The 72,089-nt window shown below is 34.0% G+C and overlaps 7 protein-coding genes across 20 annotated transcripts in view; 3 read left to right on the forward strand and 4 right to left on the reverse strand.

Annotated features, from left to right (window-relative positions):
- Positions 1-15,054: 15,054 nt before the first annotated feature.
- LOC127263955 (uncharacterized) lies at positions 15,055-15,492 on the reverse strand. The gene has a single exon (XM_051293276.1). It carries the CDS (start codon positions 15,490-15,492, stop codon positions 15,055-15,057), a length of 438 nt encoding a protein of 145 aa, XP_051149233.1.
- Positions 15,493-17,416: 1,924 nt separating this feature from the next.
- Positions 17,417-17,842, forward strand: LOC127263956 (S-protein homolog 19-like). The gene has a single exon (XM_051293278.1). The coding sequence runs from the start codon at positions 17,417-17,419 to the stop codon at positions 17,840-17,842; it is 426 nt and encodes a 141-aa protein (XP_051149235.1).
- Positions 17,843-19,963: 2,121 nt separating this feature from the next.
- Positions 19,964-22,871, forward strand: LOC127263957 (uncharacterized). The gene is made up of 2 exons (XM_051293279.1): positions 19,964-22,756; positions 22,827-22,871. Exons 1-2 carry the CDS (start codon positions 19,964-19,966, stop codon positions 22,869-22,871), a joined length of 2,838 nt encoding a protein of 945 aa, XP_051149236.1.
- A 2,241-nt stretch (positions 22,872-25,112) lies between these two features.
- Positions 25,113-39,084, reverse strand: LOC127263843 (folate transporter 1, chloroplastic-like). Of its 6 annotated transcripts, none has more exons than XM_051293100.1 (11): positions 38,946-39,084; positions 36,995-37,433; positions 36,837-36,913; positions 34,893-34,983; positions 34,657-34,773; positions 33,947-34,020; positions 32,344-32,448; positions 26,145-26,216; positions 26,038-26,058; positions 25,563-25,630; positions 25,113-25,392 (listed from the first exon to the last, which is right to left on the reverse strand). In XM_051293100.1, exons 2-11 carry the CDS (start codon positions 37,098-37,100, stop codon positions 25,365-25,367), a joined length of 759 nt encoding a protein of 252 aa, XP_051149057.1. In that variant the 5' UTR covers positions 37,101-37,433; positions 38,946-39,084; the 3' UTR covers positions 25,113-25,364. The 6 variants fall into 6 exon arrangements, with proteins under 6 accessions (XP_051149057.1, XP_051149053.1, XP_051149055.1 ...); XM_051293096.1 differs by having other exon boundaries at positions 32,344-32,451; XM_051293098.1 differs by having other exon boundaries at positions 32,344-32,451; positions 36,995-37,245; positions 38,946-39,066.
- Positions 39,085-45,194: 6,110 nt separating this feature from the next.
- Positions 45,195-47,505, reverse strand: LOC127263330 (uncharacterized). Of its 2 annotated transcripts, none has more exons than XM_051292307.1 (2): positions 46,800-47,505; positions 45,195-45,618 (listed from the first exon to the last, which is right to left on the reverse strand). In XM_051292307.1, the coding sequence occupies exon 1, from the start codon at positions 47,383-47,385 to the stop codon at positions 46,801-46,803; it is 585 nt and encodes a 194-aa protein (XP_051148264.1). In that variant the 5' UTR covers positions 47,386-47,505; the 3' UTR covers positions 45,195-45,618; position 46,800. The 2 variants fall into 2 exon arrangements, with proteins under 2 accessions (XP_051148264.1, XP_051148263.1); XM_051292306.1 differs by having other exon boundaries at positions 45,195-45,272; positions 46,800-47,500.
- A 13,912-nt stretch (positions 47,506-61,417) lies between these two features.
- On the forward strand, positions 61,418-70,421 carry LOC127263778 (CDK5RAP1-like protein). Of its 8 annotated transcripts, XR_007841552.1 has the most exons (6): positions 61,418-61,815; positions 62,157-63,211; positions 63,901-64,724; positions 64,810-64,841; positions 64,924-64,977; positions 70,007-70,421. XR_007841552.1 is itself a non-coding variant. In XM_051292996.1 (3 exons), exons 1-3 carry the CDS (start codon positions 61,490-61,492, stop codon positions 64,407-64,409), a joined length of 1,890 nt encoding a protein of 629 aa, XP_051148953.1. In that variant the 5' UTR covers positions 61,418-61,489; the 3' UTR covers positions 64,410-65,310. The 8 variants fall into 8 exon arrangements, 2 of the variants coding, with proteins under 2 accessions (XP_051148953.1, XP_051148955.1); XR_007841554.1 differs by lacking the exons at positions 64,810-64,841; positions 70,007-70,421 and adding an exon at positions 65,318-65,534 and having other exon boundaries at positions 63,901-64,658; XR_007841550.1 differs by having other exon boundaries at positions 63,901-64,977.
- A 319-nt stretch (positions 70,422-70,740) lies between these two features.
- LOC127263356 (protein RTE1-HOMOLOG) overlaps positions 70,741-72,089 on the reverse strand; it is a 1,970-nt gene continuing 621 nt past the window's right edge. Inside the window, exons 2-3 of the mRNA XM_051292338.1 lie at positions 72,077-72,089; positions 70,741-71,277 (exon numbers count right to left, since the gene is read on the reverse strand). The exon at positions 72,077-72,089 is cut by the window's right edge and continues 331 nt beyond it. Of these exons, the coding sequence (XP_051148295.1) occupies positions 70,855-71,277; positions 72,077-72,089 (436 nt within the window). The 3' untranslated portion in view covers positions 70,741-70,854. The remainder of the gene's footprint in view (positions 71,278-72,076) is intronic.

Here is a 72,089-nt window from a genome sequence, read left to right on the forward strand (position 1 = left end):
AACTTATCCTCTTCTTTTTTTTTTTTGAAGTGCGCAATGGGTAAATCATCGGCCGAACTTAATACCCTACAAACTAAACCCGGTAAGGTAAGTCACACTAAGCGAACCATGTGTGGCAGGTGGACCTAGAAACCTCGGGGTTTGAATCCATGATCTCAAGGTCACAAGTTCAATCCAAACACCACCAGACTATCCATTTATTTTTAATTATACGAAGAGCTCTCCCAGTTTCTTGTTTGGTCACATCTTCTCTTGCTTATTACCTCAATTGAATTCAAGTCTCTATTTTTCTTGCCGGCAGTGTTGGAATCTTGCCTTAGGACGGTCTACAAGTGTTTGGTTGGAATCAAATGCACGAAAAAAAGAAACGAATGGAAATAGCATGATTGGAAGATGAAGTTGGAATACAAGATATGAAAATTTGAAAGCAAGTAAATAATATGAAAGAACAAAAATATAGATAAACATGGCTGATTATTTTTGGTGTGATTGCCTTCCTCTTCCAAGTGTCCTCCGTGACATTTTAATATATATATATATATTTTCTTCTTCTTCTTCTAATTTAGAATCTTTAATTCTTCTATAAAGCATAAATTGTCTTCTTTAATTCCTTATTAATTCTTCTCATAACTCCAATACATTACACCCCATGACTCTGCAGTCTTACACCCCATGATTTGATTGTGAGAAGATGTTCAGAACTTTTGATTTGCTCCAACTCTCCTCATGGGCCTAGACCATTGTAGATTTGGATTACCTCCCCCTTGGTTCCAATTGACTCGGACCACCTTCCTTCTTGGTTTTTCTACACAATGGATAACATTTTGTACTAGACTTCAAAACTTAGTTCTTCGTCTTAGGTCTTGAACCGATAGTAACAAATGTCCCCCAAAAATATTGGATGGATTGAATTCTCTAAGATTGGATTTTTGAATTTAAGTCATTCGATATTTTTGGCCGAATAGCGTGGGGCCCAAATAAATTATTTCGCTCTACAAGATTGTCATATCAAAAGTGCTCGATAATCTCTTCTTTCGTGTTGTCTTCCTCAAACTCCAAGGAATGCAAAGTCATCCAGTCATGATCTAGTAGTATAGAGGTGTAATATTACCTTCCGTTCTAGGGAGTGCACTTGGATAAACTTGATCTACAATTAGGGCCCTCCAAGTCCGTATTTCTAATTTTTTTTTCATCTCCATCTCTAGTATGGGTCCACTCAAAGTCCCACACATTGACCATGATCACCAAGTTGGCTTCTAATCTTGTATTTTCCTACGACCTCCTATCATCAACTCACCTTTTGGAGCCATGATTGCTCAGGGTTTTTGGAAACTCTACAAATCTTCCCTTGGTATCCAGTCAGAAGATTGCATTGTATATTGTGTAGGAAAATAAGGACAAGAGCACAATAATTTGGCTACCTAGTTCGATCAGAATGATGTACGTCTGGGGCCGCTGCCAAGCCAGTAATTTTACTATAAAATACACAGACACATGTTAAAGTGAGAATATATTGATATTTATAGCCTAAGCCTAAGCCAATAATATCCAAATCATATCTCAAAATCTATGATACAATTTACAAATCAAATCTAAATCATATGCAAATCATACCCTTTATATCTCAACAATCTCCCGCTTGAGACTGATTGTATCTTCCACTTCAACATTTTACTTTATCCGCAATGACAACGCCAAGCTTCCTTCTTCACTCATCGAGGCCCATTGAGGTTGAACACAACCTCAATTCATCTAAGGTCACCACCTTAGGTTGTTTTCCAGGATTGCTCATAATGCGGCTCAGTACTCCCATTGCACGTGTTTTCCATCTCCTAAAGGTATCAAAAGTATCATTTTTACGCTTAAGGAAATATGCTCATACCTCATTTGTAGCATTGTCAATGAACACGGTGTAGTACAATGAGCCTCCAAAGGTCGATACAAGAATTGGTCCCCATAAGTCCGTATGGACCAACTCCAATTTTTCCTTTTCCAGGTCTCTCCCACCCTTTGAGAACGCCACCTTTCAATGCTTCCCAAAGATACAATCCTCACATACTCCAATATCGACGGACTTGAGACCTAACAACCTTCCTTTGAAACGAGCTCTCTTATCCCCTCCGTACTGACGTATCCGAGACGATAATGCCATAAATGTTTTTCATTATTATGGCCACGGAACTGATTCCGTCTTGCATGCTTTTTGTCGTGTAGAGAGTTCCATCTTTTCTTCCTTGGGCCACCGCAATGGATCCTTAGGTTACCTTCCACGACTTAGTTTCAAAAAAATTTCGAGTAACCTGCCTCATCCAACTGTCCCACGGAAATCAAATTGCGTTTCAGACCATGACATGCCTCACGTTATTCAATCTCCACTCCCCACCATTCGTTGTTCTGATTTGAACCATCCATTTACCTACAATTTTTAGTATCTCATCATCTGTAAGCTAGACAACACTAAAATTACCTGCATTATAGGATTCCATGATTCCCGAATCACCGCATGAGTGGAATGACGCTCTTGAGACCAAAATCTATTACTCAATTGGACTGCTGACACTCAAAATCAGTGATCGTATATCTCCTCCGTTGCGTTTTCCGAGCCCTGATCCTTCTCCTGCGCCCTGCATTGTGGTTTCAAGTGCCCCTTGCAGTTCAAACATACCACCTGACTTGCATCTTCCTTGTCCTTGTTCTTGGGCTTCAACTTTGACCATTCTTGATCTTCACTCTTTCCCTTTGCCTCAGATCTACCCCTATTTTCGGCACTAAGGGGAAATCCAAATTCAAATTCAGTCGAGACATTCTCCGAAAGGGTTAGTCGAACCACACTCATCGTCTTCATGTATTTGGCTTCATCCACATCGTCGGGTTTCTCCTTCAACGCCGCCTCTAGATCTTTACCATACATGTAATATTCTATCTGCATTTTCCAGAACCTGAAGTTTCTTCCATCGAATACCTTGACAGCACAACGATCACCCATCTTGACTCCCACAAACGAACCTAAGGACCACTTGATATGAGAGCACATTGGATATCTTCTCCGCTGCGTTTGCCAAAACCCTTATCCTTCCATGTCCACCTTGCACCGCCTATTACAAAAGGATCCGACCTACCACAACTATCGGGACCAACCCAACACCGCCAGGAGACTTTCAACATGAGGTACCTCCGCAGGTCACAAGAGATTGCCACAACCACAACCAATGGCCGATGCCTCCCAATCCACCCTATAAGCGAACCAGACTACAATACCACTTGTTACGGAAAATCTCATAAAATCAAGAGGCAAACAAGGACAAGAACACAATAATTTGGTTACCCAGTTCGATCAGAATAATCTACGTTTGAGGGCGCTACCAAGCCAGAGATTTTACTATAAAGTATGCAGGTACATGTGAAAGTGAGAATACATGGATATTATAGCCTAATGATAACTAAAATTTGTAGGTTGTAATTTGTACAAGTTCACAGGGAATTTATATTCGAAAATCAGTGAGTGGAGGTTTATAGAAAAGCGATCAAATATAATAATAGTTGTGGTTGTAGACCCTGAGTAGTTATCACAATTATTTATACTCTTTTTACTGGTGAGTTTCCAGGTCGAATACAAGGATTTTAAGTCATAAATTTCAGAAGGTGAAGATCTTGAAAAAGCGACGAAATTGCAGTAAAAGAACCGCTCTACAGCGGATCTAAATTTCTAATCTATCAAAAATGGTAAGTAAAGCGGTAAAAGGATGTGAGCGGAGGTGAGCGAAGCGGAGGCGTAAGGTGGAGTGCCAGTGGTAACCGAGTGATCGGGACATGAGCGGATGTGGAAATCGAGTGAACGGGATGTAGATGAAAGGCGGTAACCGAGTGATCGGGACATGAGCGGATGGCACGATATGTATACATATATATATTTATATATAGGTAAGCGACAGAGAGTGAAGGAGAGGTGTTGTGTCTGACTTGTCCGTTACTAAATGGATAGAATTCCCTGGATGTAATGAACGAATGGTGTAGGTGTGTTAACAAAGATATATGTTTATTACGGAAACGATAGAAAGAGATAGTGTAATTATATAAACTGAATGTAAAGAATTCTTAACACTGGAATTTGACCTTAAGGGATTTACAACAAGACTTCAATGACACCCAGAATCGGAATATTATAAGAAAGAAACCCTACTGTCACTAGGAATTTCTGCGACCTAATAGACCACCGTCTATGCCCCATTAATTATCCCAATTTCTGCCTCATTAGTGGTTTTACCCTTCTGTTCTTTTTAATCAAAATTGAATTCAGAACAGTAGTTAAGCAGGTCGACAAGGCTCCCGCGTACTTAACTACATTGAACTACCTTGAAAACGCTTTTGGCAAAAGACAAGGCTCAAACAATCAATTCTTCTCTTGCTTTAAACCAGTGAAATGAAGTTCTTTAAATTCAAAGTTTATATCAGTGTGGATAAAGTGTGGAAAAGATGTAGATGAAGAACTAAATGATATTTCATTACTTACTACTAGAGCTGGAAAAACTATAACTACAAAAATGTAATTGAAAATAGTAAACTATTCTAGAAAGAAGTAAAGACTTGGCCAAGGGAGAAATCCCTACTCCCTTGGCCATCCCTGTGGAGAACTCCCTTACAGGGTTGGAGCTCTCAAAGACAGGAAGACAACTAGAATGCGCAGAAAGTAATTGCTAGAATACTCCAAAAATCGAAGTCTAAGTCTTTTACATATCTGGCCCCATTTATAGTAGGTGAATTGCAATGGTTGCAAGCAGTTGCTGGGCGGTTCTAACCGCTAGACAGTTAGGCGGTTGCTGGTAGTTATTCTGTTGAAACAGTTGCTGGCCATAACTCCCAGGGCGCTCACTTCGCTTGCATTGAATTGTAAAGGCACAGATCTTCCTCGTTTGCCGGAGAGCTGGAGGGCATCAGCGCAGCTTGGCTCGCTTGTGCTGGCTGGAAGTGTTGTACCGCTGCAGTTGGAACACTTAGTCAAAATATGCTGATATTCTGCAGCGGTAGGTGTCTGGACTGTCGCTTGCAAGTGGGAGAGGCTGTCACTTGTGAGCGGTGGAAGCTACCGCTTGCCTCTCATGCCTTAGTCGTTCTCAGGAGATGTAGTGTCGCTTGCGAGCGGAGGTGGCTACCGCTCGTGGCGCATGCCTTAGCTTTTCTGGTACCAGACTACCGTTTAAAAAGGGCAAAAATTGTTAATAATCTCAACAACGAACTCTGGATCATGCCAAGCGATATAGATCAATAATGTATGCCATTAACGAGTTATTATGATAGTTTTTATACAGAAATTCGAGTAATACACATTTTTGTCAAGCTAAGAATATGCTCATATTTGGAGTCATCACCTAAGCTTATGTCGATAATATCCAAATCATATATCCAAATCATATCCCTAGATCTTAGGATATAATCAGGCTTCATATCTCAACACTTCCCTTATAGGTATGGATAAAATGTTAAATTTTGTATACTATATTGAAAAGTATAAAATGTATCAAGAATATTTTTGGTACGGTATCATATGCATTTTTAAAATTTTGTACATTTTTTTATATATTGTACCAATAATATTTTTCTAAGAAAATACAATTATTTATATAGTTAAATAAATATTTAACGGTGACCTACACGTGCCCAAATGCGAATGAGTTTCAGAATCTCCATTTATAAACTCTTGAAATTACAAATATATTCATTCATCTTATATTTAGCCTAAATAAACAGTAAAAAGATCTTAGAATCCGAGAAAACAACTATTTTTAGTATATCTACTGTTCCTTGAGGCATTTAAGAAGAATGAGTATATTTATAATTTTAAGGGTTTATAAATCGATATTCTGTAATTCATCTCAGTTTAGGCGCGTAAAGGTTAAACACTGTTAAATAAGGACGGTCGAGGGGTTTAGACATAAAATTTATGAAACCATAAGGGAGTCTGACGCACTTTTGGAGTATGAAAGATTTGACACAATTTTGTAAAATTAGAAGTTAATTTGTACGGTTTTGCCAAAAAAATCAGATATATATATTTATTCAATTTCTGAGTAGTTGATTCATATTTATTTAATTTTTACTTAACAAAAATTATATAAAGTTCATTAATGTTGTTTAGTTTGAAAGTGAAAAATGTAAAATTGTGAGAGCAGAAGAAGATTAATTTTTATTGACTCTATAAAAGATTTTAAATGCATTATATTGATACCAAAACTCAAAAAAAAAAAAAAAAAAAAAAAAAAAAAAGGTTGAAGTTAGCTGAAAATTAGGAGAATCTAACAAACTCCTACAAACTTGGTAAAAGAGATTGGATTAAGTAAAACTATTAAAAATAAATAAATTGATGAGACTCTAAACTCCACTTTTCTCCCTTTTAAGTCTTCAAATATGCTTTTTGCAAGAGGCTTGCTAAATATGATTGCCAACTGATGTTCAATCTTCCTTTTGAACATCTCTGATAAGAAAAAGTTTAATGCTAAAATGCTTAGTCTTTCCATAGAAAATAAGATTATTAGAGATGGCTACCATTGCCTAATTGTCCATCATAACTTCAATGGTCTTTTCTTGTACTAAACTTAGATCATTTAGGATTTTTTATAGCCAAATAGATTGATTAGTTGTTGATGTAGCAGCTATGAATTCTACTTTAACAACTAATTGGCCTATGATATCTTGTTTCTTTGAACCCCAAGTGAATATTCCTAACCTAAATTGAAAGAAAAACGAGAGGTGTTTTTTCTTGTCATTAAAGGATTCACCCCATCACCTAAGAGTAGCCTTGCAACTGAAAATTGAAAAATAAAATTGAACCTCAAAACTTAAGGTCTCTTTTAACATACTAAAGAACTTTTTTGCAACAATGAGATAAATTACATTAACACAAATCATGATTCGATAAAGCTTACAACAAACAATATTTCTAGCCTTTTTGTTGCAAGATACATTAGACATCCAAACTTCTATAGTATGACTAGTTCACCTTTTCGCTACTGTCATTCTTGTTAAGCTTCTTCTTTTGACACATAGGAGTAGCCACACCTTTTCAATTGTTCATGATAAATTTCCTTAAAACTTCTTTTGCATATTTCTGTTGACAAATAAAAACCTTACCTTTTTTATTGCTCAATCTTCATTCTAAGAAAGTAATACATTTCTACAAGATCAATCATCTCAATAATTTGCATCATATCTTTCTTGAACTGAAAAACAAACTCAGTGTTGTTGTTAGTGACCAAAAGATCATCAACATAGAGTGAGATCACAATAAAGTCATTAGTGTCACCTTTAGTACATAAAGTGGACTCACTAAGACTTTTTGCAAACCCTAAGTTTAATACGTATCCGTCTTTAATAAATGCACATTCTCTTCATGGCTCTTCACCTCAAAACCTTCGCAATGCTCAACATAAAAAATTATTCTTTCAAAAGTCTATTAAGAAATCCTGACTTTATATTAAGATGATAGATTTTTTGTTTATTTTGTGCAGAAATACCTAGAAGCAATCTAATAGTATCCAATCTTGCTACATGAGCAATTGTAGCAAAGAAGTCTACTCCAGGGACTTGAGCGTATCTTTTCACAACTAGCCTTACTTTATATATATTCACTGAACCATCAATATTAATCTTTCTTTCCAATACCCATTTCACTCCAATTACTTTTTGATGTGGTCTTTCAACTAGTACCCATATTTGATTTTTTTTTTTTTCAATCATGTAAAACTCCTCGTTCATTGAAGCCATCCAATTTGGGTGTTTCTTATCTTTCTAATAGCATGAAGGTTCAAGAACCTCAATGTTGCATCTTTTGGTATATGTCAACAAGTGACCTGGACCCACGTATTGATGGATCATACATTATCACATTTGGATTTAGTTCATTAGGCTGCTGATTTTTTGCACTGTTGAAATCCCATTTATCATTTTCCATAAAATTACATCCCAACTTATTAGAATTTTTCCCGAGTCAAGTTGAAAAACTCTGTAAGTTTTAGATGTCAAGCAATATCTAATGAATACTCTTGGCTCAACTCTTTTGTCCAATTTGTCTCATTGCATCTATGGAACATGATCAAAGCACGCACAACCAAATACTTTAATATTTTTCAGTTGTAGATTATAACCATACTATGCCTCAAAAAATGTGTTTCCATTTACAGTTTTTGTAGGAATCCCGTCAAGAAAAAATTCGGTTGAATTTGTTGTCTTTACCCAATATTCTTTTGGAAGACCCTTCTTATGAAGCATACATCTGGCCATGTTCATTATTGTTATGTTCTTTTGCTCGGTCACCCTATTCCATTGTGGAATGTACATGGTGATAAGTTAATGCTTAATTTAAGTTTTTTCATAAAATCTGCCAAACTCATTTGAGGTGTAATCTTTGCCATTATCTGAGCACACCACTTTAATTTTGCATCAACTTTGATTCTTTATCCAATTCTTGAAATTGAAGAACACACTTGCAACTTCTGATTTGAATATAAGAAGATATATCTAGCACATTCTTGAAAAATTATAAAATAAGATGACTTAATATTTGTTTCCACTAAGATAAGGGGTATTGTGAGGACCAGCTACATCTGTATAAATTACTTGTAACTTTGTAGTAGATCTCCAATATTCTTTTTGAAAAGTATGGCTTGCTTATTTACCGAGTTGACAAACTTTGCAACTTGGTAAATCTGGCTCAATGTGAGGCAAGCCACCTCCAACGTCTGCTTTTCAATTTGCAACATTGTTGGATGATGAAAATGGACTAACTTTTTATGCCAAGTCTCTGAGTTGGTCATTGCAGCAGTATAAACTGTTTGAATCTTCTCCATAGGGTCAAAAGAAAAGCTCTGACATTATATTTTAACTTTTATGACATCATTGTCATGAGCATCTTAAATCATACATTGATTTCTTTCAAATATGACTTTGAATTATTTTTCAATTAGTTTTCATATGTTTGTTTAGAGGTTTGAATTTTGGATTGAGATTTAAACAGTAAAAATTTTGAATTGGAATAGTTGTATGATGTGATATAAATAAGTATTGATGTGATATTTTAAATGTAAAGTTGACTTTTGGTATAATATACAAAATATAAAAAAATATGTGTTTCATTTGATATTTTTGAGGGGATTATTTTGTGTGAATAGTACAAATCCCCTAAAATTCTTCAATCAAATACACCCTTAGTATACTCTGATCGATTTCAAATACAAACAAAACATCTAAAATTAATTTTGTACCCGTGCAACTCTCTATTGCAATAGTTTGTTTTCCTTTGACAACAATGTAGTCACAATTCTCAAATATGACTTTGGAAGCTTGTGACCTATCCAACTCTTTGAAGAACTCTTCATTTTTGGTCATGTGATCGGTACAACTGCTGTCTAGGAGCCAACAATTGCTTAAGTTTTAGTTGTTATTTTTAATGTATGATGCTACAAACAACTGGGTTTTTTTTTTCATATGTAATTTTGGCATTATCCGTTTTATGGAAATTGCTTTTGCAAATACTTTCATGATGATCAACTTGGTGCATTTCTCACACTTCACATAAGGTCTTTTCCAACATTTGAAATGATGATGCCCCATCTTACCACAATGTCTACAAGGAGGAAACTTATTCCTTCTCCTTGACTGATTTGTAACTTGGCCTGCAACGCTTCTTCCACAAAACCTTCAATTATCATAAGACTCCTTTGTTCTTGAGCTTGTAAAGCATTTGTTAGTTCTTCTAAGAAAATTCTTGATTGATCTTTTCTTTTTTCTATGAAGGTTATAGTAGTATCAAATCTTTCCGGAACGGTTATAAATAGTTTATGAGCAATTCTAGAATTATAAAATTCACAACCGAGCAACTTTTTTTTGTTAGCAATGCTAATAAGCTTATTTATTTGGAACAAGTTTGAGCACTTGTAACGGGTCGGATGATTCCTCCTCGAACACCTTCATGTCGGCCTAGCAATTCTTCAACTCCCTCGAGAACTCGCTAGTACAACCTCGCACACAACTCTAATGCACGCTAAAGTAAGAACACTATAAGATGTACCCGGAAAAGTAGAGTGTTTTATTGACTCTCAAAATTGGAGTAAAGTACAAGTGAGGACTCTTCCTCTATATATAGGCACTCTAATATGGATATATCTTATCATATCCACACTTGGATATGATATATCTTAACAAACTATGGATACACTATATCTTATCATATCCACACTTGGATATAATATATCTTAACAAACTATGGATAGGATCCCCTTCGTTAAGTCCCCGTGTCCCTCCGTGTAGTGACATAGGGGCAAAAAAAGAAAGAGAAGGATGGATTTTCTCTTGTTTTTGGCATAGCGCACCCCCAACGGAAGGGTCACAGAATAGGCTATTAGCTCAGTGGTAAAGCGTGCCCCTGAAATTGTGTCATTATGCCTGGGCTGTGAGGGCTCTGAGCCACATGGATAGTTCAATGTGCTCATCGGCGCCGGACCCTAAGATGTGGATCATCCAAGACACATTAGCATAGTGTACTCCTTCTGTTCGAATCGGGGTTTGAAACCAAACCTGTCCTCAAGAGGATAGTGCGATTTGGGTGAGATCCAATGTAGATCCAACTTTTTATTCACTTGTTGGATCTGGGAAATCCAAGGGGTTTTTACTCCTTAATTGTTCTGGACTCCTTCATTCATTGCATCTAAAACTCACGAATCAAATTCAGAACTTGCATTTATTTAACCTTTCCATAGTTTTCATATTCAACTATAAGGATATTCCAAACATCAAATTCTGACTTCTTGCGAAACAACATTAAACAATGTAACTTTGGCCTTTGATTTTCTTGTTTTCCTTGTCGTGCAATTCCTTACTTGAGCCATGGTTGGATTTTTTGATAAGAGGGTGATTTCATAGTCCTCCTCAACGGCATCCCAAAGATATTTTTCTCTAGGTAAGCTTCAATCCTTACAACCCATAGATGATAATTTTCACCTTTAAACACTAGTGGTTCTATTGTTGTGAAAGATGTTTCAGAATCTATGTAGCGGATGTAATTGGAAAAGACAAGGCTCTGAGTTGGGTCTGTATCAGATTACTTACGGAATCCTTAAGAAGAATGACTTTGATACCAATTTGTTGGTTTAGTTTGATAGTGAAAAACATAAAGTTATGTGAGCAGCCCTCTAAATATTGATCTCAAATCTGAATTTATGTTTAATCTGTTGATGGTGTGCACATTGATGTTGAATTTGTTTTTGAGGTTGAAAATGATTTTGATTTTGATTGGCATTAAAAATAATATGGATCATGGTATACTTGGCATAAGAGAGAAAGAAATTGATAATACTGCTTTTTGTTGCCCATCTTTTGAAAATTAGAAAGTTGTTGATGATTATAAATGTGCAGTTTTGCGATATAAATGTAGATAATACTTGTTTTGAATCAAAACACGTGCATTGTGACATTTTAGTTGATACTGACATTGTCTATGATTCTTTTTTGTGTGTGAAAACTGCTGCTGAGCACCATACTGATTTTTTAAACAAAAATGTTGTTATCTCTAATTTTGACAATTGTGTTCAAAATAAGGTAGAATTTGATAAAAATAATAAAACTGAAATTTTTGTTGGTGATATTCAAATTGAAGTTGATGTTGGGCGGCATGTTAAAAATAAATTTGAAAATTCAGTTTCTGAAATTAAAAGCAATGTTGTAAATGATTAAAAATGATACTGAAAATGACCTATTTGTTAGAGATATGGTTAAGAACAATCCTATATTATTTTCTATGTTTGGTAATTTGGATTTATCTTTTTTAGCTTGTGGTATGTTTGATGACTTATATGTGAATGAACCAAATGATTGTTAGGGAAACAAATAATTCTTTGAATAAATGTCAATATTTGAAAGTGTAAAAGATGATATGAGCTTATTGTTTAATAATAAAAATTTAAATTCAGTTCCTAAATCTTATGATTGCTTTGATTGTGGTTTCTTATCATTGAGTTGTAAATGATATGTGCACTAGAAAGTTTGGCGATGATTATTCCTAAACACTCGTGACCAAAATTAGGTAGAGGGGTGTATAGAATTTTTGTCAATGATTTAATTGAGATCAAAATTAATCCTAACATACAAAACATATATTTCCCAAATTTTGTGGTCCATGAATCCTTGGCCTGACCCGGAAACTTGTTGGCCTACATACCCGACCCGCAACTAATGCCCGCGTCCCTGTGAGATTGATGCATGGCCGTTGGATTTAGGGATTCAATCTCATCCATCCATTTGCCTTTTAACCTACATATATATCTATAGGGGGAGGAGCGCCGTTTGACTAATACATACGCACACATATATACTCCACTCACTCACTCTCTCTAGATTTCTCTCTCCCTTCTCTCTACACACTGCTCTTGGCAATTCTCTGTTCCAACTCCGGAGAGCCTCCGAAGAGCTTCGTTCTCTTTTTTAATATATATATAGAGATTAGAGGTGCTTTCAGTTTTCCCTATCTCGATTTGAATAGCAAGGGGTTTATTTTTTAGTGTAGAATTCGGTTTGTGTGAGATCTTTTTTTTTTGGCCACTGTTTTAGCTGTAGCATTGTTTTTCATTAATTTGTGGGATTACTTTTCAATTGTGTTGCGGGTATTAGAGCCGATATTGTCAGTTGAAAATACATACATATAATTGTATTTATAGATTATTTTATGTTATTTATTTTAAATATATTAATATATTTAAATTTTATAAAATTGTATATTTTATGCAATAATATCATATTGATGTGGATAAAAAAAAAAATGGTGATACTCAAAGATGAATATCTCTGTTGCGGATGTCCTAATCATATAAAAAACTAAAAATAGGATATACAAATTTACATATACACATGAAAGTAAAAAGATAAAATTGTCCATAACTCCTTGTAGTTTTGAAACTCTGCATAAATCTCACATTTACTTTACAAAATGTGTGGGACCCTCTTATACTTTAAGAACGTCGCATGAAACCCTTATATGATTTTTGAAACTCAGTGTAAATCTCCTCATTACTTTAAAAATTGCAGAACACCTCCTTATAATTTCAAAAATATTGCATGAAATCCCCTACCATGCAAAAAATATAAATAAGAAATCATCTTCTCATTACACAAGGGAGGTTTCATGGTTGTGGGGTTTTAATGCAACGTTTTTTAAAGCATAAGGGGGCACCATGCAACTTTTAAAGTATATAGAGATTTTACGCTAAATTTTGAAATCATAGGGGAATTATGAACAATTTACCAAATAAAAATAACAAAAATTTACAAAATATGTTTCCCTAAGGGTTGCTATAATCACACACACACACATATATATATATATATATTGGTAAACCCAAATTATGAAAAGCCCAATCTAATAAAATATACAAATTTATATATTTTATAAAATTTTATATTCTACACAATGATTTCAACATTGATGTGGATAATAAAAACAAGTGGAGATACTCAAAATATCTCCGTTGCGGATGCCCTAATCATATATATATATTGTTAAAGTCAAATTATTAAAAGTTCAATCTAATAAAGTATTAGGGTTGCGATTATCACAATTAAAAAGACTAAACAAATAATCAAGCCAATACTGTCTAAAAAAAATATGAGAAAGTGATTTTTGCCCAAAACTACACAGGTATGAAAAAATATCAATTACCACTTTGTTAACCGTCAGATCAAGTTGAAATTTTCGCGGAGTATTTGTGATTCATTGCTCTTTCAATCCAACGGTGAGATTTATAATCGGATGTTTATAATTTAACAAAAATTTTACAGAACGTGACAGATTTATATATATTTGACGAAGGACTTTAATTACCGCGACCATAATTTTTTGAAATTATTTTATTTTTTTTAATATTAGATTTGGATAATTTGTAAAATTATTTTTTAAAAAAATATATTTTGGATAGAATTAGGATTTGTTGCTATAATCATTTATATATATATATATTGGTAAACCTAAATTATTAAATACCCAATCTAATAAAATATTAGGGTTGTGGTTATCAAAATTTAAAAGATTAAACAAATAATCAAACCAAAACTGTCTAAAAAAAACTATGAGATAGTGATTTTGGCCCAAAACTACACAGGTTTAAAAAATTATCAATTTTGCTTCGTTAACCGTCAAATCAAGCTGAAATTTTCGCAGAGTGTTTGTGATTTCTTTCTCTTTCAATCCAACAGTGATATTTACGATCGAATGTTTGTAGTTCAAATAGAATTCTACAAAATGTGATATATTTTTTCGGTTCGTTTTCTTGATCTTGATTTTTTTTTTTTTAAATTTGTGATTTCGTTGGTTGATTGAGTTGTGATTGAGGCGTGTTTATACGCATTTTTTAACGACTCTTATATACAATTTGACCATATGTAGATTAGCTTTTCTGGGTTGGTGGACCCATGATTTTTTTTATATATATATTCAAAGGTTTTCTACGTTAAAATTATGGTTCTCTTTCATATTTTCTTTGCAAATGTAACTTGTTATTGTTTCTCGTGTTCTTGCAAGGGAATTGCATTTTTCTATTAATATATATATAGAGTGAAATTCTTGCAGTAAAATTTTTTGTTTAATTTTCTAAATTTTATATATATTTTTTGATCGAAAATATCAAGGATTTTATATATAAATAAATAAAATAATAATAGTTAAATACATATACACCGGGCATACCCGGGAAGCAACCAACTCAAAGGGAACTATCAACAGTAGCATGTCAGCTGCTAATTCAAAAGTGCTCAACTAATCAAAACTAATTGATATAAAATTCTGCACGCAGGAAGGGGCCATCACCAAAGGGCCAATCCCTACAATTAATAAAAATTAAAGTAAACAAAACTCCATAAAGCTTGAGCTGTCAAGCAGCCACAGCAACCTCCTCACCTTGGGATCAAAAGAGCCAAAACCTGTACATTAAACGAAGTAAAGACCATGTTTCATCTATTGTTTGGTTTTAAAGAGTATAAGATGCAATATGAGCATAATTTAATTTTATCTATAGAGATCTAGCGATCCAACGAGAAATTTTCAAGAGCCCCTTTGTTACGGGCAGTCCAAATGTAGTATACTGTTGATGCAAAGCCGAGACGGTGAAGAAATCTGAGAGAGGGATCCTGAGAGGTGTTGGAGCTGATCCAACTCGCAGCCGACTCAAGGCAGCACATGGTGATTGGGGCCTGCATCCACGAACAAATTGTAGCCCAGATTTGCGACGAGAATGGGCATGCAAAGAAGAGGTGCTGGATGCTTTCTGATTGAGTTTTGTAGAGGACACAGGTGTGATCAATCTCTAGAAACTCAAGTCTGTCCTTCGTCTTAATTTTACCCGAAGCCGCAAGCCACAGAATGAAGTAGTGTTTCGGGAGGATTGGGTAGTCCCAGAGGGTTAAAAAACTGTCAGTTGTTGTTCCGATCTCTAAGATAATCGACGAAAGCTGAGACATCAGAAATACCGCGACCAAAACATTTGTACAGCACTGCTCGAGTCTGCTCCAGATTACTGACCGCTGAAATCAATTTGTCTCTGATCAGAAGAATAGATTTTAAGAAATATTAGAAGTTAACTATATAGTGATTCTATAGTGATTCTATTACTCTTATTATTATGTATTCTTTTTTTTTATTATTAATCAATTCTAATATTTAAGCTATGATTAAAAAATAAATATCGAAAAAAGAAAAAATATAATGTATATATTTTTAAATATATTATAGTTTTAAGTATTATATTATGATATTTTTTTAATTTTGTATATTATGTTCAGGTTTTAACTATTTTTATTTGAAGAAATATCAGAAGAAAATTACATAACAAAAATAATGATATATATTAATATAAATTTAATTTAATTGTAAATTTTAAAATTTTATGATATATGAATCAATTAATGAAAGAAAAGAAAGAAAAAATAGAAGGAAAGATAAAATAAATAAATGATGAGGATCAATCAGGTATGATATTTTTATTTGTTTTTTGTTTGTTTATTTAATTAATTATAATTAATATTATGTATCTATTTTTTTAATTATCTATTATATTAATTTTATTTTCTACTAATAAATTTTTTTATTCTTAATATGTGTTTTTTACTAATTGATTTGCTTCCGAGTATTATATTCTAATATATTTCCTTATTGTATATGTGTTTTTTTTTTAATTGATCTGGCTGTGAATATTATATTCTAATGTATTTTTCAATTTAGTAAATTATGGTCAAATTTTAAGTATTTTAATTTGAAAAACAAAATGTTTTAAGAAATCCATACCATAATTTATTTTAATATATAAAAACTTCATTTTTATTTTATTAATTTCATTCTTGTGTATTTTTTAATTGATTAAGTTTTAAATATTATATTCTAATATTCTCTCTATCAACAAAAACTATGTTTATTTCCTATTTAATTTATAAAGAAAATGACCATGCTTCTCATTAATAGGGAGAATAATTTTTTTTTTTTTTTTTTTTTTTTGCACTTTGTAAATTATGTTCAAATTTTGAATCTTACATTTGACGGAATATTTGAGGAAGTCATACATAAAATTACAATAAATTTTAATATATACAAAAAAATTATTTTTATTTTAGTATTTTTATTTTTATGCATATGTGTAATTTTTTAATTATCTATTTTGATAATTTTATTTTCTACTAATAATTTCTTATGCATTTTTTTCAATTGATTTATTTTTTAGCATTATATTCAAATTATATTTTTTATTTTGTACATTATATTTAAGTTTTGAATATTTAAATTTGAAAAATACTTGGAAATTTTATATAGAAAATCATAATAATTTTAATATATAAAAATTTTCTTTTTATTTTAGTATATATATATAACTCAGCATGCAATCTATAATGGTAGTGGATATAATACTCTTTTATAAAAAATAAAAAATAAAAAATACTCCCTCTTAATATAAAAATAGTAGACAAATTAAGTGGGAATGAGAAAGTAATAAATTACTTAAAAATATATATATAATTGAAAAACACATGCAAACTAACTTTTAATGCATATGTAATTTGCAATCAACTTTTATAATATAATTCAATATAATTCAATATCCCAAATTATATATATATATATATGTATATACATATTATTGTTACAAAAGGAATTTTATATATATCAAAGCAATAGGATTAGAAATTACATTACGTATTACATATTGTTACAAAATAATGTTATATCAAGCAATACAATTAGATATTACATTATAGTATTTACAAAATGATGAAATAATAATTTTATGTCAATCAAAAAGTCATTTTCAATTGTAATAAATAGGACATCATAAGTAGTAGTGTAGTAAGTCATATCCTCTTACAACACAACAAATATATATATATTTTTTCTCAAATGGCTAATTGCAAAGAAATTGTTTCTGTTATACTAACTATTTTCTTGATCGAAGATATCATCTTGACATGTGAAGCTTCGCTAGTGACGATTGAAATAAGGAACAATATGGGTGACAAAAGTGATGTTAGTATTCATTGCTACGGAAATGGTCGCGATTACGGCAGCCAGTTACTTACTGCATCTGCCCCATTATATGGTTGGAATTTCGACTCGAAATTGTTCAAGTCTCCCAAGTATTACTGCGATTTTAAGACAAAACACGGATCCGGGAATTATGCAGTGTATGATTTCAAAATGAATTTTAGATGTCACGACGCATGCAAGTGGATAGCACAAGAGAATGGACTTTGCCTTCAAGAGAATGTAGTTAAGCATAGTTCATGGTGCCAGAATTGGAAAAATCCGGCCTTTATTGTAGCATGATATATATTATCTTACATAATCTTTGAAAGAAATTAATAAAAATGAGTAGTATGAACTTTAATTTGTACACCATATTTGGTGCTTAATGTTTTTTTTTTTTTTCTCAAAATGATTTATAAAAAAAAAAAATGATTCCGCAGTAGTTCTATAGTTATTATTTGTTACGGTCACGGAAGACTGCAACAAATTGTTTAAGTATCAATTGTTGTGAAATACCCCAAGAAATTAGTAAATACCAATTGTCAACAAATTATTACTACATTGTTGCAGTCGTTCGCGACAAAAAAGATAGAATCAAATTTTTTTATATAGTTTTATTTTAAAATAATAAATTAAATTTTAATATAATTATTTTTTAATTTTAAAATTAAAGTTAATTATATTTCTAAAAATAGTAAAACAAAGCAAAATTATACTTAAATTACTTAATCAATTTTAATATCAAAATAAAATACATTACAGTGAAAAAAAATTATACAAAATTTTAATAATACTATATAGTACGAATAGTATCATCATAATCTTCATATTCATTATTATTATTATCTCCATTGCCATAAAGTATAATATTGTCCACTTCTAGTGGCTTCATCGATTTGATTCCCACTTCCGCTCTCACTTTCCTCTCAACACATTTGATATGGATCAAATGGACTAACTATTTTGAGATAATATGGCTCTAGTTCAAATAGAGTTATACTGACGAGGCCGTCTTAAGCAAAACCGTGCAAGCACCTCAACTACCCCCGGGACCAATAACTCGGAGCAAAGTACGAAAATTTCAAGATTAAGTTTCAGCCTTAGCAATTCAATTGGACGAAGAAAATAAATTCAAAACACAGGCATGGAGGCCTCTTTCGTCCTTGCTGATTTTAATCCAACCGAACCAAGATCAAGACGAACTTCAGGAAGGTGCATTTTCATTGGCCCCACTAGAGAAGTCCAATCAATAATTTATTTAATGCTACTTGAATTTCCAATGTGATTTGTGGAAATTTCAAGAAGAATTAAATATTGTTGAACTTCCAAAAAAAAACCTTAAATGGTGGTGGATTTCCAAGACAATATAAATAAGGGTAGATTTTCAAGATGACATCAAAGAGAGTGGATTTCCGAGATGACATCAATGAAGGTGTGGAGTTCCAAGATGAGTTTAAAGGTCCAAGGTTGAATGCATTGAATCTATTATGTTTCCTAGGCTGATTGCATTAATTTGTTTTAACTATTTCCTAGAATGAATGTAATAGTTTCCAATTATTGCATTTATTTTCCCTTGTCTATAAAAGGGAAAATTTAGATGTAATTTGAGGATCTTTGTTTTTGAATATATTTGAACTTTAGTTCTTTCTTTAAACTAAGTGTTTGAGAGTGATTCCTTGCACTTTGGTTTATCCATCAAATCGGGTCTTTGGTTAAGTCCACAGGTTCGTTGCTTCCAACCTTCGCAGGGGTTTAACATATTCATTCGAGTTGTCTTTGTTTCGACTTAGTGGGTCTAAGACAAGTTCCTTAGGTTCCTAAGCAAGCAAGAATACTTCGGTACTGCAATTTTCCTTTGATTAAATATCTATTTCAACTGGGCATAACAAAACGTGAACCACCCCCCTCGGTTCCACGTCATCTGGTATCAGAGCCACATGATTCAGGTTTCTCAACTTGAATCTTTGTGTGTTTAAAAAAAAAAAAACAATATGCAGAAAAACAAAAAAAAAAGGAAAATTATTGAATTTCAAAAGTCGGTACCAATCAAAAGACGGTACTAAGTCATCCGGGTAGAAACGAGTTAACCTTTCTTCTCATTTCCATTTTTTTTTTTATTTGAAGAATTCCCTTTCCCTTGTCTTCGATCTTGTCTAAATACATCTTTACTCCTTGTGAAATTTGGTTGCGACACTGTGGATTAGTTACCAACGACTTGGATTTGGCTAAAGTGTAAGACGGAGAGGTTTGTTACGAGCGGAGTGATACACGAGGGTCGTGAAGGACTTTTATTTTTTTTCTAACAAATTATACATATATCTACAATATTTTTTCTAATGGCAGGTGAAGACAACCACCCTCATGGGTTTGATCCCAAGTTTCTCATGGACACCTTGCTAAAAGAAATGCGCAATCTGCACCATGCATCTCTCGAGACGATTAACAATAGGTTGGATCAGATCGAACTTAGCCAAACTCAGGGAGGCACTTCTACTCATGCAGGAGAACATGACCCAGAGGTACTGCCGGCAAGGAACAATCACCCACCACGAAGAAATGGTAGACATTTACCACCTCATGAGGATGAAGGGGAGTATGAGGATGACCATCTTAGAAATTGGAATCGTCGGGACCAGCGGAGACCAGAGGATGATGCCTTGCGATCTATCAAATTCCAAATTCCAAATTCCTCCATTCTATGGGAAATCTGATCCGGAGACATTTCTGGAATGGGAACGAAAGATTGAACTTGTCTTTGATGTTCAACCCTTGTCCGAGGTGCGTAAACTACGGCTTGCGGTAATGGAGTTTTCAAACTATGCACTAACATGGTGGGACCAATTGAGCCAATCCAGAAGAAGAAATGGAGAGCCAGCCATTCGGACATGGACTGAATTGAAGAGATTGATGCGCAAGCGATTTGTGCCATCATATTATCATCGAGATCTATTGCATAGGCTTCAAAGCCTTACTCAAGGATCCCGGACTGTTGAAGATTATCACAAAGAGATGGAAATGCTCTTGATGCAGGCAGATGTGCAAGAAGATCCGGAGGGCACCATGAGTAGATTTCTCAATGGATTGCACAGGGATATTGCCGATGAAGTTGATAGGTATCCTTCTCTTGACTTGGAAGAAATGTTACTTTTGGCCATTAAGGTGGAGCAACAACTACGGAGGAAGAACAAAATTGGGAGCTCTACCCACAAGAACTCCAGCCCACCCACCTACCCAAAAAAGGGTGAAGATAAGACACCTCTTGCACCACGACATGACAAAGGCAAGGCAATCATGGGAACTGAAGTGGCCAAGTCGAGTGCTTCACAACAGCCCAAATCTCAAGGTAACCGTAGTCGTGATGTTATATGTTTTAAATGTCAAGGTCGAGGACATTTTGCTAACCAATGCCCAAACAAGCGCACAATGATTCTAAATGCAAGTGGAGAGTATGAATCCGATTCGGATGAGAATAGTGAAGCTGATGGAGATGAATGTGGAGAAGAGGCCGACTATAATCTTGAAGCTGGTTTAACCTTGGTCACATTGAGGGCCTTGAGTGCATTGCCTAAGGAGATAAACAACGATGAACAACGGGACAATATTTTCCATTGTAGGTGCAAGATAGCCAACAAGGTTTGTAGCATGATCATAGATGGTGGAAGTTGTGCCAATGTGGTAAGTGATCTTGTGGTTCGGAAATTGGGGCTGAAAACTGAAGCCCACCCAAAGCCATATAAGCTGCAATGGCTTAATAATTGTGGTGAGGTCAAGGTTACAAAACAAGTCCATGTTGATTTCAATATCAAGGACTACAAGGACCAAGTATTGTGTGATGTGGTCCCTGTACAGGCATGCCATATCTTGCTTGGGAGGCCATGGCAATTTGACAAAAGGACAATGCATGATGGGCACCTGAACCGGTATACACTTGTTCATGATGGAAAAAAGATTAAACTCAAACCATTGAGTCCCAATGAAGTGAATGCCGACCAAAAGTACTTGTACCAGCAATTTGTTGAGGAAGCTAAAGAGAGAAGAGCGCGAGAGAAAAGTGAAGAGAGAGTTGTTAAAAAGAGTGAAGATACTTTGAATGCTAAACATTTGAGTGAGAAAGAAAAACATATGATTCCGAGAGGAAAGAAAAAGAGCGAAAAAGAAAAAGGAGAGCATCCACCCCCAAAGTTGTTCTTGAGTTTGAGAGAAGTTGAGCATTTGAGCGATGGTGAGACTAACTTCTTTCTTCTAATATGCAAACCAAATTGTCTATCTGTGCAGGACATGAGCAAGCTTCCCCCAAGCATTGCTACCCTCCTTGAAGAATACCAAGATGTATTCCCCGAGGATGTTACCGGTGGTTTGCCTCCAATTCGAGGCATTGAGCATCAAATTGAATTCATTCCCGGAGCATCGATTCCTAACCGTCCAGCTTATCGTGCTAATCCTGAGGAGGTCAAGGAGATTAGAAAGCAAGTTGAAGAGTTGTTGAGCAAGGGATGGGTTCGAGAGAGCCTTAGCCCATGTGCCGTTCCGGTTTTGCTTGTACCCAAGAAGGATGCATCATGGAGGATGTGTGTAGACTGCCGAGCTGTCAATGCCATTACGGTAAAGTATCGACACCCTATACGTCGCTTGGATGATATGTTAGATGAATTAAATGGTTCTACTATTTTTAGCAAAATTGATTTAAAAAGTGGATACCATCAAATTCGCATGAAAGAAGGAGATGAATGGAAAACAGCATTCAAGACCACTTTTGGTCTCTATGAATGGCTTGTTATGCCATTTGGTTTAACAAATGCTCCTAGTACATTTATGCGGCTAATGAACCATGCGCTTCGAAATTTCATTGGCAAGTTTGTGGTAGTTTATTTTGATGATATTCTAATTTACAGTAAATCATTTGATGAACATACAGAACATGTGCAAGCTGTTTTGAGTATGCTGCGTGATGAGAAATTGTATGCTAACCTGAAAAAATGCGACATTTGTGTCGCCAAGTGCAATTTTCTTGGTTTCATTGTAGAAAAAGAAGGAGTGAGTGTGGATGAAGAAAAGATCAAAGCCATCCAAGAATGGCCAACTCCTACTACCATTCGAGATGTACGAAGCTTCCATGGGCTTGCAAGTTTTTATAGGCGCTTCGTACGAAACTTTAGCACCATTGCAGCACCTCTCACAGCAATCACCAAGAAGAATGACAAGTTTGATTGGAGAGTAGAACAACAACAAGCTTTTGATTCACTGAAGCATAAACTTACACATGCACCCGTACTTGCACTTCCAGATTTTTCTAAGGCTTTTGAGATTGATTGTGATGCGTCTGGTGTAGGGATTGGAATTTATAGAAATATATATATATATATATATACATCACCTACAAAATGATAATAATTATAATATTTTTTATAGTTTAAAAGTTTGAAAATAAAACATGTCAATAATATTAAAAAAAAAGATAAATCTAATCTAATTTTTATTAGTTCCTTACATTTATTCTTTAATTTTCAAATACTTTTCCAGAGAGACTTTTTTTTTTTTTTTGAAACCATCAAATACATTAACAAGTTTTCTTAGATCCGGCTCATAGGTCCGTATGATAATTAAATCATAGGTCCGTATGATAATTAAAACTTTACAAACAATAATATTCTAGTGTTCAAAATGAAATATATATGTTCTAAACAAAATATACTTCAAAAGCTACAATATCTTTAGTAGGTCCATTTCCTTTACCCTATATCGAAAAACGTGAATGCTCTAAATATGTATTAGAATATATACATTATGATTTGTGGGGGCTTGTGAGTCTACTTTTGGTGGTTCTAAGTACTTTTTAACCATTGCTGATGATTTTTCGAGAAAAACTTAATTTTCCTAATGAAAAATAAATATGAGGTTTTTGGGATACTTAAAAATTGGAAAATTCAAGTCGAAACTAAAACGGGCAGAAAAATTAAATGTCTAAAAAGTGATAATGGTTAAATTTTTGTAACACTTGGTTTGATAATTTTTGTGTGCAAAATAGTATTAAAATGTTTAAATTTGTCGCCATGGCACCCCAATTTAGTGGGGTGGTTTAGAGAATGAACCGGACTCTTTAGGACGGGTTAAAAGTCTTTTGACTTTATTCAGTTTATTCGAAAAAATTTTGGGGGGTGATGTCGTAGTTACAACATCTTATTTGATAAATAGACTGGCCTCTATCCCCCTTAAAGGTTTATGTCCTAAAAGTAAATGGTTGGGTAGAAAATTCGACATTTCTAATGTTCGAGTATTCGAATGTTCTACTTTAATATATGATTGCACTAATGGATTTGATTTGAAAATAAAAAATTGTGTTTTCTTATCTTATGGTTTTACAGGGTATAGATTGTGGCTTTGTTCTAGACCTGGATTTAAAGCTGTTATTAGTAATAATGTGACATCTAATAATAATTATATGTCATGTTTGTATGTTGAAAAAGTTGAATTTTCCGAACTGCTCTTGGCAATTCTCGAGAATCAGGGTTTTACTAAACCTTTCAAACTCATTTGAACATCTAAAGATAGCATACATATAAGTTTCTACGTCTCTTTGAGTTTTTCCTGGCGCTATTAAAGGTCATGTGTCTATATCCTTTCATGAGTGTATAAAAAGCCAAGTCCGAGCTTTTCTTAAGCGGCCAACTCGCATTGGTAGTTCGTCTAAATTGTGTACCTATGGTTTACATGTACCTTGGGATGATGTGAATTATTTGTTCCAATTTCATGTGAGCTTTCCACATTGAATTCAATATTTGGCATTGTACCAGAGATGAAATGGGTATCTCATATTTAGAAATTTTTAATTGGATTTTACTCATCCTTATTACAGACTTGTGCACTTACTATTTATCTTTTTCAATACATTATGTTTAAATGTGGGATCTCCCTTTGGTTTACAAGGGTGAAAGGTCACTCCACCTATTATCAATTGGTTTTAAGTTGGAAGCACGGAGTCTTTCTTAATACACTCAAAACTCAAGTTATGTTTAATACTACACTAATTTGATCTCTTACTTCCACCTTTCAACAACAATGGCAACTTTATGCCTTTCTTTTTCTAACCAATATCATGGAACTTTTGGAAGTCTTCTACATTATGAGTATAAAGGATGTCGCATAGCCTTTGTAGTATAATTGTCCTGTAGAGATCAAATTCCTCTTCAAGTTTCAGATGTAACTAACGTCATACAACTTCCTCTTGCTTGAATTTGGAGTTTTTATTCTTGATGTCCTATTTAACCATAATTCTCAATGATATGTCATCCGCGTGCGAGATGGATGACTCCAAAATCTCCATGGAAGTAGTCTTCCATAATTTCTAAATTACTGCGAAGGTGTGACGAAACTTCAGAGTCCAAAACTACTGTTCGCAGCAACATTAAGAGCATGTCCTGTCTTGAATGAAGTGTGTGATCTTCTGCTTCCTGCCTCATTTACTTAAGTGATCACAATTATGCTTGAGGTGCAAGGTCCAACAAGCTGTTCCACCATTTAAATTCTTCTCTCAATGAACTAGCAACAAATGTCATTCATTTATGCTTCCGAAATCCGAATTCGAACAAATTTTTGTGTCATTCATACATTAGCAATTTCAAATATAGTTACTCTATATATAAAACGAATACCAATGTTCATTAATAATTCCATGGAAGAAAAGCTCCATCCCACATAAAAGATTAAGCCAAAGGCAAATCGGGTTAGCTATCTTTCCATCTAGCCAGTTTCAACACATTCAACACATTCTCGTACACAATGAATGTCACTGAAGAAGCTGGAGCATTTTTCAGCACATTTGCAGTCATACCTCGGTGAAACCCCCGCAGACCCTCAAACCAGTAAGCCAAAGAAAATAAGATCACTCAATTTGGAAAATCATGTTATGAAACATTGATACAACTCAGATTTGAATGCTATTTGTCTGTTCATGGATCTCACTTGTTTCCATACTATTTATTATCGTGGATGAAGATTGCATATATTTAAGTATATGACTTACCGTGCAGTGTCCTTCACAACATGGAAGCTATCCATGTATCTTGGAATCCCCTCAATGCCAGGGCGTTGCTGTAGTGTGTGAAGAAGAAGAAGAAGTAGCGATCAAGAAGGGGTAGAGTTATACAGCAGAATGATTTCACTTTATCCAGAAAGTGGATAAAAAACACAGAAAAACACATGCAAAAAACTTCATCACCAAACATATCCACATAAATAAACTCCTCTCTCAAAAATGAAATAACAAATCAAAATAACTAAATTCATTCAGTGTTCAATCATATTAGTTCTTTTCCTATTAAAATCATTATATATTCACATGTTCATATATTACTACTTAAAATCCACCAGTCCTCCCTACTTTCGAGGACATATATATGTTATATATAAAAATTTACAAAATAAAGAATCATTCATCTAACTGCACACAAACACTTTACTAACAAATCTTAAGTACTCAACAAAGCCTTTCTTAGTACCTGAAGTCTTGATCGAATAACCTGTCAGACGACACCAAATCAAATTAGGCAAGCAAAACCCGGAGTACAGTGAGCTGCAGATTATCGAGTTAGAAATGCAGCCTTACCTGAAAAGGGTAAGTCAACAAAATGGCAGCTAGTTTTGAAACAGCACCCAAAAAGGCATAATCAAATGAATCCTGCAGAAAAAAAGTGCCAAGAGGCCAATTCTTGTAAGCAAAAGCCAATGCAAAATGTTAGATTTATATCCATATCTACATCTATATCTATATCCATATCTTATACATCTCTATAATTTAGTTAATTATGATAAATTCTCTAATTTGCTATATATATATATATGTACTCTTCCATTTTTTTTCTTGGAATAATATTATTTTATTTTCCCCCTATTTCTCTACATGTTATCAGAGCCAACTACAATTTAGGTAAAATTATGGTTTAGTTTCCAATCACGAGTTCAGCAGCCGCCTCCTCTCAAACCCTAATTATACCAAAACTCTTGTTTTTCTTCTACTTCAATTTAAGTTATCATTTCAAACAAACAATATCATAATTCATCTCCTAACATATCGGCGACTCCAACCATGGTGAGAGAGCCTCCGTAAGCCGCCACACGCTCCCCCACTGGAGGACGACATAGATTCGATTTTAGCAATTTTTTGACCTTTTCCAACGGATTTTTCAGACACGCACCTCACCGGCGCGTTCCTCTCCTCAAAATGCATCAGGTAGCGTTGCCCTCCTCTGTTGCCGCCGTCACATGTGAGACACACACGACGCCAGCTGTCCACCGGATTTTTTCTCATGAAGCTTTTTTGCTGTTGTTTCTATGGTTGATCCATTTAAAATTCAAAATTTTCAACCTATTACTACCGATAAATTACAAGGTCTATCTAATTATAAGTCATGTGTTACATCTATACGATTTTGGTTCAAATGACAGAAACAGTTTGATCATCTTACAAAGAGAGAGTTAGAAATTAAAGAAGAACTTCGATCTGAATGGGCAAAAGTTGATGCCCAATTATGCGTCTTACTGTGGAATTCCTTAGATTCAACCATACATCCCACGTATCAAGTCATTTGAGACATACTATGAAGTTTGGAATAAAGTTGCTTTCAGTTACCGCAATGATATTTGGCGCTACTATCATGTACTCTCCAGTCTCGTTTTACTTAAAGATTACACACTTGATTTTTCTCACTTATGTGAGTAAGCTGGAAGTGATTCGACAAGAGTTTCATTCCCTAATTTCTACCAGTTCTGCAAATCCAGAGACTGCTTGGGATAAATTCTTTGCCGTATTAGCGCTTGTTCACCTTAAGCGAACTTGATATGTTCGAGACTAGATACTAAGAGGTGCCACTGTACCCACGCTGGATGATGTTCTTGTTCGACTAGTACCATTCTCCTCTAGCAGCAACACCCTTGTGGCTACCCCACCAAGGCTGAACTATCAAAGAGTATTAGTAGATGGGGTAGCCACAAGGGTGTTGCTGCTAGAGGAGAGTCATACTAGTCGGGAAAGTTGTACTAGTCAAACAAGAACATCATCCAGTGTGGGTATAGTGACACCTCCTAGTATCTAGTCTCGAACATGATCAAGTTCAGGCTTAAGGTGATCAAGCGCTAATACGGCAAAGAATTTGTCCTAAGCAGCCTTTGAATTTGCAAAACCGGTAGAAATTAGGGAACGAAACTCCTGTCGAATAGCTTCCAGTTTACTACATAAGTAGGAAAATCAAGCATGTAATCTTTAAGTAAAACGAGACTGGAGACTGCATCATACTAGCGCTGAATATCATTGTTGTAAATGAAAGCAACCTTATTTCAAACTTCATAGCATGTCTCAAATGAGAAGTATGGTTGGATCCAAAGAACTCCACAGTAAGGCACATAATTGGACATCAACTTTTGCCCATTCAGATCGAAGTTCTTTAATTTGTAACTCTCTTTGCAAGGTGGTCAGATTGTGCTTGTCCTTTAAACCAAAGTCGTATGGACGCAGCTCATAACTTATAATTAGATGCACCTCGTAATTTATCGGTAGTAATAGATTGAAAATTTTGAATTTTAAATAGATCACCCATAGAAACAGCACCAAAAAAAGCTCCTTGAAAAAAAATCCGGTGGACAGCTGGCGCGCCGTGTCTCACACGCGGCGGCGGCAGAAGACGACACTAACAGAGGCATTTTAAGGAGAGGAACGCACCGGTAAGGCGCGTGTCTAAAAAATAACTCGAATTAAAGTATAAGAAAAAACTAAAGTTTTGGTATATTTAGGGTTTGAGAGAAGCAGCTGCTGGAACTAACCGCGGCAATTGGAAACTAAACCCTAATTTTACCATGCAGAGAAATAGAGGGAAAATAAAGTATATTATTTCAAAAAAAAAGAAAAGGGAAGAGTATATATATATAGCAAATTCGAAAATCTATTCTAACTAACTATATCATGGATATAGATATTGATATAGATATAGATATGGATATGATTCTAACAGTAGGAAATCAAGTTTAACATTAGGCTCGATAAGGCTATCAACCAAGTAGCTCGGTTTCCTTTAAGAAATCAATAACGTACTTGGACTAAGATAAGCAAATGCTACTCTTAGAAAAGCAACTTCAATGCAAAAAAGCATTTTAGTCAATGAAGATCCCTACTTTGAGACTTCATATGAAAGAAAGACTTTAATTATTGTATTTCAACATCATCACCAATGATCACAATATCATTAACGTAGATGATCAACAACATTCTAGAGACATCAGAAAGCGAAAGAAAACTAAGTAATCAATGCCAAATTTTTGTAACCTAAATTTCACCACAAATGTGCTAAACTACCCAAACCACGCTCTTGGAGAAGACTTACAGTTCTTTATTCAGCTTACACCTAATTAATCCCGCCACCCCCCACCCGAGTAACAAATCTAAGTGATTGCCCTTCATAGATTGTTTCATGCAAGTCATCATGGAAAAAGTAATGGTGATATTAAGTTGATGAAGTGGCCAATCATGCAGAATTGCAAAACAAATGACCACATAAACAAGGATCATCTTGGAAACCATAGAAAATATGTTGTATAATCCAAGAATAAACTTGAGTATATCCCTCTGCAACTAAGCACACCATAAAATGTTAGAGGAACCATCGGAATGAAATTTGAGAAAACACACAACAGCATTCAACAAGTAGCTGACCCAAGAAAGAAGAGACGGGGTACCAAGTACGGTTTGTAAGGCTGTAACCTCTTCTTCAATAGCACAACGCCATTCAAGGTGGCCCAAAGCCTCCTAAGGCTGAGGTAGGAACAAAGATGACATAAATTCAGAATATGAAAGTAACAAAAACCATAACGGCATGAAGATGGAAATAGGATGAGAAGTATAGGAATTGCAACATTTGCAAATGGCAATGGAAAGATCAAGATTGTTGTTTGGTGAAAATAGAGATGTCAGAGATACTAAAGGTGGGTTGGAGTTAATGTCATATACAGAGGAGCGAGGAAATCAAATGTGTACCTGCCAATCAGGGTGAGATATATAGGGAGGGAGTGTGATAATAGAGTTAGAATGACTAGTAAACGACTCAAGAGATGGAGGCAAGGGAGAATATAGAAGAAAGAGAAATAAAAAAAAGGGCAAACACATTATCCTTGGATGACATATATGTGCAAGATGAAAAAGAGAGAGGTATAAAGTGTCCTAAAAAAACACATAGGGAGATATAAAGAAGCAAATCAAAGATAGGCTTAAACATTGATAGCATTTTTCAATGGAGTAGCCAAAAAATAGGTGTTCAAGGGACATTGGATCCAACTTATCAATAATAGAATGAAGTTGGTGCACAATGCAAACACAACTGAATATGTATAGATTGGAAATGGCTGTTTTCTTGGAAATTAATAGAAGTTTGACCAGATAGTGGTGCACAATGCAAACACAACTGAATATGTATAGATTGGAAATGGCTGTTTTCTTGGAAATTAATAGAAGTTTGACCAGATAGCATAGGGAATTCATGTGATTGTTAAGAAGACATTCGTGTGAATTAACATGTTGTGATCAATTTCAACATGTTAACTTTTCCATTTAACTACGCCAGTTCATTGTGAGGTATATGGGCCCAATAATTTATGTTTCCATATTAATTAGGGCAATTGGAAAATGATTTTAAAAAATATTTTGTAGCATTATCACTGGCACAGAATGAATAGAAAATGGAGAATATTTTAGAGCAAACTTTCATGAAATATAAATAGGTTAAGAAAAAGGATAAAGTGTTAACAGCTGTCCAAGTTGACATGATTCACAATTCAAGATGGAGATGGACTTCAAGTGAGGTAAGATATTCAAATTAAGCTAGTATGGGTGACCAAGGCGACAATGTTTAGAAAGTGAATAGATAGAGGAAATGTGAGGACAAGATTAATGCAAGTTATCAAAGTAATGTATGCAGTTCAACTCATGCCCTTCTCCAATCATCTTTTGGGACTTTCAATCTCGGACAATATCCGGTTTAGAAAAACATATATATATAATAGTTCAATTTACTATTAGTTTATTCTTGGACATAAACTTGGGGACAAATAGGGAAGTTGAAACAATAGAAGCATCAACACCATGAACGAAGGTGGGGGTTTATCTAAATTTGTGGATATTTATCCTAACAAGCCTTTTTTTTATTTTTTATTTTTTCATGAGCATCCTTATTGCAATGGGTGCAATGAAATCGTGTTCCCCTAGTATGTCCACCATGTCCACGTGCATGAGTCCCTCTTGCTCAAAGGGGGAGGATGTGTGACAAGTGTAATTGATCGACAAGAGAGCCAACAACTCTTTGGAAATGGAACAACACACAAAAGAGAAACCTCGCCAAAGGATGGAGATTTACATTACAAGGAATTTGAGCTCCAATTAGCTAAAGTTTGGATTTTAAACCTACTAAAAATGTCATTGTGATCAATAGTCTCGTTGTCTTTGCATTTCTCAAATGTTTGCCGAGATAGGAAAGAGATAACTAAACTTCTCATATTGATTTTAGAGGAAGAAAAAATAAATAAATAAGTGAGCTCTCTTGTTTGGATTGGAAGAGTTCAATGTATACATTGTACATGCAGGGTATGTTGTTGGAATAAAAAACTTAGCATAATCCCGTACTTCTTTGCACGTGATAAGATAAAAGGACATTGGAAATTTCCATTTCTATAGAATCGAGGAGAAGATGTAGAAACTAAGTACCATCAGCTTGGAAATTTTCCATGGGAGTAGCATCAATCGTTCTATTAGCAGGTACACTAGGGCCCGACTAAGATGAGAGAACTTTTTGGTTAATTAAGATGGATATGAGTGATTAGCTGAAGAAATATCATACGAGTTCAGAAGTGGGGTTAAGAATAGACTTCCGTTTTTGCTATGATACCATGTTGGAAAGATAGAAATAAAGCGGAAAGAGAAATGTATTATTTATCTTGATGTATTACAATACATAACATATCTTTATATGCAACCTAGAGATGTAAAAGGACTGAGTTGAATCACACCTTTAGTTTAGTAACTCAGACTAGTAAATTCACAAATCTAATAAATAAAAAATTCTTTAAAATATGAGGTTATACACATTTAGACCCAAGGCTATAGTGAAGATAGAAATGGACTTTTTTGGCGAAATTCTATAATCGACAAACACCGGAAAGAGCACACTGTCAAAACTCATTCAATCAATCGAGTAGAGAATTGTACACTACTTAGCACTCTATCTATTGATACATTAAGCTAGGCTTTCTCTTTCCCCCGATCACCGACTTCAGAACTAAACTATACCCACCAAAATAGAGAGATAAAGTAAAGAGATGTAATAGATACAAAGTGTTAAATATATATATATATATATATTGTTAGAGTTATATATATATATATATATGTATATATCAGTTAGTATTTGATTATAAAGCATGGGCCCAAGCCCAAATTTGATTAGGAAATTGTATATTAAGCATATAATGTATATGTTTAATGTATCCCTAGACCATAGCAGTTGATCAAAATATGTAACTATTTCAACAAACAAAATATGCAAGGCTTTTATAATTCATCTAGAATATTGCTACCACATTGTTAGCATTGTGCCTTTTATCACTCATTTTCTTTGATAGGAAAGCCATTGCCCAGTTCGGCCAAAATTAAAACCAAGTTAACAGTATCCATAGGTTTGTAATAAAAGGATATTCTCAATGAATGTAAATTAGAGTCTAAGCGTGACAACATTTTTGAAAAGACAAGATCATAGAGTATGAGCACGTACCAACAACCCATTGGCTATTCTATTTTTTCTTTCTCCAATCCTAATATTCATAGCAAATTTTCGAAGTTCTTCATATGCTGTAAATTGAACTGCACCATGTGTAACCTGCTGGAAATATACTATAACTCAGTATCTTTACAGCAATATGTGGATATACAAGTAGTCAACTCAAGTATAAGAAATATTAAAGAGAATTGAAAATTTTGTCCCTTAACTGCCTAACTGGACTCCATTATCATTTTTGCATCTAATTGAGAGCCATCTGGTTTAAGAACAATACGTGTATAGAAGTCCTTACTTCTATCCTTAAGCACTTAAAAACACACATACAGGGCACGTGCACTAATGTGGCTGACCTCAGATGATGTCAATGTCCCAGAGCTGACATGTATTAAGTTATTAACACACGTTCAAATTCAAGTTCAAATGAAAAGTTGTATTTAAAGAAAAATATAACATATAGGGTTTGTTTGTTTTGTGATGGTTTGAAGTGAGATTTTTTTATATAAGGTATAGGAAATTGTATACGTAATATAAAAATAATGAATGTATATAATATATTAATATTTTTGGGAAAATGTGTTGGTTTGTTTTCACAAAACAAACAAACCAATAATCTTTTAGAAATGCAATTTGGCTTACTTAGTTAGGTCAAATTGCAAAATACTACAAAATTGCATCCCCAAATCAAAGATAATGACAAACATAAAACCTACCCCAAAACACAGTCTTCCAGCCATTACCTAGCGGAGCTACCTAGCAATTTTTTGATAGAACAAATGCCGAGGGCATTACTTCATCTTAATGGATGGTCTCCAGAAGTTGTTGGGGCAACCACTTAGAGGGTGGCGGGGTGGGGCCTGCTTTTGAAGACTGAAAATGAGATAGGGAAGCCATTGGGAATGAAAGCGATGACTTCTAACAATGACCAGAACAAACCTCCCAGAAGGAAACTATGCTTGTTTTAATCACATATAATTTCCATCGGGAAAAGTATAAGGATTCCTGAAAGTGTCAACGGATTTGATGGGCATGCTGGTGACATTCCAGTAGACCCCGTCGTCTATATTTGTAGTCGAATTTGGTGTTAGAGGGGATGGAAAACAAAGAAGATGTTGGTTATGAAAACAAAGAAGATGAAGCCAATGGGTCAAATCGTGTCTTTGGAATGAGTAGGGTATATTCATTGATTTGAGGATTATCTATGGACATGGAGATTAAAGGGTTTTTTTTCTGCAATTTGGTCCAATTTGATCAAATTGCAAATATAAAATAACATTTATTTATTTTTTATTGCCACGTTAGCAGCCGGAAGTGCAACCTTGTCCGTCCATGACAGCTTTGGGATGTCCACATCATCTCCAGTCAACCCACACCAGCACACGTGTTCCTCATGTGCATATTTCCGGTGCTAGAGGATAGGAATAAGGACTTCTATAAACATTTTTCTAACATCAAACGGCTTATAATTAAGGTGCAAAAATGATAATAAAATCTATTTATAGGACAAAATTTACAATTTTCTAATATTAAATTATGAAAAGAAAGACAAACAAATACAAGGATTTAATGCAAACATAGCTAAAAGTTGGAAACGTCGAACCAAAAAAAGACCAGGCACAAGCCCTTTGTATAGTGCCCTCCATCCCTCTTCTTTTAGTATGGTTCTTAAAGCATCTGAAATCCGTTATATATGATACAAACAAGACACAATTTATAATCAACGGAAAAACTAGGTTGCACCAAAGAGTATACGTGAAAAGAAGGTATGCCTTTTACTTATCCCACAAAGCAAACATCAACAACTGAAGCGCCAAATGTTACAGTTGTAGGTACATCATTCAAATATTATCATGTGAAAAACATCCACCGCTTTTCCACATACTAATTTCAGTAGCAGGTGGGCTCCATATAGTTATCTAATAAATCATTTGGGAAGATGCTATTCCAATGAATCCAACATGTCTTCTTGATGCTTTTCCAATGCATATATTTCAACTAAATGAAGTAATTACGAAAAATGCCGCAAACTTATGTAGGAAAGCATGTCCAAGGAGAGTAAAATCAGAGAGAAAGAGGAAGAAAACTCTTCCTAGTGACGCAAGCTTTAACTAAATTGAATATAAGAAAAGCAAACAGCATGCTTCCATATATAGAGAAAGAGTGAATCAGCATTATTTCCACAGAATTGGGAATGACCCATACCATAATATAGGCAATAATCAGTGTGTAGGACAAAGTATGATGATCATGAAACACTATAAATTAAATTTTAAGTACATGACTTAATGTTAACGTAAGATTTAAGCTGACCATGAAAACCAGAGTATGGACGACCATGCTGAGGAGTCTGAAGCTGCAATCTTGCTTTCACCATCCAAACAGGATTGGTGCAAAGAGAGACCAAACAGGATTGGTGCAAAGAGAGACCTAAAGGAGTCATCAAGATACTTTGATAAGCTATTGAAAACAACTACAGTTTTTTCACACCAAATAAATACATATAACAAAAATCCACAAATATGTATCATTAAGTTTCAAATATTAACCAGGCCGCCTGCTTCTGCAGCTGACGCAAGATGCAGAGTGGGTCCTAGCTCCTCTCTGCTCCTCAGATACCTCTGCTTGGCTTTGCTGTAGCTGTAAGTATAGGTATTCATATTACAAATCTTACCAGAAATGCACGTAAGACAACCAGAAATATCCCTCAAAACACACAAACATTTGATCAGATGGAACCACTATGAAGCAATTTACCATGCACCAAAGCTGCTTCTTTAATAATATCAAACTAAAAGAAAAGCAGCACATCAGAATAGGAAAGCATATCAAGGCTATAACAATGAAATTGCCAAAAGCTGAGGAGCTACAGAAGATTTTTAAATTAGCAAGGCAATCCCAGTCCTACAACCAATATATTTAATTAAGAGTTTCATACAAAGAGTATTATCGTGTACAAATTTAATTAAACAAGAGATCCTGATAGTGTGGAACAATACATTACAAAAATGTGCAAGTAAGGTATGAGTTATGACTGAAACGCATTTTGCAATGTCCTCTTAAAAATTCAAAATGGATATGATACATATCAGAAATGGTATAGATTTCGAATGTAATGAGAAAATGAGACTGTTGGACCAAGAATGTTTACACATCAAAAACTGGCACTTCGCATATACATTCAGACATTAAAATAGCTTAGAACTAAAAACCACGACAAGACACTAGAGATGCTTACAGGTAGAATTATAAACCCCATGAAACAGTTGATCCAAGAAGAGCAGGGTAAAAACCAGTATATAGCCCTCTAAGACCCTGAAGCAAAAACGTATGGAAATTATTTGGAGAATTGAAAATTCAAATAACCCTCTAATATGTGAATTAATTAAAATCAAATGACAAAGTCTTAGTGCTGACCAGAAAAGATTCCTAAGTTGCATGTACCAATTGTTATTTTAAACAAAGCATTATCCCAAACAAATCATAAATAAGAAATTATATGGTTTTTGGAATTTGACATTGATCAAATTTTAGATAGCAACCAACAAGGATTATTCTTCCATACAGTTTATGCACTTTATGCCTTGACGCCAATGCTTCAAAAAAAATAAAATAAGAATAATAATAATAAGAAGAAGAAGAACAATAATAATACTAATAATAATAATAATGTATGGATGTAATTTTCAGTCCTTACTATTTTTGCAAAAATACATTATCCACCAAACATCTCTTTTCTCTGAAAAATATTTTCTTCTATGTGCACTGTGCAATTATTATGTATTACAAATTTATAACATCAATACAAGAAACTCCAAAAACATTTGAATCAAATAGATTGTTATTTTTATACTGAATGTGTATTCATTATTGTACTAAAAAAGAGATCACGGTTCTATTTACTTGTTGGATTTTATACCTACTTTTACTATTTCAATTTTTTTTCCTTCAAAAACATCAAATCAAATACCTATTTTTTTTTAATTTTATTACATTAAAATCTAATTTTAAATTCAAAACATCACATCAAAGAACTATTTCAATTCAAAATTTTATTATTCAAAATCAAAAAACCCATAATGTTACAAGCAAACACACCCTACATAATTTAACAAATTGAAACCCGCAAAATTACATCTAACAATGAAGAAAATATTTTCCAAATTATAGGTCAACATGTCTTGTAGACTCGCACCTAACAAATAAAGCATGTGGTATTCTAATCTAACCAATTGTTACCATATAACAAGATTATGCATAAGGCATTGCTTCCTCTTTGTGGGCTGGGCTATGTATTGCACACAGTTATAAAAGAAAGCTTCATATGAAGATTATGGAAAGTCATTTACTCATTCTTCTAGAATGTCAATAATGGTTACAAGGTGGGGGAGAGGAAGATAATCATCTCTATGTGAAACATATGAACAATATGAAAGGAAAGGAACCCTATATAACATCAATCAACGGATGTCCCAAAACAAAACAGAACAAACCTCAGCCCTAGCGATATTGAAGAGTCCATGAGGAGTATTCTTATATGTAGGAATGTTTGATATTCGGCCATCATTCACTAGTCAACAGTAAAGCACTGATCATAACATGATTCAAATATTATGATTACAATCTGAGAAAAATATGTGAGGAAGAAAACCTTGGAATCGGGTACGAACAACGTCAAGGGGGTGAGTGAAGGAGACGGTGGCAAGGCCGGCGGCAGATCCGGCAACGGCATTCTCCCACTGCCAGCCATTAATCATGGGCTAGCTTATGGCTCCAGATGAGCTTGTTTCAAATAAATTGGCGAATGACTCAACAATGTCGTTTCCCCTTCAGTGTTGTATCTCAATGATTCAATTTGTCCAAATAAGAAGTGAACTTACGGCAGGACACAAGCTTAAAATACTGAAAGAGGATAATAGTTGAAAGAATATAAAGGTTGTGCGAGTGTAGAGCTCCTCAGACCATAATGATGGGAACCAGCCCATAATGCACTACAACTCATCATCTAGTGCATTTCGGCAGGCCAAGCCACAACAGGAATAGGTTGAAGATTAAAACAGACCAACCAAACCCACTGGCAGGTTGCAGGCCTAAGAGATAAACCCATTAATTTTTTTATTATATTAGGCAGTATTCAAACTAATAATATATGTTTTGTAGACCATTTATAAAAACTATAAAAGAATTAATAAAAACAGTAACAAATAGATTAAAATCAAAAATTGCATTACATAGAGTTGCATATTTATAAACTCCATCCACACACTTTAAAGTTCCTAAACAAACATAAAGTTCCAATCTCAATCAGTTACACAATTAACAATCCAAATACAAAAACACAAGTTTCAAATTAAAATTATTTAGGGTGTGTTTGTTTCAGTTTTCGGGTTTGGGTTTTAATAGTAATATTTTGAATCTGAATAGTTTCTAATGTGATATAAATAGGTGTTTATGTGATGTTTTGATAGTAAATTTGATATTTAGTATACTATAAAAAATAAAAAATAAGTGCTTGATTTGATGTGTTTTGAGAGAATTAATAGTAAAAAAACCCAAACAAACACAGCCTTAATCATGTCATTATCAAAATCCTATTTGAGTATGTTTGTTTGAAGGATTTCTACCCATTTCTACTATTCATAAAAAAAAAAAAAAAAAAAAAAAAATCCCCCAAAAACATCAAATCGAACATTTATTTTTTATTTTCTACTAAAAATCAATTTTACATTTAAAATATCACATCAATACTTATTTATATCACATCAACAACTGTTCAAATTCAAAATTTTTACTATTCAGATCCCAATCAAAATCCAAACCCCCAAACAAACATACCCTTCATTTCCCTCTGATTCATCCTCACTGATGGACCCAATATCAGACTTAGAACTTTCTATATTATCGTCAATGTTAATTCTTTCATTCAAATCACTAGTGCCATGATTGTCTTTTAGTAATCTACAACTGTTATGAAATGCTTATATAGAAACAAAATATTCCTAATCAAAACCAAAACCTCAACTAACTTAAAAGAAGATAAACACTGAACTTATAATAGTAGCCGAAGCCAAATGTTAAACCCATGGGACTGGAAATGCCACTATATTGGGAAATGCAAAAATTGGGGAAGCCATTGCACTGCGAATGCAAAGAAACAGCACAGCACATCAAATTAGTATGCATACATTAAAGAAGAGTAAGGAGATAAGTGAAAGGTTTTGGCTATGTTACAATTCATGGACTATTGAAAACAAAGCAAATTCTTTTTCACCTCCTTTTCCCGATATATCCAGAACATTAATAATAACACTGGAGTTTGGAAATAAACAGGACATTCATTATGCAAAAGCCCTACAACCACCACCTAATATGAGAGAAAGATAATAAGAAACTTGATCCAGAAAGATAAGGTAAAGTGTGCAGAAATCGACCCCCACAATTCCCAAATTCTAAATCCATTAAAGTTTTACAGTCATACTCTTCTATCCCAATTAATTCATCATTTGAATATTAAAACAGCATACAAGATTTTCAATCCCACGCTTTCTTGTCCTTTCGAGTTGCAAAAAAAAAAAAAAAAACAAACAAACAAACAAACTTACCAGGGGTTTTGGCTGTTGGAGATGAAGCCCAATCCCAATCGATGACACAGAACGAAGATAAATGAGACGAAGAAGCTGAGAGAGCGACGAAAGAAGAAGAAGCAACAGTTCGGGGCTGAAGAAGAAAAACGGTGGCGAGGAGAAGAAAGAGAGTACAAAGGATCTGATCGCCCCTCCTAACCCGCGGCCCGTTTGGTTTGGATCGCCTAAAGCCTGTCTCCAAACGGCTATGGTAGGCTAATTTGGCGGCATTGCCTTTTTATTTATTTTTTTTTTTTTATTTTTTTTTTTTTTGTTTGTGTTAATAATACTCCTTCTATTCTTATTTTTATTTTCGTTCTCCTACATAATTTATAGAACAATTTAGCTCAAATGGAGAACATAATAACTAACAAAGAAAGCTCTCCTAAACACAATGCAATTAATTTTGAAAAAAAAAAAATTGTCATTTATTTCAAAATATACTATTCAAAATTTTTTATTAATTTTATGTTTATTTTTAAAATATTTTAATAATTTCATAAATTTAAGAATAAATATTTTTATAAAAGAAATGATAATTAAATGAATAAAATTTAAAAAAAAAAAACGACAAATAAAATAATCTATTTAAATTTATAATAATATAAAAACTACTTTATAATAAAATTAAACAAAGATAAATTAAATTAAACTAATACTCTCTTTCTCTCTACCTAATTTTCTTTTATTATTTTCGTATTCACCATTTAAAATTATTTATTTTTCTATAAGAATAAATATATATATATATATGTTAAAGGATAAAATATATTTAATTTTAACATAAGTAATAAATATACTATGGTAGACATTAAAAATATACGTCTAAATTCAATTAAATATTATATATTTTGGAAGAAAATAAAATTTCAATAAAATATATGTCTAAATAAATATATGAAATAATCAAAGCTACCAAAGTCGTTGAGGAATTCGTCAAAGGGAAGGTTTTCAAAGTTCATCCCAAAGCTTTAAGATGTTCATCGCGTTCTTCACAAAGCATCTACCAGACCCTCTTCAATCCAAAAGTCAAAGGAAAATGCCGACAAAAGTGCTATGGAACACAAAATCCACCTCCTCAAATATCAAAACCTTGGATTGTCTAAAAAAGACATAAAATTCAAAGTCGACAATCAAATCACCCACACAGAGACCAAACATCTCCAAAAGCGGCAAAGCCAAAGCAAAAATCAAAACATCAGATCGTCTAAAAAAAATATCAAATCTAAAGTCAACGATCAAATCGCTCGCACGGAAACTAAAGCCTCTAAAGTCCGGCAAAGTCAAACCGAAGACCAAATCTTTTCGGATCAAAGAAGCCATCAAAAATCAAGTTGGAAAACAAATCAACTCGGAAAGAGAATCAAATGACCTATTTAGAGAATATGACTCGTTTTTAATCCAAATTAAATATAATTTGTACAAATTGTGTTTATTAAAAATAACACAATTTTTTGTTTACAATTATTACAAATATAATTAATTTATATATGTAATATAAATGACAAACATATCATAATTATTTTACGCATTTCAACTAACAAAAAATTATAAATATTATTTTCTAATCTTTTACAAAAATAAAAAATAGTTACGTTAAATACTAATGTAGAGAATATTCAATTTTAAGATAATTTTTAACTTATAATTTTTAAAAACATATACTACATATGTCCTACAACAAGAGCATTATAATATTTGCATTTATATAATATAGTGTAAATTATATATGTATTTATTATATTAGGTAGATAGTACAATTACTAAATTAGAAAATTATACCCAAACAAAAATAAAAAATAGTATTTTTTTATGTGGGACGAAGAAAGTATCAAACTTATCACAGATCTTTCATATATTATATTATTTTTTTATGAAATATATTATATGCATATATATTGTGTTTAATATTCACTATAAATTAATTTTAAAATTATTGTGTTGGTAATTTTCAAAATACTTTTTCAATATTTTTGTGTTTATTTATATTTTTATATACCCATAATTTTTTTACTTCTAATAATATTTTTTGAAATATTTTATAAATATCAACTTCAACAAAAAAAAAACTTCAATTTCATATATGCTAAGATTATTTTTATTTACATCTAATACTTTTAAATTCACGAAAATCAGCTAACACTATTTGCAGAGCTTTGATTTATGTAAAAAAACAAAACAAAAAAAAGGTACAATTTTAAATTTAAACAAACACTAAAGATATATAATTATTTCTTTGTGTGCAGCATGGGAATTAAATTGTTTATATTGCTAAAATAAATCAAAAAAGTCATATAAATTTAATTTTGTTTTTCAAAATTTTGGTTTCTTAATTAAAATAATTTTAATATTTTTTAAAAGATTTGGTTCATAATATAATTTCAATGTAATAAAATAGTGTAAAGAATTATAATAGAATTGTTATTGCTGAAATTTGTCGATGACGGTCCAATCAAATTTAGGCCTGTCGAAATCGACGTAAATTGGGTTTTCCTGCCTACTCAAGAAAATATCCGGACTAGTATCGCAACGAAAGTTAACGATTGTAATTGCACATGGAAATTAAAATGCTAAATTGAAAGAATCGGAAGAAAGCCGTAGAAACAAAAAGGATCGGATTATGAAATGGATAATTAGAGAAAATAACATTAATTTAGGAACAAAAATAACAAAAAAAAACAAGAAAGAAAAATAGATAAAACTCGGATCATGTGTATTCTTTTTGAATGGATCCTCGTTTCTCATATCTTGGCTCCCCTTTAAATTGTATGAGATTTCAACGGTACCTTAATCATATCCTATTTTATCATATCTTGGATGGACCAAGGACCTTCAATCACCTTCTCATTAAGTGTTTCTCTAGGATTTTTACATCTATAATCAGACCTCTCTTCACAAAAATAGTTGGTTTCAGAACCACTGATTCTTGATAACCAATTTCTTTGATCTCCGAATGGCTTTCCGATCGATAATATTTCATCAAGCTTGTCTTTTCCTTCTCTACTTTTAGCTGTTTGATTTTCTTCTGAAGACTTTAACAACTCTCGAGGATTTTTTCATTCATTTCTTCAGCCTTTTCAACTCTAGTTTCCATTTGATAAATTGTGTTGATCAACTTTTTATTTCTTGCAGAACACATACCTTTTATTCAGCAACAACCTCTTTATAAGCTTTCATTAGCTCATAGACATTCATTTCAATGGTTTCGTTACTATCCCAATCATCTTTGGAACATTCTTCAAAATATGCATTCTTATGAATTTTGCTTGATTAGCTATTTTATTATTATTATTATTATTTTTATAAATGCAACTTCTTCTTCATCATAAAAAATAGAAATACCTTCACCGTCATCACTTCATGCCACTTGGTATGCATTTTTCTCCCTTTTCTTGACATCGCACATTCGGTTTGATGTGACCAATTCGACCACATCCAAAATAATTTGATTTCTTAACAACATCAAATTGTGAGGACATCGACTTTTTTGTTAAACCACTTTGGAATGAACCTTTGAGCTTACTGATATTCAGAAAATTTTGCTAAAAAAAAAATTTGTTGTTGTCTTGTTGCTTTGACATCTGTCTGATTTCGAGTCTCGGACTTACTAAAATATTGTCGAGCTCGTTTTTCAATTATCATTTTTTACAATCTTCTAGACAACAGAGATATTTTTTTATCTGATTCCACTAGTTTCATGGCTTCATTAGAAAAAATCAATACCTTTAGGGCTTTCCTTATTAATATGGTTTATCTCCCATGTCACAAAAATACAATTCAAGGTTACAAGAGTCATGTTCCTTATTTTCTTTTTTTCTTCAAGGGTAGACACTTTGGTTTCGAATTTTTTGTTCACACTTCTCAACATTTTTCAAACCAAGTCACCAACCTTTGTTCATCATATTGTAAGCCAAGAGCGTAGGCTTGGTTTATCACATCCTTGAATCAAGTGTAGAACTGAGACATTGTTTCATCATTTGTCATTTTTAAAGCATCGAACATACTTTCAACCCTTTGGAGTTTTGATTCCTTAACTTTAGTAGTCCCTTCAAAAGCATTATCCAAGGCATGCCATGCATCTTTACCTTTGTTGCCGTTGGAAATAAAATGAAACTGTGTCTCATCAACTAATGTAAAAATAGCATTTTTACTGCTTTGGCATTTCCAGCAACTATAGCATTTTCTTTGACAATCCATTCATTCTTTGGCTTAAGGGCAATAATGGGTGGATCATTATGAATTTCTCCAAGTATGACTTTCGTTGGTGGAGTCCAACTATGTTTAAAAGTCTCTTATGTTTCATCACCAAGAGTTAGCAAAAAAGCTTCCTTTCGACATTTTCAATAGCCATAGCTGCTTCCATCGAAGATAGGTGGACGAATGGATGAAATTGCTTCTCGATTTATCTTGAACCACAAATAGATATTGAGCATGCTGCTTTGATACCAGATGTTGGATATTCGATCGGTCCCAAAAGAGGTCCAATACTTCTGAGTTTTATATGCAACGAAAATATGAAACTGTTGGTAGTTGACACAACTCTGAACACGTGGTTGCCTCGCGGTTGAAACTGCAATGTGTATGTGTGCACGACTTCATGGGTGAACAAATGCAAAACAAGAACAAAAAAACACACACGATTTGTTGACCCAGTTTGGTATTAAAACCTACATTTGGGGATACCAATCCAGAAGTCTTTCACTAAACCAAACACTTGGTTTACATCATTCAAGACACCAAACAATCTATCCAATCTATCATCTACCCAAGCTCTTCTTTGTTTTACAAACATAGACGGATTGACTGTTACAACACGGTAACAACTCCAGTAGACTCGCAGTCAAGGTAAGAGTAAAGTTGATTCCATGTTGGTTGTCTCTTTCGGTTCCAACTCCTTTTTCTTCTTCTTCTTTACAACATCAAATCTCCATTGAAGCTCTCTCAACTCTCTGAAGCGAGAAGAGAAAAAATTGTTGTGAAAATCTAAATAACTCTCACGATTCAAATACATACATACAAACAAAACACAAACCTTGTACACATAAGGATAAAATTGATTGTGTGCAATTTTGAGGCAATGGGTATGAGGCAATAAATGCCTTGCTAGACGAGTGCAATATACCAACATCTTCTTTTGCATGTCCTCTATATGAGACGACTCGTTTTGTCCCATTTCATTAAAAGAGCGACAAGCTTAACTCCTCCAAAGTTGGCTCATCAGCCATGGTAATATGTTAAACAACAGCTGCAACAACAGACCTGCAGTCTTGGTCATATGTCAAAATTAGAAAAAAGGTTGTCATTTTCTCGAAAGGGTATACTTGTCCAAACCTCTTTTTCAACACGTACTTTGAAGCTCTTAAAAACATCAAGAGCTATTTATTTCTGATTTAATTTACATGTAATTTTGAGTGAAAAATCATCAATAAAAGTTAAAATATACCTTTTATTGCTATTTTACATTGAATTGATGTGACCACATCCATCTAAATGAATGAGTTGAAACTTCTATGTTGATTTCCATGTACTCCATTTTGGTAAGCTCTCCCGATGTTGCTTTCCTAATAAACAACTTGAGCATAGCTTTTGTGGAATTTTTATTCAGGGCAGCCCATCCACCATTTATTACTTGATAAAGCCATCAAGCCTCCTTGGTAGCTCAAGTGTCCAAAACGGCAATGTCATAGGTGTGACACTTCTAGTGATTCAGCCTTCATTAGCATAGATAACTACATTTCCATTTCAGCAAAGAAGTAGAACATCCTATTACCAATCATGTCATGTTAGAATTCGTAATCACCCATCTCGTTGGATGGTAGCCCTTGCATGAATTAACACCGACAAGCCCTTTTCTTGGAGTTGTCTTATACTCAATAAGTTGGTTCTAAGTGTATACATTTGAAATTACCTGAACCCACCCGTTTACTTTCATGCACTCACTCCCTTTTTCCTATGACAGCAATGCAGCATCGTACCCTAATTTCACAGTTTACTTGAAATCCTGATCCGAAAGTAATTACTTTACTTTAATGAAATCCAAACTGACCAACAATTGACATATAAAGATGCTGCCTGCTAATAACTAGATTTTACAGGTAAAGGAACTTAGACGAAAACCAGAAAATATGACTGTAAAAATCTCTACTGTATTGCATTATCGATCAAAACTAGCCGAGGCGAGTTGAGCCAGATGGTTGGCTTGTTTTCTTTGCTCTGTCAGTTGAATGCTTGACATCTTCACATTACCAGTTTCGCGTCTTTAAATGCCATGGTCCAGTAGCTCTACAGTTGTTGCAGCATAAATGGCTGCCAGTACAGAACAAAGTTTAATTAAATACCAACACTTATTAAGGCTGGTTTGCAAATGAATTATGAGATCTTCAGAAAGTGCAATCCATGGATAATTCACAACTAACAACTTTTAGAACTGTTCAGCAGGGAGGTCAGATTGATTGCAACATTGTATGCATAATCAAGCATCAGTAAGATTTGAGTTCAGACAATATTTGGATGAATGCAACATCAAGAAATCCGGTGGAAGCTCTATGTATACTCTAGGTTCCCTTTTTTCCTCCACAAGTCCGTAGGATATCTAAAGTTAAGAAGCTGTTTGTCATAAGTTGATCAGTGACTCCAAGGTTCATTCAAGGACCTGCCACAATACATGGTGGTTGATAACTAAAGTTGCCAAAATTAAAAGGTCATGATTGCATTTGTTCAGTAATTAGAACGTGGTGTTTCTAAGTTCTTCCATACGGAATGACTCGTAAAAGAAATATAGGGATGTCAAGAAAAATTAAATCCAGATATAACCGAAGGGATAATCAGATTTTGGAAAAAAAAAAAAAAAGAATAGCACTGCATATTTAATTTATATTTAAAGTCATTTTAAGTGCATATTGGCTGCGAAGCTCCTGAAAATTAGATGTGCATATTATTTTCCATCGAAGTGCATATAGAGATCCAAAAGGTAGAAACACCAGTCAAACGCCACATAACCAAAAGATTAAAGAACATGGGGAAACAAAGACAAAAACCCCCAATAGTTCAATAGTGCATATGCTGGGTTTCTATATGTCCCTGCAAACCCAAAGATGATGTAACAAAATGTTCTAGGTTGTATCTTCCTACTAAGGTTTTTACCAAATAGATATTGTTCCACTCAAGATGCATTCTAACAATAAGCCATTAAATTGAATAAATATAAAACTAGGTCAATCAATGCCCAATCAACAATTCAATACATGAATTGAAGGCTTAAAATCAGTAACCAACTGTTGAGGGTCCTGAAACATGAATGTCAGAGAATAACTCGAACTCAGGGCATGGGAAGATACCAAAAAGGATCAATAATTAGTGAAGTGATGCGACGAAACAGTGAGTCCAACAATCTAAGTTTAATGGAATGTCCCTAAACAATGACCGCAGTAATGTTAATTCTTTAAGAATATGGCTTTCATAACCTACAACATGGCCGTTTATCAGACAGAGGTTCAACTTTACACTGCCACAGTTATGTACGCATAAAAACCTCACCAAACCAATCTCAGAAAATGTTATGGGAGCAGCACAAAGGCAACAAAAATAACAACATAAAGAGACTCCACCAGATAATTTAGGACAAATTAAAGGCTCTGCTTTCCATAGCAGCAACATATATAAGCAAGCAGTCCACTAGAATAATAATAATGGATAGTCATCTCAAGCACACATTCAGAAGAAATTCCGAAAAAAAGCTCCAAGAAGAGATCAAATAAGTAATTGCAAACAAAAGTTCAACTCATTTCAGTAACAATTTCAAGTCCAAATCCCAAAATCATTAGCTTTAAATACCTTATTCCATGACCACTTTGGCCCCGACCCCCTTCAACTTCTCGATAATTTTCTCCGCCTCCTCCTTAGACACGCCCTTCTTCAACAATGTCGGCGCCTTCTCAACCAAATCCTTAGCCTCCTTCAGACCCAAATCAGTACAAGCTCTTACTTCCTTAATAATCTTGATTTTAGCAGCTGCATCAAACCCTCCGTCCAGCTTCAAATCAAAGGCCGTCTTCTCCTTCTTCTCCTCTTCCTTTGCCGCACCTCCGGCGCTGCCGCCTTTCCCCTTAGCCATTCCCGACGCGAAGCCCATACCGGGCATCATCACTGCCATCATCGGCATTTCCTCTATCCCCATTTTCTTCCTCAACTCTTCAGTTAAATCCGAGATTTCAAGCAAAGTCAGAGAGGAGAGTTCATCGGCGATTTCCATTACGCGTGCGGAAGGGCCAGCAGGCTTGGATTCCTGAACTGAGGCTGAGAAATTTCGAATCCAATTAGGGTCCCTCCTCACTGCGGTTTCCATTGGAAGGGGTGCTGTAATTGGTTTCGGGAGATATTCGAGGGAATGAGAAATCAACCGATAAAACTGACGTCTCATTGCGAAAAATGTACTTATATTGTACAAATCTATAGCGGGACGGAAGGTATGATTGATACGAGAGAGAGCTCAAAGCAGCAAGTTGTGCTAGGGTTGATTCGTGATATAGAAGACGATGATGACTGTAGACTTGCTAAATTGGTTTCGAACCGGCCGATTCAAACCGGAACCGGTGATGAGAAGTTTACTGCTCCGATTCGGTGGATTTTGCCTGAGGCCAAATCCGATTGTAATTCACAAACCATAAGGAATAAATTAGAAAAAAATTTAGACTAGTTAAAATTTTTTAAAAAATTACATTATAAACCTTCCAAACATCTTAATCTAATAGGAACTAATAAATATTAAAAAAAATTAAAATTGGTTTACTCAATAAAAAAATTTATATACTATATTTTTTAATTAATATTATAGAAAAATATAATATATATATAAATATTATATATTTATACACAATATATAACATAAAAAAATATTTCAAAGTCAACGTACAAAACAAACACACTTTCAATCATTACAAAACTAATGTTTCTTTTTTTTGTGAAAAATAGAAACAAATTTTCCAAGAAAAAACAATATATTACGTATATTCGTTATTTTTATATTATGTAAAAAATAAAATATATTCAAACTATTTCACAAAATAAACATACCTTTAAATTTTACAAAAATATAAAAATTACATAATGTTATGATTTTGTCCCTGCTTAACATCAGCGCTTGCAATAGCGAATTCAATTTTTAGTTATATTTAATTTTATATAATTATATTTTTTTTATATCTGTTAATTTCAAATACTTTAATCTTCTAGCAACCAATTAATAATATTAGTTTTAAACTTAAAATATATCAATTATTAAAATCTGAATATGTTGTTCAAAAATATTTTAAAACTATTTATGCATACTTATAACGGACAGACAAAGCACACAAAAATAATTAATTCAATTCAGCCTTCAACTTGGTGGACATCGCGGGGTTCCAATCCAAGTTTGATCACTAAAACTTTAATGGATATTTACAGTAATGTACATCTCAAATCAATTTCTACAATGACTAATTCCAAAATAATAAATACATATGTAAATCCATAGTTATTGTAAACTTCTTCTAAAGAGATGTCTACCAAGTTTCATATCATATTTCTTGAGTCACCATTTTAGAAGCTTGAAATAGTGAATTTCAACCTTATTTTCAGGCATCAAATGATTTCTCCAGTAAGCAAGCAGTATAAAGTGTTTGAGTAATTCATTTTGCATTAGGATGATGTGATTATATCATCATTCAGCCATTTTCTTGGATCAGATGAACTATCCCGAACATGATATTTTTAGCTCAAAAGCTTCCTAGGAAGATTTAATCATTCAACTCGGTATCTTCCACCGATAAGTCTTATCGACCATCAATTTGTCTCAAAAATTACATAAAAAATACATACAAGGTTCTTTTTATAAGATTGTCCAAGCAATTTGCTCCAAGTGTCAACATAAAAGTGAGTTTGTTGAGGGATAAATTCAAAAGATTTATCTCGAATTTTACGCTTGGGTCATCATCATATGATCAATTTGGACTGTTTCCATATGTGCCTATTCAGTTGGACTCATGACAAATGGGCATACTTACGAAAAAATAAATAAATACAATTCACTATCAACAATCTTGCTCTTTTAGTTGATGTTTACCAACTTAAAGTGAAAATATCAACAGCACTACAAAGTGTTTCAATTTTATCAATTTCTAGGACTAAGATCCTCCCCCTCAACCAAGCACAAATAAAAAGCCAAGTGTATTCATTCAATCAACAAAGAAAATAGCAAAACAATATACACCACCAGATAGGTAAAATAAAATTGAACAATTAAGACCGAAAGAGGCAAAACTAAAAATATTAGTAACACTAGAGCTGAAAAATGAACAAACAATTTGTGAATAAAGCTTGGTTCAGCTTGTTTGTGATTGTTATTAGCTGATTCGTTAGGTTAATCGATCCAAGCTCGAACAAAAATATTAGATTATTTTATTAATGAATGAACATAAGTCATATTCGCGAATGTTCGACACTCTTTGTTTTGTATATGTTTGTTAAGGAGTTAATTTGTCATTCACTTTGTATGATTTTTTTTTTATTAAAGATTAGTTTTGTCATTAACTACCTAGAGTTTTTTAAAGGGATCATTGTTATTTATATTTTGAATTTTATAGAATTTGTAATCTCATAACAAACTGCATGGATAGTTTTTCGTATATTATCTCTTATTTTCACTTTTCCTTCTATAGCATCATACTTAGATTTAACTCATTTTATACTTCTTCATTGCGATAAATTTAGGTTTTTTATATTATGGATCATAATATCTATATGATTTTATGCAAATATATATTTTTTAATTTTTTATGATATATTTGTAATTTTGTGTTTATATTCATAACTGTATATATTTTTTTTATGCAATCTATTTTTTTTTTCTTTTGGAGTCATGATTTTATACAAATGATTTTTATAAGTATTTTAATTCTTTGTTAATTTTTTAAACAGCCAATTGAGCAATTGCAAGCTGCATTGTCTTCATATATGATTGTTGGGGATTTTTATTTTCAGACATTAACCCACAATTCTTTCGAATATGAGGGGTCATTGACCTCATCCTAACAAATTCTCGAATGGCTTCATGAATAGACAATACTTCGGCATGATTTGATGATGTGGCGGTTATTATATGTTTGGTGGATCTCCAAGAGATCATAGTATCACCATATGTAAATATATAGCCGGTTTGCGATTTTACTTTATGTGGGTCAGAAAAATACCCAGCATCGGCATAGCCTAATAACTCGTGTCGAGAATTATTCAGATAAAATAGGCCAAGATCACTCGTCCGTTGAAGATAGCGCAAAACATGTTTGATCCCATTCTAATGTCGTTATGTAGGAGATGAACTTAATTTTGCCAATAAATTTAATTAAAATGCAATATCTGGTCTTGTGCTATTTGTTAGGTACATGAGTTCACCTATTCTACTGAGATATGGTACTTTAGGACCAAGTATCTCTTCATCATCTTCTTTTGGTCTAAATGGATCATTGTTAGGATCAAGTGACCTGACGATCGTTGGGGTACTCAATGAATGTGTTTTATCCATATAAAATCGCTTTAATACAATTTTTGGTATAAGCGGTTTGGTGGATGAATATTCCATTATCCACATATTTAATTTGTTGACCAAGACAAAACTTTGTCTTTCCAAAGTCTTTGAACTCAAATTCCTTTTTCAAATATTCCACGGTTAATTGGAGCTTTTCAGGAGTCCCAATAATATTGAGATCATCAATATATACTGCAGTGATCATAAATTTTGGCTCATTTTTCTTTATGAAAACACATTGACATATTGGATCGTTAGTGTAACCTTCTTTGGTTAAACACTCAGTGAGGCGGTTATATTACATGCGTCCAGACTATTTGAGTCCATACAGAGACTTTTATACTTTAATGGAACATTCTTTGGGATTTGATTTGCATGCTTCAGGCATGTCATATTGTTCAAGAATTTTTATATAAATATCATTCTCCAGTGAACCATACAGGTAAACAGTGACTACGTCCATGAGGCGCATAAAGTTTTTCATGCATTGCTAGGCTTATAAGGTATCTAAATGTGATACTATCCATAACTGGAGAATATGTTTCATCATAATCAAACTCAGGTCTTTGTGAGAATCATTGATCTACAAGCCTCTCTTTGTATTGAACAATTTTATTGTCTTCATTTTTTTTTTCCTCACAAATACTTATTTGCACTCAATTGACTTAACATCTTCTGGTGTTTGAATTATAGGTCCAAAGATATTTCTTTTAACTAGTGAATCTAATTGAAATTGGATAGCATCTTTTCATTTTTTCCAATTGTTTCTTTTCCGATATTCATCAACTAATGTCGGTTCAAGATCCTCGTCATTTTTCATTATATCAAGTGTCACGTTATATGCAAAAGCATTATCACTAATGGTTTCCTTTTGGCTTCAACTTCTCTTTGTAGCGATGAAGTTAATTGGATTCTCAATAACTTTATTTTCTTATGAGATAGGCTCTTTAGGAACACCATCTTCAAAGATTTGTTCTTTGTCAATACAAATTGTTTGAGGGATTGAATCATCAATCAATACTCTTTTCTTTCGGGGATTTTTATCCTTGAAACCCACAAATCTGCCATGCTTCAAGTGCGCAGAGGATTCATTGGCACTTTTTATTTGTCCATCTGGGACAGTTATTTTTGCCGGTGCATTTGCTGCAGGAATATACGACGTAGTGACTCTGCTGGAGTCACTAAATGCATCCGATAACTTATTTGCAATTTGTTGCAAATGTAAAATTCTTTTTACTTCTAATCACACTGTCATAAACAAGGATCCAAGAAATTCATAATATTTTCCAAGAAATTTCCTTTTTCAGTTGATTCTATTCTGGCCCTAATATCGGAAAATTTGTGTCGTCAAAATGACAATATGCAAATTGTGTAACAAACAAATCATCCGTCAGTGGTTCAAGGTATTTAATTATCGACGGTGATTTTTACCCGACATAAATTTCCAAACGACGTTGGGGACCTATTTTTGTACATTGATGTGGTGCAATATTTGGCATAATACAAGTCAGAGGACAATGATGACAATTTTTCAATTGCACACTTATTTACGTTGATGATTTTTGTAATCACTAAATATTTATTATTTGTCTCGTTCATTATTTCAATATGATATCCGCTTCTACGAATATCAATGAAACTCAGTAAGTTTCTTTGAGCTTTGCTCAAGAACAATGCATTTTGTATCTCAAGTCCGATTCCTTTGGAGAAAGGGCTTTTCCGGAGCCTTCAATTGTCACATTGCCACTTATTATGCTGACTTTTGATTTTCTCAACTTCAGGTGAGAGAAATACTTTTTGTATTTCAATATCGTGTGCGTAATCGCACTATCAATTAAGTAAATATTGTCCTCTTTATAATATGTATTTTGACACATAACATCCATATCCTTTTCACAATAAAACAAAAGGGAAAAAATATATTAGTATTGTTTATGGACTATAAAATTGGGAGATTACAAAAAATAAAAATGGTGCAGAAAGTAATAAAGCTATAAATAAATAATCACTTGACAGCTTCAGAGTGTTCAAGAAATATGTTTATATTCAATTGTTTTGAAGTTTTGCAACTTCAAGTTTGCCATTTGCTACGAACGTTGGCAGCACGATTAACTTCAAGTGATCGTATATTTATTTATTCCACAAGTTAAGATGATTATTAATCGGGAGATATTCCATTTTTTTAATCCTTCATCAATATGACGTCGAAAAAATATCATTTCTTTAATTCGGCTTTAAATGTAGGCATTATTGCCTTTAATAATTTTTCATCAAGACCCATGAATTCCAGACGCGATTATGCATTCATGGCCATGGCGGGTAATTCTTGCCAAATTTGACAAGTGATATAAATTTATGTATTGCAATATTAGTAATAATAATCATATTGATATATTGATATACCTACCTTGCTTACCATACAAAATGTAGCGTTGGTGGAAAATCAATCATGCTGATAACGTGTTATAAATATAATTATCGGAATAACAAATATAAATATTAATTATCCATACTATTAATCAGTACTTGTAGGTATATATATATATCTTTATATGGTATATAAATATATGTTATACTATGCAATGTATAAGTGTATATAATATGTAGGTATATATGTAATATATATATATATATATAAATAGGTAAATATATTAAACGGAGATAGGGAGACGAGATAGAGAGACAGGAATGGACAATAAATTGAATTCTGAATCATGTCTTCTTTTCTCTCATACATACATACACAAATAGATATATATATATATAACGTGTTTGTAACGAGGTATGACACACAATTTTTCAGGAAGCATCCAACAACTGACGATGTATTTGTTGACATATTGATTTGTTGTATAACAATACTGATAGCTTTTGATTTTTTCATATTTTATAGCTTATATTTATTTATTTATGTCAAATTTTGGTATTATTTATGTTAATTTATTTTAATAATTGTATTCATTTCATCTTGTTTGTATAATATTAATTTATTAATTTTTAAGTGTAATTTATAATTATTTTGGTGTATAAATTAAATTAATTGATGTGTTTCTTAAATTATATTTTTTGCATTATTTATGTGCTATTTAAGTATTTAATTTTGGCTAAATTAATTTATTATTTATTTAAATAAATATTTATAAGGTGTTTATTCTTTATACATGTGAAATGAAAAATGGTTTGAGAGTTCAAAACTGGTTTTAAAAAGCGAAAAAATGGTTTCATGAGTGAAAAAACAGTCACCGGCGCGAAAATCAACAAAAATCAACGGTCAACGCAGAAAAATCAATGCGTGAAAGACAAAGTCAACCGCTCCGTGGAATTCAAGCAGCGGCCGCGCGGAAAGCGAGCGAGCGCGGAATTTAAGCGGCGGCTGGCGCGGAATCTAAACGGAGACTGCACAAAAGTGAGCGAGCGGCGGCTGCAGAAAAGTGAGCGAGCCCGGAATCTGAGCGGCGGCTGGTGCGGAAAGCGATGATGGCCACACGGAAAGCGATGACGGCCGTGCGGAAAGCGATGGCGGCTGAATTAATGAGCGCGAAAGGCCATGCACAAAAGTGAGCGAAGCGACGGTTGACACGGACTCCATGAGCGACAACTGCATAGAAGTGCACGGGCATGGAAAGCGAGCGGCGGCCACACGGAATTCATGAGCAGTGGCTACATTAATTCTGTGCAGCAATTACTGCTCTATTTATTGCCCAGGCTCCCTCAGCTCCTGCATTTACTGCACTATCCCAGCTCCCTTAATTAAATTTCAGCACTACTTTTTAGCCAATTTTTGGCTATTTTGTGTATTTTTTTTATTCTAGATCCTTCTAGAAAATAAGTAGTTATTAGTAAGTTAATAATTAAATTATTAATGATTATTTTTAGAGGTAATTAATAGTTACTTTTAGAAGTAGTTATTTTTGGACGATTGTAATCGTGAAGTTTCTAGAAGCTTTTTTCCCCTATAAATATCCTATCTAATTAAACCATATATACCATACATACACATATATATACAATAATATACATTTCATACACTTCATTTTTCTTCATTTCTTTTCTCCCATATTTTTATTTAGTTTAATAATACGGAATTTTCGATTTTGTGTTGCGAGAAAACTGAATTCCTCCTCATTTTCTTTTAATTCTAGCATGTTATTTTAGCTAGTAAAATTCCTATCATACTTATCCACCTCACCTTCACCCAAAAATTCCATTTTCGATTTGAATTGTTCAAGTTAGATTTCGACAAGGTTGCGGAAGAGCGATAGAAGAATTGACTATTTCAGCCCTGTTTCGCATCACAAACAGATTCCGGGTAGTTCAACATAGCTAAGTATGTGGGAGCCTTGTCGACCTGCTTAGTTGTTGTTTTGAATTCGATTCCGATTAAAGAGATGTATCAGAGGGGTAGAGCCACTAGCGGAACGGTTGGAAGAATATTTTTTGGGGCATAGACGGTGGTCTATTGGGTTACAAAAATTTCTAGTGACAGTAGAGTTTCTTGCTTATAATGTTCTTCGCCGGGTGTCGCTGAAGCCTCGTTGTAAATACTCTAAGGTCAAGCATCAACCGAGTCGAGAATCGGCTTAAGCGAGCAAATACGATCACGCTCATTTCTCCGACCCGCCCTGCAATTATACATAAATTTTTCGCTATCATGCCATCGTCATCCCGCTCATTTCATCTATGGAAATCTAGTCATTAAGGAACGCAAAAGTCAGACACAAACGCCTCGCTTCATCCTTTTCGAGATACGCATATTTTGTCGTTTTTTAATTAGATTTAATTTTTGTAATTTATCTTTTCAATCTCTTCGATTGCATTAAGTCATTGCACTTTTTTTTCTAATTAAATATAGGATATTCGCATATTATTTGAGTTCGACCCGGACACTCACTTGTTAAAGAGATTTTTTATTTTTGACGAAGTTTTTTAGAGTTACTACACGAACACGCACGATACTATTTTCATTTTATACATATATCATTTTTTGTTTCTTAAAAGATATTTTTAAATCTCTCAAAAAATTCTTCGATCAAGTACTGGCTTTTTTTCATTTTTATATACTCCCTCTGTCCGTCTTTAAATATATCAAAATGTAGTACAAATTAAGAAAAGAAGTAAAAATACCTCTATTAGTGTCTTATAATACTAATATAATGACATTTGTACAAAAAATTATATAAATATAATAATATTTTTAATGTTAAGTACAATGAAACAAAATGTATATATGACTCTTAGAGTCGGACGGATGAAGTATAATTTAGAATTAGGGCCGAATAACCGTGCATTTCTAAAATCTTTTAAAACATGTACTAAAAGTGGCATCTAAATAATATTTTTTTAAAAATATATATATAATTTTAAGGTAGAGCGCCCTTCTCCTTCCATGCATATTTCAATTCAAAATTTATACTATTTAAATTTTAACTTAAAATTCAAACTCCCATATAGCCACACCCTAAATATATTTTGTTATTAATTGCGAGAAGTTGTACTTAAACAATGTTTTTAAAATTTTAAAGAATTTTAGAGTTATAAATTAATATGAATGAGTAGTATATTTATATTTTAAATAAAAAATTAGTAGGCGTGAACTGATGCTTACATTTTTATTTTTTTATTTTTTTAAATAATAAGCGTTGACTTCGGTGTCTTAGACTGTGTTCTTTTGAGGGTTTTAACCTAAGTTTTTACTGTTTAAATTCTTTTTTTTCTCAAAAGATATGAAATCAAAGAATTGTTTTTTCTATTTTATATTATACTACAAATTTATTTTACATTTAAAATATCAAATCAATATATATTTATATCATATCAAACAACTATTTAAATTCAACTTTTCACTATTCAAAAATCCAAACCCATTGACAAACACACTTAAGGTTTTATTAAAAAATAAATAGATTCAAGTGCGTAAAAAGGTGCATATTTAAAACAATAATTAAGGGTTTGTTTGGTTGACTTTCCATCAACTCAACTTCCAACTCAATAATTTAACCAATAACGAAATATACCCTAATTTTTTTATATAAAAAATATTAAGGTACGTAATTAAATTTTTCTTTTTAAATATATTTGTACCAAATTTGGTGCGACCAATACCTCGTTTTGGATAGTGAATAATAAAGTGTTGTTTCTGTGTCCAATAGTATTTTTTATATCGTTAGTTGTGAACTTTGGCTACTAATACACTCCGCACCACCTTATTCGCAACAAATAGGGCTATTTCGGCTAGTACATATCAATATACTCTTTCCGTCTCAAATCAAAGGGACTTTTTGAAGTTTTATAGTTGTTGAACACAAAAACTGAGGTTATAGTTTAAGCCCATAAAAGATGAATGGAGGGGCTCAATGGCAATTCAGTGGAGGGCCAAAGTCATTCGGTTGGATGGTTGTTGGCATCTAGCCGGTCGGACGGTTGCCCCTACGGACAGTTTTCATCCGAATTTGGGCCTTGGGACAGCTGCAAAGGTTACCGACGTAGGCACTATATTGGTGGGACGGCTGGTCGGTTGGTCACAAAGGTTACCAACTAAGAATTGATTACGGCCGGTACAACTAGTTCGGACGGTTCAGGTCGGTAACCGACAAGAAAGCGTGTTTGGACAGTTCAGGTCAGTAACTGACGAGGAAGCAAGTTCCGACGGTTCAAAGTTAACTGACGTGGAAGCGGTTTTCTGACGGTTACCGACGTGGAAGCAGTTTTCAAAGGTAACCGTCATGGAACCGGTTCTGAACGGTTGTAACTGCCATGGAACCGGTTCTGAACGGTTGGGTTTGATACGTATTTAATGAGCCTCAAGGATTGAGGAAGAGGATCTTCAATCAGAAAACATTCCAAGAGAATCTCATTGGGGATCACCACTTTATTTTTTAGTTATCCTTTTTGTTTTTTTGTTTTTTTCCTTCAACTATTTGTTTATCGCTTGATAATTTATAATTTCCAAACTTTATTGTTCAAGTTTGAAATATATTTTCAAATTTTACTTTTTATTTGTTGAAATTTTACCATCAACAAGTTGGCGACCACAGTGGGAAAAAAGGTAAAATTATTGATCCTACGTCTAACGAAAGTTTCATACAACTCTAATTTGGTCGAGTCGTTGCAAGGAGGTTCTCAATCTCAATCTCAAGGCCTCAGCACAGCCATTGGGTCCACTACGGAAACGCCACCATCAATCTCCACTACGGGGATCGTCTCCCAAATACCATCCGAATGGCTAAATCATGTTAAAAAAATGAACAATCGGCAAATGGCAACCCTGCAAATAATGTTGCACGAGGAACAAAACTTGATGCATAATATGCTTGATCAAGCCCTGTCGAGAATTTCGCTTCAGTCCGGGCCTCACATCCAGGAATGTCTCCGTCGTGCTTTCAGGCAAACTTCGTAGGGCCGTCATTCGTGTACAACACAATCCCAAGTGCAATCGCAGGGCCATTGTTCGTGGATAGCACTATTCCAAGTGCTACAACCCCTAGTAGGGCAAATAGAGGAAAAACTCCCCTCACTTTTCCAAATAATATCCCTCTGGAGACTCGGCCTGAGCCCTTTCAACATATGGATGAGTGGCCTGGATAGAGGGCTGACCAACCTAGAGCTCATCCTCATGATTCCATTCCAGTTCCAGATCATCATCTGGACAAATTGGACCCAGACGACATCGCGCACATCCTGAGAGTCCATTTTGGTATAACTCCACAAATTACCAATAGGCCCACATATCAATGGCGATTCCCTGAGTGGATCATCAATGAACATCCTTTTCCCATGAATTATCGACCACCCGACTTTCACGCATTCTCGGGAGAGGATGGGTCTTCTACTATTGAGCATGTGGGACGCTTCATGGTCCAGTTGGGTGAAATCAGTATCAATCAATTTCATAAATTGCAGTTGTTTGGTTTGTATCTGACGAAGATGACTTTTTCTTGGTTTTTTAATCTGCCACCTGGGCAAATACACACATGGGAAGGATTGAAGACAACCTTTCACACTAGATTCTTCAATCCCGTTCCAATGGTGTCTCTAACTGATTTATTGAAAATGAGACAGATGCTAGAAGAATCTGCTACACAGTTTATGGAAAGGATTCAGTTGATAAAGAGCAGATGTCTAATTGTGGTAGAAGAGAAGGAAATGACCAATCTTGTGGTCCGAAACATACATGGACGGCTATGAGAAGCACTAACCGCCACGATGTCGAGGATCTGCCCAGTCTGGTATCTAAGGTGGACGTTTGGAATCATTGTTCAGGGAAAAAGATCAAAATTTTCAGCGCCACAATGGTCGACATATGGTAGTATAGAAGCATACACATATACACGATAGACCGATCCAATGATAGAAGTAAAAGAAATGACGGCAGAGATAGTCATTCGGAAGCCGTATGTCTGCCCAAGGCTGAAACCAATTCCAGGAAACGAAGGAATAGTCAACCGATGTTTGACAATACCAAAACAGACGATATTTTTGACATCCTCCTGGCGGATGGACAAATTCGGATTCCTAAAGGCCAACGTCTAGCCACGAAAGAAGAAATCAAATGAAGACTTTACTGCAAGTGACATAATTCTTTCACCCACGGTACAAGTCAGTGTACACATTTCAAGAAGGAGATTCAAAGGGCTATCAAAGATGGGCGCTTCAAATATGTCACCCTGGGGATCGAACAACAGCTATTTCCCAAGGTAACAATGGCTACAATTAGAGTTGCTCCGAATAAAGAGTTACCAAGGAAGGAAGGTCTGAAGAGAAAACTAAAGGAAGAGTAGCCGACCCGGAAGGAGCCAACATTGGGGGAAGTCGATTGGCCTCTTATGAGAATGATTGGAGACGGCCGTCCAGCGGGAAGTCGGTTGGCTTCAGGATATGTCTTCCAGACTCCTCTCTAGCGGGAAGTCGGTTGGCCTCAAGAGAGTCAACCGCTGGTTGGCTGGCTTTGGAAGGGCCAACCGCTCGGGACCCAAAGACGGGAGCCCAACTGCCGGATAATTTGTGGCCGGAGGGTCGGCTGTTGACAGGTCGGTTGGTGATTGCTCAGAAGAAACCGGCAGTGCGGTCGGGCAAGAGAGCCAGGGATACCTTGTCGGCAACCGAACAAACGCGCAAGAAAATGAGGTTGGTAGTTGAAGACTCCCAATGGTTATTGCAGACTCCCAATTGTCATTTCTTGCGCTAATCGAGGGTGACGCTCGGGAGTCAAAGAAGGAGAAGACAAGTTGTTGAGTACAAAAAAATGAGGTTAGAGTTTAAGCCCATAAAGGATTAATGGAGGGGCCCAGTGGCGTAGGCATTGTTTTGGTGGGACGGTTGGTCGGTTGGTCACAAAGGTTATCGACTAAGAATCGATTTCGGACGGTATAACGAGTTTGGACAGTTCAGGTTGGTAACCGACAAGGAAGCGAGTTCGGACGGTTCAGGTCGGTAACCAACGGGGAAGCAAGTTTCGACGGTTCAAAGGTAACTGACGTGGAAGCAGTTTTCCAACAGTTACCGACGTGAAAGCAGTTTTCAAAGGTAACCACCATGGAACTGGTTTTGAACGGTTGTAACCGCCATATAACAGATTCTAAACGGTTGAGTTTCATACGTATTTAAGCAGCCTCAGCGATTGAGGAAAAGGATCTTTAATCAGATAACATTCTAAGAGAATCTCACTGGGGATCACCACTTTATTTTTCAATTATCATTTTCGGTACTTTGCTCTTTTTATTCAACTCTTTATTTATCGCTTGAGAATTTATAGTTCTAAATATTATTGTTTAAGTTCGAAATGCATTTTCGAAATTTACTTTTTATTTATTGAAATTTTACCATCAATAATAGTAGATTAAAAATAATAATATTTTATTAGTTAATGAAAATGTTTAAATTTTTTTTGACATTTTTGCCATTTAATTTTATGTATAAAATAATTGTAAATATAATTGTATATTTATTATTTAAGTAAAAATTAAAGGTATTTTAATATTAGTGTATTATTTTAAAATAGAAAAGAGATACTTTGAAAATAATAAAAATAGTATTTTGAATTGTAACAAAGAGTATAAAAATAATATTTTATAAATAATTAAAATTTTGAAAAAATAAAATGAATCGAACAAAAAAATTTAAATAATCTTACAGTAAAAATCAGAACAAAAAAATAAAAAATAAAAAATAAAAATAAAAACACATGGTCCCACTTGGGAGGGGATCTAGTATCAAAAAATAACAAATTAGCGAATGAAAACATACTCCAAACGCTGTGGCTAGAGGTGGAAATAGGTTGATATATTTATATATATAGTTTTGATTTAATATATAAAATTATTATATTTTTAAGTATTTATACTTTCTTAGTCCGATAAGTAAATATTTATTTGCTTTTTGCACGTAGTTTTAAAAATATTAGTATTATTTGAGATATAGTAGAAATAAAGTAGAAATGACTAAAATAACCATATTAGTACGTGTGATATAAAGATAATGATATTTGTGTAATATATTATAAGTTGTAAGGGTTTATGGGACGAACTAAAATAAAAAAATGAATACTTTGTTATGGGACGGAAGAAGTAGTTTTTTTTTTAAAAAAAAAATTAATTTAGTGATAATAATTAAATATATAATAAATTTATTTTTAATTATAATTATATATACATAAAATAATAATTACAATTAAATTCTTTTATTAATATTAAATTTTTAAAAAATAAAATATTAATTATTATATAAACTTTTAAATAAATTCGTAGGTTATATAAATTTAAAAATAGACCAAATTCGTACTTTATAATCATTTTATTATAAATTAATAGGCCAGTCTCATACCTTGCTTTTTTTAAAAGTAGACTTTGTTTGGGCTCTTTATAATTAGGCTTAAAGCCAAGCCCATCCCATCCCTTCCCTATCCACTTACCGGAGGGGTCTCACTCTGACTCTAGAGCATTGCATTCCTCTCCTCTTTCTTTCCATGGCCATGGCGTCCGCTTCTCTATCGTCGGCCTTGAATCAACAACACCTCTTCAATCTACCCAAACAGTGCTCAATTCTTAATCTTAGATTCTTCTCCTCCACGTCATGCTACTCCCTCAATCCTTCGCCATGTCGCGTCTTTTTCCGCCGCCGCGTGCACGCGCTGAGCTCCTCTTCGGTTTTTTCCCGAAGCTACTCCAAGTGCCAGAATAGATATCCAGATTACGGTGGCAGGAAGTTTTCCCAAGTTCCGAATCTCCGCCATTTCATGCCCAGGGCCACTGCCGCAGTCGCCGACGGCGGCGTTTCCGGTCCCCAGGTCGAGTAAGTGCGCGTTCCTTTTGAGTATGTTTAATCGCATTTTGAAATTGTTATGCAACAATAATTGAGTGAGAGTACTGAGTTAGAAGCGCTGGAAAGTGAAGCTTTTGATAGTATTAAGCTAGTGATTACTATGATTAAGTAACTATGGTCTGGTCTGGAGATAGATACTTGTTAATGTTTTAGTTGTAGAAAACTTATGTACAGTTAACTAGCTTTTTTCAGAGACAATTGCAATGCTAAGGTCGCTAAATGATTGGTCTCTCTGTATTCACGATGTGCATGATTTATTAGTTTTCAATTACTTATCTGTTCATTTTTTATTTTTTATTTTATTTCTATAGCCCTACAATTGAGTCGGGTGTTTCTCCAAGAGGTAGGATATACCATGAAACTTATGGATGCCAGATGAATGTCAATGATATGGAAATTGTCCTATCCATCATGAAGAAAGCTGGATTTGGTGAAGTGGTGGAGACTCCTGAGGCTGCGGAGATCATATTTATAAATACATGTGCTATCAGAGACAATGCAGAACAGAAGGTGTGGCAGAGGCTTAATTATTTTTGGTTTCTGAAACGGCATTGGAAAAGTAATGTTGCTACGGGGAGGTCGCAGTCCGTCCATCCTCCAAAAGTTGTTGTGCTTGGATGCATGGCTGAGAGGCTTAAGGATAAGATTTTGGATGCAGATAAGATGGTTGACGTTGTTTGTGGGCCTGATGCATATCGAGATTTGCCACGGTTATTGGAAGAGGTTGATTCAGGTCATAAAGGGATCAACACCCTCCTCTCACTTGAAGAGACTTATGCCGATATCAATCCTGTGCGCATCTCAAAGAATTCGATTAGTGCATTTGTCTCCATAATGAGGGGTTGCAACAATATGTGCTCTTTTTGCATAGTTCCTTTTACCAGAGGCAGAGAGCGATCGCGTCCTGTGGAATCCATAGTTACAGAAGTAGCCGAGCTTTGGAAAGAAGGTGTAAAAGAGGTAACTCTCCTGGGGCAAAATGTAAATAGTTATAATGATACATCTGTTGTTGAAGAGATTGGATCAGGAGTCGACTGGAAATACAGTGATGGATTTTCCAGCCTGTGCAAAGTCAGGAATATCGGTCTACGCTTTGCCGATTTACTTGATAGACTGGCAGTTGAGTTTCCGGATATGCGATTCAGATACACTTCTCCACACCCTAAAGATTTCCCTAATGAGTTGATATATATCATGCGAGATAGGCATAATATCTGCAAGAGCATCCATTTACCTGCACAGTCAGGCAGCAGCGCGGTACTAGAAAGGATGCGCAGGGGATATACCCGAGAAGCATACTTAGATCTTGTTGAGAAGATACGTTCTATAATTCCAGATATTGGGATAAGCAGTGATTTCATATGTGGTAAGTTTGGTTTTTATCTTTATTTGTTGTTTCTCTTTTCTTAGTCAATTTTGAAGCATGTGATAAGTCCATTGTATCTTGATATAAAATATTATCACTTCCATGTCATGGATCCTGTAAGTCGGCCAATCTAGCAGCCTCCATAATAGTTCTATCATGGACCAGTATTGCAACATCTTTCTAATCATCTTGCACATCAAACATTTCCGTTACTCTCTGCGCAATCTGTCCATTAGCTGTCTAGAATCTTTTTTGTCTTTATTTAGGATTGTAAATGTTTAAAATTGATTATTATCAATGACATTTTGTAGAAGTTTGAAATTTAAGTTATTTGGCTCTATTTTATCATTGCCATTTCATATTATGAAAGGATTTGTTTTATGACCACCTTATCTTTAATGGTAATTATTAAATACGGCATAAGATTTTAAATACCCTTCAAGTTCAAATCTCCACCATCAATTTATGGAAAAATAAATCATAAATTGTGGTAAAGTATCCTGTGTGCATGTGACCAGGGATTTGTTCTTGTAATTAGATAGAAAATAAATATATGATGGTAATATCTTTGTATAAGTTGAATCTTTAAGTTGAGATGTTCATCGAATAGGGGGTAATATTTCTTTAATCCTTTTTACAATCATCATACACTTTGAAAACTTGCTTACTTAGCTTTTTCTGGCCGACAGGCTTTTGTGGGGAGACAGAAGAAGACCACCAGCAAACCTTAAGCCTAGTACGGGCTGTTGGCTATGATATGGCATTCATGTTTGCTTACAGCATGAGGGAAAAAACACATGCACACAGAAACTATGTTGATGATATTCCTGATAAAGTAAAGCAGAGAAGGTTAACAGAACTTATTGAAGCTTTTCGGGAAAGCACAGGTCAATGCTATGACTCCAAAATCGGATCTGTCCAACTAGTCTTGGTTGAAGGGCCAAACAAGAGAGCGCCCGACTCAGAGCTTATCGGCAAGAGTGATAGGGGCCACAGGGTATCATTTACAAATCTTCCAGTCCCCGATAAAAACAATAATGGTGTGAACCGCAATCCAAATGTTGGCGATTATGTTGAAGTTCAGGTATCAAAATCTACTAGGGCATCTCTTCATGGAGAAGCACTTGCCATCACCAAATTGAGCTCGTTCTATGCTGATATGCACGAAGAAGTTTCCACTTGTGTAAATGTATCTTAGGACAAGATGTTGCAACCCCTTCTATTTCACAAGGACGAATTTCTCACCTGATCAAAATGTGTACGAGTGCAAGCAAGTGGGTTGTGAATTTAGCGCCAATATGACTATCCACCTCATTGTTCTTAGATTAGATGGGGTTTGGCTTCTGGTAATAGCTTCTGTCAAGCAACCCTTCTGGATGCAGCAGTACCTGTTGCTGATCACTAAATGAAGACTTATCATGTTTCCTGCTTCTCGCCGAGACAGCAGGTGCTTACTTTCAAGGCAGTAAATATATTAAAATATATTGTGTCTTCGTTGCTTCTAATACAGCAGGTGCTTACTTTCAAGGCAGTAAATATATTAAAATATATTGTGTCTTCGTTGCTTCTAATACATAGACATTGTAACTGCCTTGAAGGTTCGAACTTCTTACAGGAAGCCTCCTCCTCGGTCTGATCCCTGATTGCTCCTCACTTGAAGGATTGATATTTATCGCTTCTATATTATGTCTTTTACTGGTTGTATTTTGCAGATTGAATAACCAAAGACGACTCAACTATCATTTCAATGGCCAATAGATGGTCAGGTATTATATTTGTTCTTTGGCATCCGTGGTTCCATAGTTCCTTGAGTCGATGGCGAGTATCTTCTATTTTATTTATTTATTTACGTCCAGGGATTTTTTAGAATGGCCAATTCATGCTCAGTAGTCTTGGAGATGCCTTGAGCTAAGTGTTTTTTAGTCTATGGTTGTAACATAACATGTGTCCTGTCGTCGTCCTACCTGCATTACCTACTACTTTCGAATGGATTTGCACATTAGTCTTTTCTTTGGTAACAAAGTTTTTTATGTCAATAGTTCAGCACTAACATTCCTGCTTGCCCTACAGTAGTATTTGGACTTTAACCTCTTAGTATTGGACCAGGCTGCTTGTAGATGGAGACATCTCTTGTTTGGAGCAATGACATGGATTCGATTTGATTGTTGGGCTAAAATGTGCGATGACAAGCTAAATTACAATATAATTAATCAAAATAATGTTGGGTGTAAGCCCCACATTGATTAATTACATTAATAATGATGCATACAAATATTATTGTTTAACCGAATCATTACATAATTTATTTTTTCTCGAAACTAAAGTATGTGTTTAAAGTCCGTGTGTGCTTGGCCCAAGTTCTAGGCTAACTTATCCAATTCCAATGCTCTCATTATGGACAATAATTACTCTTGTTGTTGGAGTTGTGGATTACGCTTGCTACCTTATTCCCCAAGTGATAATGCATATAAAAGAGGTAATCCATTTTATTCTAAGCACCACAATTATCTTTTCTCCTCCTTTCTCTTAAACAATCTCTGGCCACCCTAAAAGCGCATACATGTGCACAAGCTCGGGGCTCAAGTCTTATGATGTGGGGTCAAACTCTTGGAGATCAAGTGGTGAGGTGTCCCTCGTTTGAGGGTTGGATCTTAAGTTCGATCCTAAATGGGTGCATGTGTGTGTGGTAAAAAAAAGAAAGAAAAGTCTTGGGATGTGAGTTGTGAGTCATTGACAAAATCAAATTTTTTCTGAAAATCCAATATCCATCCCAAGATTACATATTTTATCTTAAGACAAGCCCAAACTAAAGTCCATAATGTCCATTATGACCGTCATTATGGATTGTAAATTGTTACCGATATAGATTAGTCTTTTCTATTTTATTTCCTAAGCAGTCATGCCAAAAAAAGGAGTCCTCCCCTTGATTCTCAAACACCATAACCATCTCCTCTCCTCTCGATGAATTTATTATTTGAAAGAATTATTTTACTTTTGAGATGAATTCAAAGGTGAGAGGAACACATTGACGATTTAAAGAGTGTCGTGTTGCAGTTCAAAAGTATTTATCAAATAATAATTTTTTTTTTATGATAATCGATGAGTATCGGGTCGAACTCATAACATTAATATTGAGGAAAAACTTAAGTCAAATGTGCATACTAGTTTATGAAATTGAACTTGAGATTAAGTTGCATTGAAAATAGAATTAAACTATGAAGTATAAATTTATAAAGCGAGTATAAAGGAGAAGATGATGGATGGCTGAAGTGAAAGTTGGTCACGTGGCAAAATGAAGGTTCGCAAAATCATGATGATGGCGATGGATGAAATGAATTAATAGTGTGCATTTGGTGATAGAAGTATAATATTACGGGAAGAAGAAGGAAATGATGTTTGTGTGAGGTTAGAATATATTTGCAATATATGTATATACTTTTTGTAGTAGAATATTGTGTGCACATGATCGTATAAGACTTCTGTTTGCTAAAGCACTTCACATTCACAATGATTTGTTAGTCCTTGAGGTAATATCAAAGAAAACAAACTAATCCCTAGGTAATCCATTTCTAAATGCATTATTATATGTCCGGAGAACCGTTCTCCTTGACACTTACGACTGATTTAACTATCTCTTTACTTGTTGTCAAATATTTTAAGTCAAATTATATCCAAAGCGTTGCTTTCGCGGTAGGTCCTAGATCTACCTAGTACTGTGCAATCCTCTCAAAACCTCCTAACTAGATTCGGTTACGTAAATTATATTTGCATTTTAATCAAAATTTATGCTACTCACATCGCAAAACAAATATCTTATTGGTGTCATCCAAGTGTTTAGGTGTTATGGACAAGAATGATATTTCATTTATCGCTAAGAAATTAAACTTTGTGTTTACACTACAAAAATAGTAAATTTAGCTAAGTGTGAAAAGTAGATAGAATGGGTGGCGAGCACGTGACTCATATGACAAGTGCTATCAACTATCCGCGCTAGACGTCTTGAGCTACTTAGAGCTTGAGCTCTTTCTAAAATGATTGCCTTTTTAGTGAGTGAAAATGTTATAAATGATTCAAATCAACCTCTATTTATAGGTACAATCAGAGCTTTTGGAAGGTTGACAGTTACAATTTTTCAGCTGGCATGATAATTTCCAGCCGCCCAACCGAGCAGATGCGAATTTGAACGGTCAAGATTCCTTCTACATGGATTTTGGTGAATTTCTTTAGATTGATCACTGAACGAACTATTCCTTTGATTTTCCAATCATTCACATCCTTCTATCTTTCAAACACGAGATAGGATCGCGATCTCACAACACGAATAGTCAAAATATGACCTTATCAGATTTCTTATTTTCGCCACATGAATTTCTTCTGATTTCTGCCTCAGAACACATCTGAAATTTCTCAACACACAAGGCTATCACATGATACAAAATGAGGTTAAAAACATATATTCCAAGGCATTTAAAGTCAGTCAAGTACAAATTTAGTCCGAAACCACCACGTATGCTTATAGATATCATTAAAAGAACATGTCCAAAATCAATGTTATTACCTCTTTTATGCTCTCTCAAACTTCTTCGGCCACCCTTTACCATTACAAAAAACCTTAACCTTCTGACAAGCTTAGATCCCTTTCAAGTTTGTTGGCTGGAGCTCCAACAATTAGACGTGTCACTTTCATCTTAGATGAAAAACTATTTTATCTTTGAAAGTAGTACTTCGTTGATTACCTTTCTATCCTCCAATTTAGGTTTCTAGATGACATACATGGTATCATCATGATATGACTACCTTACCTTCTATTTCTTAGTCTTCCACGCCTATTAACGACTTATCTCCAGTTCCATCACTTTCCATTCTTGTGGCTCCACCATCAACACGGCTCTTCGCCAAGGCATTCAATCTAATCATAGTTTTAATTTCCTTTTATCATTTTCTTAGTACCATCGATTATCTCATTTCATGCGTAGTGTTGTATTTGTTTTAGATTTAAATTTTGTTACTCACTCTTGGTATGAGGCTTTAGATTATTTAAGGTGGTGATAGACTATGGTAGAGAAAATTTCTATTTTGTAACTTGTCAAGATACAAAACAAGTAACATGTAACATGTTCATGGATTTATATTGTTGACGTTGACCTTGATGGTTGTGTTGATCACCCCAAAGCTCACTTATTGTGAAGGTTTTTACCAAAGTATGTGGCAAAGATTATCCAAACACCTTTTCTCCAATCACCAAGATAGCTTCCATTATCCCATTTCCTCTCTCATGGAAGCTATGCATGTTTGGCCTATGTATCAGCTAAATATTAAAAATATTTTTGTGCATGGTGAGATTTAAGAAGAAGTATATAAAAACCAAGCACATGATTTTGTTGCTTAAAAGAAGTATGGTTTCGTTTTTTTTCCTTTGCACTCATTGTATGGCTTGAAATAATCTCCACGGACATGTTTGAACAATTGTGTCTTGTTAATCAAGAATATTAGATGATACAATATTCATCTGATCACACCGTATTCCATATGTATACCTAGAGGGACATTACATATACTTGATTGTTTATGTTAACGATATTTCCATAATTTGGAATAACAGAGATGATATCACATAGTTATAAAAGCACATGCGCAACCCTTTTAAGGCTAAGGATTTGGAACCATAGTGGTAGTTCTTAGGGTTTAAAATTGCATGGTCAAAGAATGATATGATTCTATCACAAAGAAAATACTTGATATGCTGGAACAATCAAGTATAATTGAGTGTAAAGATGGATTATCCTATACATCCAAATACAAAGTTGATTTTTTTATTGAGTGAGCCCTTAATTGACCTTGGATGATATAAAAGCCTATTTGGAAAGGTTAATTATCTACCCAACCCAATAAAATCATTCGTGATTGGTGAGTCAATTTTTTCGGTCTCCATATGACCCCTTAGAAAAAAAATTTGTACATCTTAAGGTACATTTAAGGATTCTTCAAGAAAATTTTACTAAATACAACTCAAATTCACTCTAAAATTTTTGAAAATTCATATAATGATTGTGCAGGATCATCAGTGAATGTGTATTCTAGCTCGGACTATTGCGTATTTATTAAAGATAATTAATATCTTATAAAAGTAAATCAAACGTGGTTGCATGTTTTAGTATTAAAGCTTAATCTCATGTCATGGCCTTCTATATTTCTGAACTAATTTAGATTAAACAATTACTTTGTGAATTTAAATTTTGAATTTTGTGAGATAACGAAGATTAAATTATTGTATGATAAGCAAAAAATGTTGCACATGGACTTAAATTTGGTGTTTTATAAGTGAACAAGCATACGAAAATAAATTGCCAATTTATCAAAGAGATATAGTATTAGTTGAATATATAGACATCAAATATATATTTTCAAATGATCAACTTGGCCCATTTACTTCCAATTAGTTTAGGCCCACTTTGTCTATATATATTCGTTGCATCATGTAAATTAAATCAAATCAAAACTAGGGATGACATACCATACTGAACCGAAAATTTAGAACCATCCTGCATACCATACCGAAAAGTTTGGTATGGTAAAAATATATACCGGTACCGTACTGAATCATTTGATATATCAAATTTCGGTATACCGAAATTTTTGGTACGATACCGGTATATATCGAAAATTCAATATTTTATAATTTATTGGTATCAAATTGATATATACCGGTTATACCGAAATTTGTTTTAAAAATTTTAAAAAGATCTTCTCATGCTCAGCCAAAGAACGACGAAATAATGACAGTAGCAATTACAGATATTCCAGGAAGTAGCGCAACGTACATACAGTAAAAAAAGAAAAAGAGGAAAAGAAGAAAAAAAAAAAAAAAAGGAATGATGGAGAAGAAGAACGGAAAGAAGCGAAAAAATTGAAGAAAGAAGAAGGATGGAGAAGAGGAAGAAGAGCTCAAAGAGGGCAAGAAAGAAGAAGGAAGAAAGAGAAAATAAAGAAATTGAAGAAAGAAGAAGGATGGAGAAGAGGAAGAAGAGCTCAAAGAGACCAAGAAAGAAGGAGAAAATAGAAAGAAAGAAGAATTAGGATGTTTTGGCTGGGGCAATTTGCATTTGTGGAGTGGGTTAGATTTTTTTTTTTGGTTATTTTTAACTTTTTAATTTTTATTAATTATATACTATTACACGTACAATTAATGCAAAAATATTAAAATCTCTTACACACCTTCGTTAACCAATAAAATACTACAAAATCCAAACGGTCCGTTGACAAGGGACTGAGGAAGTATATTAATAGTTAAATTATTTAATTAAAATATTATTGATACAGTATAAAACCGAACTTTACTTTCCAAAAATTCATATCGATATGGTACCGAAATTTACGGTACCGATACTATACCGGAAATTTTGGTATACCAAATTTTCGACATTTTCGGTATGAAACAGTACGATAAATCGGTATTTTGCCATTTTCGGTAGGATTTATTCATCCCTAATCAAAACAAAACAAAACAACTAGAACAACTAAAAACCAACTTCAATCTTCAATATTGCTTTTCAAGTAAAATTCAACAAGAAGCATGTATTGGTATTACAAATGTAGATCATGCATCGCAAACTTGTTTTTACATTTGAAAACAGGTAGAAAAGCTAGACACGTATGACATTTCTTAAACAATATGTACCTACAATAAACCAGCCTACTAAGATGAAAATGAAGATAGCCAAATATGTGAGGAAGGTGTTTCCTCCGAGCCCAAACCCAAGTGCAAACACTAGGAGAAAGGGTAGATAGGTCCGGAAAGCAGCAATCTTACTTACAAAGCGTCCTTTGACGAACATAAGTATAGCTAAGTTTACTACATTCCAATTGCCAGCCTGAAACTTCAACCGGTTCAGACAATTTGCGACGAAAGAATGGCAATTGCAAGTTAAGATGTTGTAGGAGTTGTGTTGGTACTCTAATGTACTTCTCCTTAATGCATCATCCCAACTAGCGATTTCTCGTCCATCTTCACTCTCTGGTGGCTCATCTATGTTGCTGTGGTCAGTAGAGCCTAGTAAAGTGCAACACTGCAGGAACAATTTGAGATGCAAAAATTAATAAATCTCAGGTCAATAGTTTCTCCATTTTTTCACAAACATCATATACACTTTTGGGATCCTATTTTAACAACTACTGTCTGCTGATGAGTGGAGATACTAAACAATCATGAGAAGCAATATTGAGATGAGAATCAGTTCATAACAGTTCAATATTACTTTTATGAATCTAAGGGGGCATTCTGGACCACAGAATAATAATGTAAGTTCTGGAACAGTTTGAAATGATAAATGAACTGTAGCTAGAATATGTTTTTATATTCTCTAAATAATCGAACAATGTCAAAACTTTCACAAGCATGAACGTAATCAGCAATGATCAAAAAAGAGATAATATTCATAAATTTTATAATTAGGCATTATATAGAATGCAGTCAACTCATATTCCCCTTACGGATTGCAACTTATACGAAACATAATGTTGGAACTATAAAGATGATATATGGAATGAAATGTTTTCGGCAGAAACTCAAACTTGTTCTGAATGTTTTTTAATTTAGAGCAAATCCATCAAGATCATATACTTGTGGAGATAAATAAAATAATGGATAATCGAACAAAAGCATGTTAGTTAGCTTAATGAACCAAACTCAAACATGAGACATTCTACACGCTCATTTACAACCTTTACCCTACCACGAATGATATTCTACAATCCACAATGATATTCTACCAAGCATCTTTGATCATATCAACAAAAACTATCACTCCAGACAGATCATGTAAAAAACTTGATTCAGAACTCTAATTTATACTGAAAAGCTCATACCTGCTCCTTGCTC

This window comes from Andrographis paniculata, unplaced genomic scaffold, assembly GCF_009805555.1.
Source record: "Andrographis paniculata isolate CXL003 unplaced genomic scaffold, ASM980555v1 Contig69END, whole genome shotgun sequence".
Classification (NCBI taxonomy): domain Eukaryota; kingdom Viridiplantae; phylum Streptophyta; class Magnoliopsida; order Lamiales; family Acanthaceae; genus Andrographis; species Andrographis paniculata.

Bases quoted from the DNA above. Each gene is read 5' to 3' on its own strand.
- LOC127263955 (XM_051293276.1), bottom strand. From the start codon at position 15,492: ATGTCTCAGCTTTCGTCGATTATCTTAGAGATCGGAACAACAACTGAC.
- LOC127263956 (XM_051293278.1), top strand. From the start codon at position 17,417: ATGGCTAATTGCAAAGAAATTGTTTCTGTTATACTAACTATTTTCTTG.
- LOC127263957 (XM_051293279.1), top strand. From the start codon at position 19,964: ATGCATCTCTCGAGACGATTAACAATAGGTTGGATCAGATCGAACTTA. The intron at 22,757-22,826 runs GTAGAACAACAA...TTGCACTTCCAG, and splicing joins ATGACAAGTTTGATTGGAGA to ATTTTTCTAAGGCTTTTGAG.
- LOC127263843 (XM_051293096.1), bottom strand. From the start codon at position 37,100: ATGATTAATGGCTGGCAGTGGGAGAATGCCGTTGCCGGATCTGCCGCC. The intron at 36,914-36,994 runs GTTTTCTTCCTC...ACTGTTGACTAG, and splicing joins TGTTCGTACCCGATTCCAAG to TGAATGATGGCCGAATATCA. The intron at 26,217-32,343 runs GTACGTGCTCAT...TTTTTTCTGCAG, and splicing joins GAATAGCCAATGGGTTGTTG to GATTCATTTGATTATGCCTT.
- LOC127263330 (XM_051292307.1), bottom strand. From the start codon at position 47,385: ATGAGACGTCAGTTTTATCGGTTGATTTCTCATTCCCTCGAATATCTC.
- LOC127263778 (XM_051292996.1), top strand. From the start codon at position 61,490: ATGGCCATGGCGTCCGCTTCTCTATCGTCGGCCTTGAATCAACAACAC. The intron at 61,816-62,156 runs GTAAGTGCGCGT...TTATTTCTATAG, and splicing joins GTTTCCGGTCCCCAGGTCGA to CCCTACAATTGAGTCGGGTG. The intron at 63,212-63,900 runs GTAAGTTTGGTT...TCTGGCCGACAG, and splicing joins AAGCAGTGATTTCATATGTG to GCTTTTGTGGGGAGACAGAA.